The sequence below is a fragment of the Saimiri boliviensis genome, chromosome 4 (genome assembly GCF_048565385.1).
Source record: "Saimiri boliviensis isolate mSaiBol1 chromosome 4, mSaiBol1.pri, whole genome shotgun sequence".
Classification (NCBI taxonomy): Eukaryota; Metazoa; Chordata; class Mammalia; order Primates; family Cebidae; genus Saimiri; species Saimiri boliviensis.
In genome coordinates, this window is record NC_133452.1 from 86,489,851 (window position 1) to 86,561,579 (window position 71,729).

The 71,729-nt window shown below is 46.9% G+C and overlaps 1 protein-coding gene and 1 pseudogene across 2 annotated transcripts; both read left to right on the top strand.

Moving 5' to 3' along the window:
• The first annotated feature begins 11,567 nt into the window (after window positions 1-11,567).
• NCR2 (natural cytotoxicity triggering receptor 2) lies at window positions 11,568-28,777 on the top strand. 2 transcript variants are annotated; one of them, XM_003922985.3, is made up of 6 exons: window positions 11,568-11,887; window positions 12,449-12,790; window positions 19,258-19,393; window positions 19,465-19,614; window positions 20,347-20,453; window positions 28,569-28,777. In XM_003922985.3, exons 1-6 carry the CDS (start codon window positions 11,833-11,835, stop codon window positions 28,592-28,594), a joined length of 816 nt encoding a protein of 271 aa, XP_003923034.3. In that variant the 5' UTR covers window positions 11,568-11,832; the 3' UTR covers window positions 28,595-28,777. The 2 variants fall into 2 exon arrangements, with proteins under 2 accessions (XP_003923034.3, XP_003923035.3); XM_003922986.3 differs by having other exon boundaries at window positions 19,501-19,614.
• LOC104650630 (grpE protein homolog 2, mitochondrial pseudogene) lies at window positions 25,404-26,082 on the top strand (annotated as a pseudogene).
• Window positions 28,778-71,729: the final 42,952 nt, after the last annotated feature.

Consider the following 71,729-nt stretch of genomic DNA (forward strand, 5'->3'; position numbering starts at 1 on the left):
ACAGTGTACATCTCAAATTAGTAAGAGCCTCACATATGTCATCCTTCATTTCAGAAAAATCTTCCTTCCATTCAGCCTTTATTTGTTGCTTGTGTTTTCATTCTTCTGGCCACTCCTTCAGAAACACCACTACAAATAGGCTGCCTCTCCATTCTTTACTATCTTAGCTCTCTAGGTTCAGCCAAATTTTTCTGTAAAGGGAAAGATTGTTAATTACCTCATGCTTGTGGGCAGTGTGATCTCTGTTGCAATTACTCACCTCTGTCACTGTGGCATGCAGCGTTTCACAGAGCACACAGAGTGAAGAAGCATGGCTGCATTCCAATAAAACTTTATTGACAAAAATCAGATGTCAGGCTGGATTTGGCTCAAGGGCTATAGTTTGCCAAATGCTGTTCTAAAAGGAGGAAATCAACAAAGAAAGGGTTAGATATGGGATCAGGAGAGCACTTTCAACACGGGATGGAAGCAATGGGAGTTCTCAAGGAGACGGCGAAGGGATAGCTCGGGAAGGGATATTTCAGCTACGCTGAAAACATGGAGGGAAATTAGTCCTGATTGGGGTAGGAAGACATTAGACCACATGGGGAGGTGGGGGAGGAGTAAAACCAGTCAAGAACTGACATGTATGAATATGTTGACACGAAATTTACATTTTTGATGTAGAGGTTGGAAAGGAATTAATGATGGCAAATGAAATATGAAGCAAATTTTTTAAATAAGGCAATTAATAACTTCACAGAAATAAAAAGTTGTATCAAAAAGAAAATGTAATCATAATAAACCACATGACTAGGCTATGAAACATATTTACGTGGTCATGATATACAAAATCTAAATACTAACTGGACTGATAACTATATCTGACTATATTGGGAGGATAAAGGCAGGGGAAAGGCACAGGTGTGAGAGTGGCATGAAGGAGGAACAGAGCTCACCTCCCACATTATGTGTCTGATGGAGAGTAACTAAAACTGTAAAACAGACAAATATCAATATAAGCATAAAAATGAAAAATACTTCAAATAGCCTCCAAGAAAAGAGAATGGGGATGTCGTGTTGAAGCAGAGAACTGCTGCATTTTTGTTAATATGCACTTACAGCATACAGTTTTTGAAGATGTGTATCTGCATGATTTTGATGAGATGTTAAAACTTGAAAGAATACTGCCATGATGTCCAATGTACCCTTTCTAAATTCCTAGATTAGAATTTCTTAGTCAAAGTTGATTTATTTTCTAAAACAGATTTTGATTCATCTCATCACACTGTCTTTCAGAAAGGTGGTATCAATTACTTTTGCCCAGGAGAATATGCATTCACCTTTTCCCTAAAATCTCCCAACTCTGGTAATCAACATTTATTCCAACTTTTGTCACTCTGATGAGAAGAGTGGTTTTGCACTTATTTTAATAATATCTGTTTTGAATACAATTTAACATTTTTATTGATAATTTTATAGAAAAGTGCCTGTTCCTAGGCTCATCCCCTTTTTCTATTGAAATGTTCAGATTGTCTTACTGTTTCAAGGACTTACTTGTCTTTATATGAAGTTTAATAATGCCTTTATCTGCCAAATAGGAAGACAACATTCACAATTGCGATTTGCTTTTAAATTTTACTCATTACTGAAAAAAAAAAAGTTACTATTTTCTATAACATCCAAGTGTTAGTTTGTACGTAGTATGACCTATCATTTTTCCCTGTATAGTTTCTGGCATTGGAACCATAAATAGAAAATTCTATTCGACCAAAAAAATTATATAAATTTTACATTTTTTAATTTATCATTTATTTATTTATTTTGTTTTCATTGTTGTTGTTGAGACAAGCCTTGCTTCTTCACCCAGGCTGGAGGGCAAGGGTGCTATCTTTGCTCACTGCCACCTCTGCCGCCTCCCAGGTTCAAGCAATTTTCCTGCCTCAGCCTCCCCAGTAGTTGGGGTTACAGGTATGTGCCACCACACCCAGTTAATTTTTGTATTTTCTTTTTAGTAGAGACAGGGTTTCACCCTGTTGGCCAGGCTGGTCTTGAACTCCTGATCTCAAGTGATCCATCTGCCTCGGCCTCCTAAAGTGTTGGGATTACAGACATGAGCCACCACTCCCAGCTACTTTTCTTTTCTTTCTTTCTTTCTTTTCTTTCTTTCTTTCTTTTTTTTTTTTTTTTTTTTTTTTTTTTGGACATAGTCTCTCTCTCTGTCTCCTAAGCTGGAATGCAGTGGCGAGATCTCAGCTCACTGCAACCTCCACCTCCTGAGTTCAAGTGATTCTCCTCCCTCAGCCTCCTGAATAGCTGGGATTACAGATGCATGTCACCACAGCCGGCTACTTTTTGTATTTTTTAGTAGAGACCAAGTTTCACCATGTTGGTCAGACTGGTCTTGAACTCCTGACCTCGTGATCCACCCACCTCAGCCTCCAAAGTGCCGGGATTACAGGCATGAGCCACTGCGCCCAGCCTTATTTTTCTTTCAGAACTTCTGTGTACTGCTATTTTATGTATGCATATGTATAATCAAAAGTTAAGCAAACATTATTTTGTGGCTGTTGAATACTAATGATAATAGACATTAATTGGGGGTTACTGTATAGAAGGTACTTCTATAAATGTTTTGAAGAGTTTACTTATTTCCAGAACAATTATATTAGGAGTTTATTAATACTCATTCAAGAAAAAAGGAAACAGATTTTTAGAGGTTTAGCAATTTGCTCGAAAATGTCAGAGCCCAAAAAGGCAGAGCAAGAACCCAAACAGGGTGTGTCTCTCAAGAATCCAAGGTCTTCACAGCATTAGTTTATGAGTTAGATGCCTTGAAATCTACAACTCAGGGTGTGCACATGTAGGGCTGATATTCCAGTAAAGAACATCCTGGTCAACATGGTGAAACCCCGTCTCTACTAAAAAATACAAAAAATTAGCTGGGCATGGTGGCGCGTGCCTGTAATCCCAGCTACTCGGGAGGCTAAGGCAGGAGAATTGCCTGAACCCAGGAGGCGGAGGTTGCGGTGAGCCGAGATCGCGCCATGGCATTCCAACCTGGGTGACAAGAGCGAAACTCCGTCTCAAAAAAAAAAAAAAAAAAAAAAAAAGAACAGGCCTTCCTCTTCTGCTGTGGGAGCAATTTCAAGAACCAGAAGAAATACGAGTTTGAAATGTCCCTTTTGCTGCCCAGATTTTATTTTTTAAGTGTTGAGACCCCTTTAAGGATAAATCACATTAAAGATATTGTAGCTCTCTTAATAGATCTATACAGTGCTGAAAGAAATATGTTTACAATAAAAATCAGCTGGAATTATTTTACATTTTAGCAATAGTAACTCATGTTTATTAAGCACCAAGCTTTTACATACAATATCTCACTTAATCCTCAAAAGGATTTTGTGGGACAGATGCTGTCTCTCCGTATTACAGACGATGGGATTGAGATTCACGTCGGTCTGCTTCCCAGGTGCACTCCTAATGGCTCTGGGTAGTCAGATGGGATGAACAGGGCTAAGATGAATGTACCTTGCCACACTGGCACTGGTCTGCCCACGAGTCCCCAGGACAAGTGTTTGGAGGCAGTCCCCACCTTGGATACCAGAAACAATGACAAGGTACCCTGGAAGCACATCCTGCCTTCAGGATGTATCTGAAGGCAGCTGGACAAGCCCAGCCTCAGGTCAGAGGCCCTAAAGGGTCTTGGGAAGATGTCCCCAGGGGCTGGACAGAGCCCAGCAATGCCCCTTCTGCTCCACTGGGGGACCCTTTCTGCAGACCTGTCTACAGCCCCAGGACCTTGGCTGTGCCAGAACCCAACAGACTGTTGATCTCTCCTGTACTAGCTCTCCTAGCAGTCTTCAACAACTTTTCTCCTGCCTATGTTGACTGGTGCCAAGCCTGTTTAATTACCCTCTCTCCAGGCTCATCTCCTGTGTAATGTGTTCCCACCGGTTCCCTTATACTTTCATTTCCATCTGTATTGCCTCAGAGCCTTTCGGAGAAGCCCCTTGCCTTAGCAAGGCACAGGAAAGCCGTGCTCCATGACCTGTCCTGGGGCCACCACCCACATGCCCCACCAATGCTGGCCCCAGGATGCAAAGCCACTGGGTCCCCTGCTTTGCCTCTTTTTTTCATTCCACCTCCCTTACCATTTAAAACACTTTTTGGCCAGGCACAGTGGCTCAAACCTGTAATCCCAGCACTTTGGGAGGCCAAGGCTGGCAGATAAGTTGAGGTCAGGAGTTCAAGACCAGCCTGGCCAACATGGTGAAACTGCGTTTCTACTAAAAATACAAAAATTAGCAGGGTGCAGTGGCAGGCGCCTGTAATCCCAGCAACTCGGGGGGCTGAAGCAGGAGAATTGCTTGAACCCAGGAGGCGGAGGTTGTAGTGAGCCGAGATGGCACCACTGCACTCCCGCCTGAACAACAGAGCAAGATTCCATCTCAAAATTAAAACGCTTTTTAATGCAATATTTTAAACATTACATTAGTTATGCAATCAACTTATATATAAAGACTTTTTATGAAAAACAAACATTGCAGATGTTGGTTGAAGAGTACAAAGTTTCAGTTAGACAGGATGAATAAGTTCTGGAGATCTATTATACAGCATGGTGACTACGGTTAATAATAATATATTGTGTACTTCAAAAGTACTAAGAGAGTAGATCTTAAATGTTCGCACCACAAAAAAATGATAAGTATGTGGGGTGATGGATATGCTAATCAGCTTGACTTAATCATTCCACATGTATACATTTATCCAAGCATCTTGTAATACACTGTGGTCAGTTACACCTTACTGAAGCTGGGTAAACAAACAACCATTGCAACAGACTATAGATAAGGTTTCCTTCACCACTTCTTCCCCAGTATTAATCATGGTCATTGTCCCAAAAGACTGCTATTGTTAGTTTGATACATCGTTTTTCACAAACAGAATATTTTTGTGTTTCTACAGAGAGAGGTTTATGTGCACAAACCATTTTGAGTTCAGTTTACTTTATATAAGTGGAGTTGTACTGTACATGTCATTCTGCAGCAATTATTAAATTTAACAAGATGTTTGAAAATCTGGCTAGGTTTGCACACATGCTGTATTCTTTTTTAACCTTTACATTGCGCTGTGTAAAAGACACGGACCGGAAGTTATGCTATTAATTCCCCTGTGGAGATCATTATTAGAAACAATCAGTGATGAATATCTTTGTAAATCTCCTTTAGTGCCTGTGTATGTGTATTTCTCAAGAATGGATGAATCCTTGAAATGGAATTGACAAGTCAAAGAATGCACACGGCCAGGCGCAGTGGCTCACGCCTGTAATCCCAGCACTTTGCGAGGCCGAGGCAGGTGGATAATGATGTCAAGAGATCGAGACCATCCTGGTCAACATGGTGAAACCCCATCTCTACTGAAAATACAAAAAATTAGCTGGGCATGGTGGTGCATGCCTGTAATTCCAGCTACTCGGGAGGCTGAGGCAGGAGAATTGCCTGAACCCAGGAGGCAGAGGTTGCAGTGAGCCGAGATCTCACCATTGCACTCCAGCCTGGGTAACAAGAGCGAAACTCCGTCTCAAAAAAAAAAAAAAAAAAAAAAAAAAGGAATGCAAACGTTCAACATCTTAGATCCTTATTATTAGCATTCAGAAATGCTGAATAGTTTCCATTCCTGCTTTGAACATAATACCCACTTCTCCACACCCTCGCTGAGAGAGTATGACAAGCTTTTTAAATGTTTGTCAAATTAATGAATAAAAATTAGATTGCAGTTTGTTTTAATCTGTAAATATCTGATGAATAAGGAGACATAATGTTCTTGCAAATATCTCTGAGAAAGTTTATTTCAATTATTGAAAGTTGCTCATCTGTTTCATGAATTATTGACATTAATTCTAAATTCAGGTGTTCTGTGTGTTTGCGTTGATGCTTTACCTTCATGCTATTAATTTTTGTCAAAAATATGAGATACTTGATTGTCAAATAGTATTAATGAATGGATGACTTGATGGAATATTCTCATGTTCGTATTTTGAGCTGTTGAGTCTTATTCTAATTTTTTTCATTTTGTTTTTAACCCTCAGAGATCAAATGTATTGGTGGCCACTTTTCTTGTTTAGCTTGGATCTACCTCCTTTTTAAATTTATGTTCTGCCATTTACAAAGATGGGGGCAGGAAGAGAGACTGCCAGGGGGTCCAGTGGGCCACACCGACCCTTTCTTCCCTCCATATGCCCCATTAGGTTCTAAGCACAGAAGGAAGTACACGCAACCTGCCTTTTCCAGACAGTAGGGCCTTCTCTTGGCTTGCAGAGGTACACTTGAGATGGAGGTGGCAGAGATGGGCTGCCACACCAGGCCAGGCCTTGAGGAACTTGCAATGAATTCCCTGCAGAGTGGTCTCCAGTAAGCTTTGGAAACAGTGGGGGCTGGGGTCCTGTCAAGACTCTGCACAGGGGGAACTCACTAGGAGCTGTCTACAGGAGTCCCTGAGAAGCTGGAAGCTGAGTGGAGGAGCCAGTTAAGGGCAGGTGTGCAGATAGGTGTGAGCTGGGCAGCCTGAACTCAGGGGAACAGAGCAGAGAAAGAGGGGAGCCAGAGCGGCAGTGGTGGTGACCGAGTGATTTAGGGAAACTAAAGCAGGAAGGGAGGTCATGGAGGAGGAAGATTCTAAGATCGGGCAAAGAGACTGAACTGGGTTTGGTCTACCCTGTTTGGGGCATTGGGTCAGAAGCACAGGGAGCGTTCCAGAGGGGCTGGGGACAGCAATGTGGGAGGGTCCCACCACAGCAGGGATTTAGGTTCTGGTAGGTGTCTTCTGCAGGAACTGGATGGCCCCTTCCTCACTCATTATCTCAGCTGTCCCAGAGGGGCAAGAGCCAAGCATCGCCCGTCAGCCTATGCTGAGCTGACGCGTTCAGACCTCCATAGCTGCGGCCCCCACGGTGTTGGTGAAATGTGCCCACCGCCTGGCCCTGCTCCTCTCCAGGGCTGCCCTCCTCCAGCTCCGTCACCCCCTGACTTGGGGCTGGCTTCTATGGAGCAGGGTGGTCTGCCAAAGGAGGGAGTGCAGTAAATGTCTGTGTGAGTGTGTGTGCACTTGGGTGAGGGCCTGAGAGTTTAAAGGCAAGGATCTTGATTGGCTTGTAACAACCAATGAGCAGGCAGAGATGAAGGCCAAAGGATATTCAAATCGATGTAAAGGGTCATTTTCAAACTCCACCCCTGATTTTTGCCTTTCCCAGCACAGCTGTCTCCGCTGTGCTCCATTTCACTTCCACCCTCTGGCCTCAGACCAAACCCAGCCGTGTTCCCCCTGCTTGAGCCTGTAGCTCAGGAGCACGTGCAGGGCTGACAGCACCAGGCAGCACAGAGACCAGGGCCCTGTGGGTGGCGAATAGGGTGCGGGGGTTGGAGGATGGGGTTGGTTCCATGGAGTAAGGAAGGAGAAGAAGCAGGGAGAACCCAGCTGGGGTGATGCTTCCTGCACTTCCTGAGCCCAGGCCTCGCCCCAGCGTGCTTAGGGTGGAGCCTGGTTCCGTGCCTGTCCCATCCTGAGCTTCCTGTGAAGCAGCTGTGCCCCCAGACTGCAGGCTTGTGTGGGCAGTAGTTCAGGTCCCTCTGACCACTCTGGCAGGGAAAAAGCTGCTTTGAGACCAGATGCTTTGCACCTGACATCCTGGGACCAGGAAGGGCCATTGTTATGGGACCATTGTCATGGGAGCGGGGATAACCCGGTCAGGGCGACTGGTGACAAGGATCCTGCTGGAGCCAGAGCACAGAGCCACTGGGGCCAGAGGTATAAGCAGACTTGTTGGGGTTCAGGGAGAAGACTCCTTGGATCTGAAATAGGTGAGCCTGGGTGAAGGCTGAGGAGTTGCCCATGGAGAATCTCTGAGCCCAGGAGGAGTAGCAGGCAGGAGACAGGAGGCCTGAGTGCCAGTCCCGGTTTGGCCCTGAAATAGCTGAGTGACTTTGGACAGGCCACTTGCCTTCTCTGGACCAAATCTCCCTCAGTTGTGAAATAAGCACTGAGAGAAATTCCCTTTTGTCCCTGCTACTTCTGGTTCTATCATGGAGGAAATTCACAACTACCCTTTCACCTCTGCCAGCCTAGCTTAGCCCTGAGCTGAGTTTTGGGGACCACCTTCAGATGTCTATGGCTCCCCGGTTTTCCCATTTCCATGTCAGAGGCCAGCCCTCCTTCCTGTGAGACTGAGATCTACCTGGGCTCAGAGAAGCTGGTGCAGGATGGACTGAGCCTTGCTAGAAAAGCAAGTACGACAAGATAGAGGAGGGAAGGGCAGCCCGGGATTTCTCAGGCTAAGGCTGATCGGGCCCCCAGGGGGAGGGAGGAGTTCCCAGAACAGAGAGAGGCAGGGGCTGGCTAGACCAAAGCAGAGAGAGAAGACGTGATACTAAGTTACCCTGAGGGCTTCCAGTCTCTGTGCCCAGGAGTCAGAGAACAAGCCTTCAGATTCTGCTGAGGAATGAGGCATCCCACCCAAAGCTGATCCCAGACAGCCCTCCACCCCACGGCCACAGCTGCTCCCCAAGCCCCATCACACCTCTTCACACCGCCCCTCCCTGTCTCCCTCCCTTTCCCTGCCCCTTGAAGTGCCCTCCTCCCCTGCCCCTCACTCAAGCAACACCAGCAGGAGCCTCCAGGGCCCTGTCACCTTCTCACTATGCCGGGGAAGCTAGAACGGGGGTTCTGGAGATGCTCCAATCCAGACACCACAGCCCGTGGGCTGGGGGAGATGAGAAAGGCAAAGGCTTTGGTCAGGTAAGCGTGAGGTTTGTAGGGCAGGCTCAGGCAGAGGGGAGACCCAGCAGCCCAGCTCTCTGGGCACTGCTTGCCTCCCCTACCTGGCTCTAGCCCCCACCCAGCAGGACCTGGCTTTCTCCCCACTGCTTCTCTCCTGATGGTGGCGTTCCTCTCCACCTTAACACCTAAGGGAAAGGACAGGTAGAAGAAGATTGGGGCTTGGGGACCTGTAAGTCCCTCTGGTCCCTAGGGAGGGAAGAAACCTCATTTCAACCACATATGAGCACCAGATATGGAGGACACTGAACCCAAAGCTGAGCTAAGTTAGTGGGTGTGGGGTCTGGTCCACCTAGAATCAAATCAGAGCCTCTCCTGACCTGCTCCTGAATTCAACCCTTGTGTCTGCTGAGGAGGGGCCTAGGGAGAAAGGAACCCAGACCCACTTAGCTCTGGCAGACCCGCTGGGGTCCCCACAGCAGAGGTCAGAGAGGAAGCCACAGAGGGAGGTAACTGGACGGCCTGGAACGAATGTGGAAAAGCGTCCTGTATCTGTTTTACAGACGGGGAAATTAAACTCTAGTCTGCCCCCAGGTCCATCCAGGGAGATAAAGGGAGGGCTGAACACCCTGGGAATGCAAAGTCTCCAGCTCGCCCAGCTCCTTCTCTGGGCTCCTGTGAGTGTCCGTGACAATGAAGTTGGGAGAGGAGGTTGCTGAGGCTCCCAGGTTCCCTGAGGGACCTTCTCAGACGGTGGGCAGAAAACTCAGAAACGCCCAGAACGCTGGGCCCTTTGACAAGACTTCGCTGTGCCCTGCTCTGATAGTGCCAAGGGGGAGGCGCTGTCCCTAGCTCTTCAAGAGACTTCCCAACTCCTTCAGCACAGCTCCCTGCCCCAGTCCCTCCTGCAGAAATTCAACTTGTGACAAGGCCTATTGCGAGTCCCCAGGGAGCAGGGCCAGCCCAGCCTGGATGAGGGGCTGAGCCTAAGCCCAGGCTTCCCTGTCTCCAGGTCCCAGAGGCCAGGGGAAGCTGAAGGTGCAGATGGTTCCAGCAGGGCCTTCCCCTAGGGGGCTCAAGATCTCAATCTATGCAGAGGGTGGGCTCAAGATCTCAATCTATGCACATGGGTGGGGAGGCCACAGCACAGAGAGAGGGGCAGATCCCCCTCTCTTTGAGAGCTCCTGTTTCCTGGAGAGAGAGGACACACTGTGACACAGTAGAGAGCCGGCCGCAGGCTCAACAGTCACCCGCTAGTGGCGCTTAGCAAGGGATGCTCTTGTAAGCTACAGGGAGGAGCTGTCACTTCTCAGAGTCAGCGGCAGTCAGAGAAGGGGAAAGTCAGCATGGGAACACAGTTGCTAACCCCCCACGCCCACATGGTGACATGCCTAGGTGCCATCTGGGGACAGGCCTGTCTTCCTCCCCCTCGGGAGGGTCCCCCGCCCTGATTTGGTACATAAACAGGTTCAGAGAGAAGTTGAGACCCCACTGTCGGTGACGAAATCCCCTACAAACTCGCCTCTGCCTGTGCGTGTGATTCGGTGGGAGCCTCTCACCCCTGGTTTCCTGCCCTGTCTGTGGGTCACACTTCAACCAGACGAGCCGGAAGCCTTTGGGCAGAAGTCAGGAGGCCTGTTCTGTTACTCCCCGTGAGACCCTGAGGTGGCTGACAATACCTGGGCCTCAATTCCCACATCTTTGAAAAAGAAAAGTAATACCTCCCTCGCAAACGTGCTGAGGGACTTGATAAAGTGTGCATGGGCACGCTTTGTAAACACGCTTGTGTGACTGGCAGGCATCACTCCCTGAGCTGTCTTCTAGCTCCGGAGCTGCAGCCTGCTTTCCCACTGTGGTCCCTTGGGCACCAACATCTGATAGCCCTACTGTGTCGTCCTGTTGCCTACCCCTCTATCCTTCCTGCTCTCAGTCTCTGTGCACTCCTACCGTAAGAACGGGGCCGTGCTGACGTGGAGTGGGGAGCAGAAGTCCAGGGGCAGGCAAAGCAGTGGATGTGGAATCGAGCTCACTTGACAGGTTCCAATTCCAATCTCAGTTATTACCTCTGTACGCAGAGCCCCCGGCAGCAGATGCCACACCAGCAGAGCCCCAGTGGTACAGGTGCAATTACACACAGCGTTCCTACACCTCCTAAGATATATTAGCTCACTCTCTGTAAATTGCATCTTACTTTAAAATTAAATCTTCGAAGCACCGACATTAACTAAAGAAAGAGATGCTAGGGTTTTTCATCTGTTTATGTTTTAACTAAACAATATGTCTCCAGGGTACTTAAGTGGTGGGGTTCAAGGATGCAGAGTTGGGGCCTGGTCCAGGTCCCTGGGCTCCCTCTCCCCCACCCCATTGATGCATCCCTTCTGAGGAACCCTGCTCCGTGTGCTCTCCCAACCCTCCCCTCCCCTACATTTGCCAGGGACCGTCCCTACACTCCCTTTCTGGTATTGAATCTCCACCTCCTCTCCCCTCTCCCCTCCCACACCCACGAAACCTTCCAGAGTGGAAACACATCACTGACCCACCACACAGGCTTGGGCATGAGGTTCCTGGCCACCCTGTGACCAGTGGGGCTTGGGGTTCATGATCAGGGATCCAAGTGTCCCTGAGCTTGTCATCCACCTTCAGCCTGGCTTTCCCTGGAGAGGGCAGCAAAGCCAGGGCCTTGCAAAGAAGAGGCAGCACACAGAGGGAGTGAACGGGAGGTGGCCCATTACTTACCCACAATTTCCTCCTGACCTTCTCAGCTCCTCCTTGGGGGTAGGTCATGGTGGGGAGGGGCAGCTGGGCACAGGGGAGAGCAGGCACGGTCTACAGAGGCCCAGGAGCCGTGTCGGACAGCACTGAGCCCACCAGGCCCAGACTCACCTATAGCAGGAGATCCCCACTTCCCTGTGCCGATAGCATCTGCCCTTTGAAGTCTCCCATCTCCCCAATGCAGGCCTTGGCCTTTCTCATTTTTATCCGAGGTGCCAGAAGAGCAGCAAAATCAGGCCCAGCTCCCAGTTCCCTCTCCCCAGTCGTCTCCAGGTGTCCCCTCCCACCAGCACACAGGAAAAGGGCCACATGGCCTGGCAAGCCCCACACCCACGGCTGCTACTGCTGATGCTGCTGTTCCCAGGTGAGGGGGAGGAGCAGCCCAGGGAGTAAAGGAGATGCATGTGGTGGGAGCAGATGAGACGGGTGTGGTGGGAGCAGAGGAGACTCGTGTGGTGGGAGCAGAAGAGATGGGTGTGGTGCGAGCAGATGGGTGTAGTGCGAGCAGAGGAGATGTGTGTGGTGGGAGCAGAGGAGACACGTGTGGTGCGAGCAGAGGAGACGCGTGTGGTGGGAGCAGAGGAGACGCGTGTGGTGGGAGCAGAGGAGACACGTGTGGTGCGAGCAGAGGAGACGCGTGTGGTGGGAGCAGAGGAGACATGTGTGGTGCGAGCAGAGGAGACGCGTGTGGTGCGAGCAGAGGAGACGCGTGTGGTGTGAGCAGAGGAGATGCGTGTGGTTGGAGCAGAGGAGACTCGTGTGTTGGGAGCAGAGGAGATGCATGTGGTGGGAGTAGAGGAGATGTGTGTGGTGGGGACCGTTGGGACAGCGGGGTCAGGAGCAGGTGGCTCTGTGGCCAGAGGCCTGGTGTGTGGGCAGGTTGTGCATGTGACCCTGACCTATGTGCTGCTTCATCATCCTCCAGGCTCTCAGGCACAATCCAAGGCTCAGGTCCTTCACAAAGAGGCAGGGCAGACGCTGACGGTGAGATGTCGGTACCCTTCCACCAGCAGGTCCTACGAGACGAAAGGCTGGTGTAAGGAGGCATCAGCAATCAAGTGCATCAGGTTAGTCACCAGCTCCAAGCCCAGGACGCTCACTTCGATCTCTCGATTCTCAATCTGGGATGACCCTGATGCTGGCTTCTTCACTGTCATCACGACTGATCTGAGAGAGGAAGACTCAGGACACTACTGGTGTAGAATCTACCGCCCTTCTGACAACTCTGTCTCTAAGTCCGTCAGATTCTATCTGGTGGTGTCTCCAGGTGAGCCCCTTCCCTAGGGTCCTCAGGGGGATGCCCCTCACCTCCTTTTGATGCCTCCAGCACCCCTAGTTTCCAAATCATGGTAGCCACCCACACCCACACCCAGTCTCCTGGGAAGGCTGTCGGGAACAGGTGCAGGGGAACTCATTTGTGCACATGAGCAGCCATCTCACAGTCTCCACGACTCCCAAGCCTGCAGCCTGGGCCTCCTGAGAGATGCTGAAACAGACCCAGTGAGCATGCTGAGCAGTCAGCCCACATGACCCTGCTACCGGAGCGCAGGACTGCCCGGCATCTTTGGTACACAGCAGGTGCCCAGGAAAGATGCATCCACTGGCTGTCCCCACCATGGAGGGCCAGTGGCCCCTTAATATCTGGCTGGGGCTCTGTCCATCCCTCATAGTCCAAATCAGGGTCAGCAAACTATGACCCGATAACTAAGAATGCCTGAAAAAAAAATCAAAAGAAAAACAGTATTTTGAGACATGTAGGAAATTCAAATTTCAGTGCCTAGAAGTAGAGTGATTTTCTGGAACACAGCCATGCCCCCTCATTTACCTATTGTTTGTGGCCCTTTTCATGCTGCGACAGCAAAATAGAGCAGTTGTGACAGAGACCACATGGCCCATCCTGACCCTTTACAGAAAGTGTGCCAACCTCCAGCCCAGAGCAGAGCTACTCAAAGTTCCTATGAAGAGGACCTTCTTTAAAACATAAATGTGCAATTCACCAATGACTAATTTTTTTTTGTAAAATATGGTAAAAATAAATCACTAGAAAAGTAAAATGAGAAAAAGACATACAAAGTACAAGCCCAAAGTTTATTAAATTTGGCAAACATAAAATTTCATTTTAATAAACATAATCAAAACAAATATTACATAGGGAAAAAAAGTATAAAAACCATATACATTGTTCATTTGAAAGTGTGCCTAAAGGTGGTTGATGGAGTGGCTTAACAGTATACCCATAATGTTTTGTGATTCCTCAGTTAAAACTAAACACACATTTCCTTAGAAAGGAAATCACAATTGTCTATATTAAATACCAATATGCACCCTTCAAAGAAACACCATCTATCCATATTTAATAAGGCTTATAGTGTGACAAGTGAGTGCTCTTCTTACTCATTAACTTACCTAATCTGAGAACTCTTTATGACACCACATCGCTCAGGAGATAATGTATAAAGAAATTGTGTTGATTTTTTAAAAAATAATACTTATAGTAGAATACCAGAAAACTGGTCTCACAGAGGTATATTGTCAGAAATAGAAGAAATTTTAATGCAATTCTGACAAGCCCAATAGTTTTATTTTTAACTTTTACAAAAGGAAACAAATGATACTGTAATTTCAAAATACATCTTCAATCCTTTATCAGTAGCCAGTTCCAAAACTTTATCCTAAAACTTAGAGTTTAAAGTATCTTTTTATGGGAAAATATGGATTTTAGATCTATGAATTTCCTCTGTATATATCTTCTTTTGACAAAAAACAAAATTCGAAACATGCTATCAAATTATTAATGTTTACCCATCAGCACTTGTGAAGATATGCAGTATGAAGATTACCACCTATTTTGTTGATAACTGTAAATTAAGACCATGTCATAGCAATTGATAGAAATGGTTCTTCTAACTTTTATTTTTGCAGTTAGACTTTATTTGCCACTGAAAAACCTGTTGCCTTTCTTCCTTGCAGCATCAGAAATATTAACATCAGGACTACAATATAAACAAGCCTGATGGTGCAATTCGCATTTGTGCTAAACTGGCTTCTTGTCCTGAAGAAACGTTAGGAATTCTTTCTATAAATGAAACATTCTCAACAAAACTTTTAATTTGACATGCAATAGTAGCTGTTTATGAGCTGTTTCCATATTTCCACATACTAAAGAGAATGATTTGAAATTTAATATATTTACCTTATATAATTCACAATTTTGTCCATGTTGGTCAGCACACTGTCCAATTAAGCTGCTTTTTTTTTTTCATAGCAAAACTCTCTCAATGAAGGAATCAGTGCGTTAATTTACAATCTAGCCCAAGCCTTCTTAATCTGGATGACTTTTCCAGAACGTTTTCCTGTCATTGCAACTGCAGCCATCAGAACATACTCTTACCCGAAACTTAACCTCCAGACCACATGCTGATCATACAATCTTCATAGTTTTATACATTCAGAGCTAGTTGTGTTTTTGATAATTAAACTAGAAATTCAGAATTCCTTCCTATCATGTTCGAATCGCATATTCTGTAAGAATAGCTATGCTAGCAATATCTGTGCATTTTTTTCAAATTGCCATGAAAAATACTTTGCTAGCTTCCTTTGTTCTAGGAAATGATCATCCATATCATTATCCAATTCCTGAATATGTTGACCTAAGGCACCAAGGGAAAATGATATTAAGCTCCCTTCTTTGCTATAAATTACCCAATATTGTAATGCAAACGTTGTTCAGTAATGTTTTGGCAATTGTAGATGAATTATTAGTCTTTGCAATACAAAATGTTACTTTACAAGAAGCCAAAAAGTCCAGAGCTTATATGTCAAATACGGATTGCTTTTGAGAGCTTTTCTATCCGATATTCTTTTTTTTTTTTTCCCCTAAAAACAATTAGTTTTTTGTGACCTTGCGTTTTTCCGTTTTATGTGTATATGCCACTTGTTTTTATGGTTCATATGCCTCATTACCCAATACATGTCAATAAATACCTCACTAGGTTTTAATACTTCCCTACTAATTATAACTACAAAACTCACACATGTGACTGTAATAGTTCCCTATTGCTGCCATAACAAATTACCACAAACTGGCCAGGCACGGTGGCTCACGCCTATAATCCCAGCACTATGAGAGGATGAGGTGGATGGACCACAAGGTTAGGAGATCAAGACCATCCTGGCCAACAAGGTGAAACCCTGTCTCTATTAAAATACAAAAAACTAGCTGGGCATGGTGGTGCATGCCTGTAGTCCCAGCTACTTGGGAGGCTGAGGCAGGGGAATTGATTGAACCCGGGAGGCAGAAGTTGCAGTGACCAAGATCGCGCCACTGCACTCCAGCCTGGCAACAGAGCAAGACTCTCTCTCTCTCTCTCTCTCTCTCTCTTTCTCTCTCTCTTTCTGTGTATGTGTGTGTGCGTATATATATATATGTATATATATATATATATGTATATACATATATCACAAACTTAGTGACTTAAGACAAATTTATTATCTTACAGTTCTGTAGCTCAGAAGTCCAGTGTAGGTCTTACTGAACTAAAACCAAGGGTTGGCAGGCTGTGTTCCCTCCATGGGGGCTGTGGGAGATCATCTTTCTCTTTATCCAGGTCATGCGCAGAATTCAGTTTCCTGCAGGTATCAGAGACCGAGATTTTGGTTTTTTGCTTGCTGTAAACTGAAAGCTGCCCCACTTCACAAGGCTACCACATTCCTTGGCCCATGGCCCCCTTTCTACCTCGTCAAAGCCATCAGCACTGGATGGGGGTCCCTCTCACACTACAACTGTCTCTTACCACAGCTAGGAAATGTTCTCCACTCTTATAGACTCATAATTAGATTGGGCCCACCTGGATAGCCCAGGCTACTCTCTCCAACTCAAGGTTTTCAACGTTAATACATCTGCAGATTTCCCTCTGCCATGGAAGGCAGTGTCCTCACGGGCTCCTGGGATGAGGGAGTGGACATTTTGGGGTACCCTTATTCTGCCTACCACAATGATGGATTCTACTTTCAAACAAAACCAGCACAAACTCTTTGGAATAATTGCAGAAGAAAAAAATTTCTTTTGAATCAGTTCTACCATCTTCATTTGGTTTACTGTCACTGCCACATTCAGAAAATATGCTTCTTTTCTTGACAAAAAGTTCAGTGGCTTTTGTTTTGCTATCTGTTCATTAGAATTTTATTTAGGTAATCACTAACCTACTTTAAATTAGCTAATTATGTTACACTATAAATTCTGTTAAAAATATATTTGATTAAAAATGAAAATGATTATAAAAATAATAAATTATAAAATTATACATATTTTTCAGATGTTTATACATTTTGGGGTTATAGCTAACAACTAATTTTATTTATGTATTTTGAGATGAAGTCTCATTCTGTCACCCAGGCTGGAGCACAGTGGCACAATCTCAGCTCACTTCAACTTCCGCCTTCCAGGTTCAAGTGATTCTTTTGCCTCAGACTCCTGAATAGCTGGGACTACAGGCACGTGCCACCACAACTGGCTAATTTTTGTATTTTTAGTAGAGACAGGGTTTCACCATATTAGCCAGGTTGGTCTCGAACTCCTGACCTCCTGTTCTGCCCACCTCAGCTTTCTAAAGTGCTGGGACTACAGGTGTAAGCCACTACACTTGGCCTTTTTTTTTTGAGACAGAGTCTTGCTCTGTCGCCAAGCCTGGAGTGCAGTGGCGTCATCTCAGCTTACTGCAACCGCCACCTCCTGGGTTCAAGTGATTCTCCTTCCTCAGCCTCCTGAATAGCTGAGATTACAGGCATGTACCCCCATGCCCAACTAGTTTTTGTATTTTTAGTAGAAACAAGGTCTTGCCATGTTGGCCAGACTGGTCTCAAACTCCTGACCTCAAGTGATCTGCCCGCCTCGGCCTCCCAAACTGCTGGGATTACAAGGGTGAGCCACCATGCCTGGCCACTAATAACTAATTTTAAATTATCACACACTGTAACATGGTCCTGCTGTGGGTTAGTAGCACACAGCTCGCTCCATTTTTGACTCTCCATGCTAATTTGGCAATACCCAAGCCAGTTTATATACTGTTCAATAAGATTGGATGAGTTAACTAATCAGGTGCTTGGATTTTGAGGTAATATCAAATTGATATAAAAGTTTTAAAACCCCTACTCCCAATTTTTATACTTACCTTGTTGTGGATGGGTTACAGACAATTTGTAGGCCAGCATCAGCCCATAGATAACACATTCAATAGCACACGTCTAGAATTTTACCAATGTCCCAAACACCTCTCCCAGGCTGATCCTGGCCAGCATCCTAGACAGCCTCAGAGAGAGTGTCCTACGGAACAGGATCGTGTCCACGTGTCCATTGGCCAGTGACTCTCTCCAGGGAGGACCTTCCAGGGCACTCCCTGGAACAAGGAATGGCCCAGCCTCAGGCACCCTCTTCTCCAGGCCCCTCCCAGCCCTTTCCCCTTCTTTCCCCTTCTCCCTGCCTCCTGGACTCCAAACAGGTATGTAGACCTGTCTGCTCGGTCTAGACACTGAGAATCCCCTCTTCTCCTCCTGGCCTTGGGTCCAACCCCACTTTCTTTCACTTCTGGGCCCTACCCACCCAACCAGCCATTGCCTTTTTGACCTCAATAGTCCTCATCACTTTTCCAGAGACAGCATTCCTCACCTCCACCAAGGGCTCTGAGCACAGGTAGGTCAGCCTCAAGCCTTACACAGCTGTCCTTACTTCCTGACATCTTACTGATGACATTATTATGTTGCCTTCTTGTTTCTCGCTTTGATATTATAAGATGTTCAATACACTGTGTGAATGTGCTGGTAACTGCTCTGCTTCCTGAGTAGAGCCACCACCACCATAGCCCAGCCTGGTGAGTGCTCTGTGGACCCACAGCCTCAGCTGACTGTGACCCCAGAAGCCACGGTGTGCTGTGTATCCAGAACACACTTGGCAGATGGGGGAAGCATCTGAGATTAAGATCATGGCTGTTACAGGGATCATGTAAACTTGTTTTTGTTTTTTCCTGCCAGGTGTTGTACGTATAGTGACTTGTGGATTTATGTTTCAGTGTACTGGAAACTTTCTATTTTATTCAAGAAATCTGTTCATGTTATAAGCCTCGATTAAGGAGGAAGTTTTTATAACCTAAAAAAAAGGCGGGGGGGGGGGGCGGGAGGTAAACGGCAAGAGTGGTGTGCAGCCGGTTCACAGAGTCGCAGAAATCAAGAGGGGCTGTGAAAGGCATTCCCTGGGCTGCAGAGGCTGGGGGTCCAGGGCTGTGCAGCAGAACTGGGAGGGGCAGGGATCTGAAAACTGCCCTTCAGCTTCCCCACAAGGGGCTCCCTTCCCAAGCCCCAGAGGCGTGAGAAAGAGAATGGAGGGCAGAGAGCGGAGGGGCCGAAGCACCATGGCTGTGTCCACCCTCAGAAGGCTCAGGTGGGTGCCGGTCCAAAGGTTCAAGTGCTGGGAGTGGGACAGGCCTCCTGACTCCTCTTCCAGTGCTCACCCTAGACCCAAAGATATCACTGCAGGTGCCCAGGAGAGCCCAGGCCCCAGATCTGTCTAATTCTGAGCCAGGGGACTTCACAGTTCAGTCCTCACCCCTCAAATCAGTTTTCTTCTCTGGGCCCATGGGCTCTGTTCCCAGTCTGGCCCAACTTCCCCATCCCGCTTTCCTGCTGGCAGGCACCGGTGGGGTCTCCCACTCAATAACCACGGCCCCTTCTCCTCCCCAGCAGCCTCTGCCTCCACACGGACCACCTGGGCTCCCCGCAACCTGGTCTCTTCACAGACCCAGACCCAGAGCTGTGTGCCTCCCACTAAAGGAGCCAGAGAAGCCCCTGAGTCTCCATCTACCATCGCTGTCCCTTCACAGTGAGTTCGTGGGGTGCCCAGAGCCACACAGGCCCGGGCAGGGGCTGGCAGATGGAGACTTGCCTCCCCAGCCCATCCTCTCCCTTTCTTGTCCCTTCACCTTCCAGGCCACAGAACTCCACGCTCCGCCCTGGCCCTGCAGCCCCCAGCACCCTCCTCCCTGTGCTCTGCGGACTCCTCGGAGCCAAGAGCCTGGTGCTGTCGGCCCTGCTCGTCTGGTGGTGAGTGTGGTGTGGGTTGGACTCGGGCAAATGGAACAGGGAACAGCTTCTGCCCAGGACAGCGGGTCAGAGGGGAATTGGCCAGAGAACAGAGGTGGAAATTACCATCGGCAGTGCTCTCGAAATCACAGCCTCATAGAGCCGATCCATTGACATGTCACACAGGCTCACCTTTGTCCTTCAGCTGCAGACTTGCAGGAATCTCATCCACGTTTCTCTTGTCTCTGTGTTTTCTCTTCTCTCTTTCTTCCCCGCCCCCACCACGCCCTTTTCATCCCTGTCCCTCTCCATTTCTCCCCCTCCCTCTTCCCCACTCCACCCGTCTTCCTCTCTCCCTCTCTGTCTCTCTCTTTCTTCCTCCTCCCCCCTTCTTCCCTCTTTCTTTCTCCTTCTCTCCTTCCCCTCCCCTATCCCTCCATCAGAAACACTGACTTACACAGCTGGAAAGTCCCTCCCACCACCTGCCCTTCCAGGGACTCCCTAAAGCCACCATCCCAGGACTCTGCCTCATTCTAGTCCTGAGCGAGAGAAGGTAGACACAGGAGGGAAACAGCCACCGGGAGGAGGGACATGTGGGAAAAGCCATAGGTGGGGCTGAGTGAAAGGTGCAAGGACAACTCAGTCAGGCCAAGAGCCGGCTTGCTGGAGGAGGAGCAGGCTCGGGGAGAGGGACAGGGTAGGAGAACAGATTCAAGTCATTTCACTTATTTCTCCTGGCTCTTTGCATCTCAGGGTCTTAAGGAATCGGCAAATGCCGCATCAAGGGAGATCTCTGCTGCACCCAGCTCAGCACAGTCCCCAGGCCCATAGATGCTTCCCACTGAGCCACAGGACCCCAGGTGAGCGGCGAGCCTGCAACAAGGCTGGGCTCCCCGGAGCTCCTCCCGGACCTCTGCATGCTCTGCAAAGAAAAAGCCAGAACTTTATCCAAGGCCTTTGGCCACACCCTCCCAGGCCCTAGACTTGCCCACCTTCAGTTTGCACTGGACCCCGTTGTGGGAGCAAAGCCCAGCACCTGCAGTGCCTTTTCACCAAGCCCGAGTCACTGATGACCATCCCTCCTCCCCGCCTCCTTCTATCTATAGCCCCCGAGAAGAGGAAAACTTGGCCAAGTGAGGTGGCTCACACCTGTAATCCCAGCACTTTGAGAGGCTGGGGCAAGAAAAACTTTAGGCCTGGAACGCTGGTGGCTGCCACGTGTAATATCACCACGTTGGGAGGCCAAAGCTGGAGGATTGCCTGAATCCAAGAGTTCGCGGTTGCAACGAGCCATGGTCACGCCACTGCACGCTAGCCTGAGCAACAGAGTGAGATCTTGTCTCTAAAACAGAAAAGAAGAAAAGAAACACGTTAGACAAAATAAACTTAACAGAGTTTATCTGAGCAAGGATCGATGTGCAAATTGGGCAGCCCTCCAAACCGGAAGAGGTTTAGAGAACTCCACTCTGCAACCCAGGCAGCTGTAGAGACAGCAAAAGACTGAAGAAAGCAGAAACAAGGAACCAAAAGCGAATCGGTCATTGCCGTTACCTTCCTCGTAAAGGTTAAAGCAGAGGGGACTTCCTTTCCGTGCTGGCCAAAATGGGCCTGTTCAGGGCTTTGGCTATTACCTCTCTCTCCTAATTTCTCGGAAGGTCAGATAAACAGTGTGGTTTCAGCTTGGTGATGTGCAACCTTAGCACGGTGACCCCATTTCGGTTTGGGCTGTTGGACCGAGGGCAGGAGCTCAGTCTAAATCAAGGCCTCTTATCAATCTTATGTAACACCCCACAGCCAGACGTGCCCATCTCCCTCTCCCTTTGCTCAGCCACACTCTGCCAAGGCCTCCCCTGTCGTGCCTCCTCCCCGTTTCCAAGCCCCAGCACTTGGACCACTGTGTCAGCCACCTAACAGGGGTCCCTCTTCAGTCCCCACCTCCTAGCGGGCTCCCCTGATACACCCCTTCCCAACAATACCTCTGTGCATTTCCACCACCCAGGAATTGAAGTCCTGTGTCATTACAGGGGGCCTGAGCATGCTTTGCCCACCCCTGCAGCACAGCACTGCCCTGTGCTGTCCTTACCGCCGCCAACGTGGCTGCAGCCTACAGACGAAAAAGTGAACTTTTCTTGTTTCCTGCACGAGCTGGGCAAGAGGCGCCTCAACTTGCCACATTCGAGATCACTCTGTGCCTTGCCCCAGGCCTGTCACCCCCACAGGGCTGTCCTCTGACACTTGCAGTCCCCGTTTCGGACCTACTGGACTGAGCCTGATGTGATAATCTTCTCTCTCCTGTTCGTCATCTATTTTTCTGTATTCCTACGCTCTGGGAAAGCGACTCAAAGTTACATTCTATTCAAATGTTTACAATATACACGATCACATTTCTCATTTCTAAACGGTCCATTTGTTCTCTGAATGTTCCTTTTTATAGCACAGCATGTTTTATTTTGGCAAGCCATATTTTCACTGGAAATATTAAAGTTTTAACTTTTGAACTTCTTCAAAGCTTTGTATATTTTCTGTGTCCTCTCAGTGTCCATCATATCTTTCGTTTTCTCCTTTCATTTACCTCTGTCTTTCTTCAGAGCTTTCTGGAAGCCTCTGCCACTTCTCCACCACCCACTTGCATGGAAGCACCCAGAAGCCCCATGCGTGCCACAGGGTGCTGTGGGCTCCAGGCTGATTGGGCAGAGCATGGCTCCGTTTTTTTTTTTTTTTTTTTTTTTTTCTTTCACAGCCCTGTTTCTCCAGAAAGGACTCTTAGCTGTCCTCCCTGGGGGTGTAAGCCTAGACCCAGGGTTCTAGGCACCAACTGGAGCAGAGCAAAGGGGTCTCACTGCCCAATGTCTGTTCCCACCCAAACTCCCAGTACACGCTGTCTCTCTGTGGCCCCCTGTGCCCCGAGCAGAGCACCTCTGTGTCCACCCTCATCAGAGACTTACCTCAAGCTCTGAACAGCTGTTGAGAGAGAGGAAAGACAGAAGATGTGAGTAGCTAACCTACTCTCGGTCTCACAAGAGCCAGAGAATCCAGTAGTCTAAGTGATTCTTAAAGCAGAGCTCCAACCTGTTCTCTGGTTTCTGGCACCCACTTCAACCCTGCGTCAAGGCATACAATTTCTTGCTGGGCGCGATGGCTTACACCTATAATCCCAGCACTTTGGGAGGCTGAGGCGAGCAGATCGCCTGAGGTCGGGAGTTCGAGACCAGCCTGACCAACATGGAGAAACCCCATATCTACTAAAAATACAAAAACTAGCTGGGCATGGTGGGGCAAACCTGTAATCCCAGCTACTCAGGAGGCTGAGGAAGGAGAATCGCTTGAATCCAGGAGGCGGAGGTTAGAGTGAGCCAAGATCATGCCACTGCACTCCAGCCTGGGTGACAGGGAGAGGCTCTGTCTCAAAAAAAAAAAAAAAAAAAAAAAAAAAGACATACCATTTCTCCTCTCTACCTTTCTGGGGTTCTAGGGCAAAAATGACTTTCCTCTTATTCCCCCACTCCCACCAGCTTTCTCCGATCTGTGAAGTCATCTGATTTTACCCACCTCCAAAATGTGTCTGGAGCTCTCTGTTTATCCTTGAGGATGAGTTTGAGGTGGTAGGAATGAGATTAAGAGCAGGGCTGATCTCAGTATTGCTTAACCTGATCTCAGTATTGCTTTAACGCCACAGGGACCCATGATCCATTCATCCTGCCACCTGCCGCTTTCCCCCATCTCACTCATGCTTTCCTTTCCCTTAGATGCCATGATCCAACCTCAAATCACTCTTTGGCACACAGCCTCCTTTTCTGTGCCACTCTCCCCTTTTGTTGAACTCCTCTGGGAAAACTGTAACTCTGATCGAACCCAGCTTCCCACTTAAAATGTGCCTGAACCCAGCCAAGGTGAATGTGGCTGTGGCTGGCAAAATATAGTCTATCATCCAGAAATGTCTCAGTGTAAGCACGTGACCTTGAGAGTGGAGTGGCTCTGCTCCATTCTAGACCCACAGCATCCCTGTCTTCCCTCTCCACATGCTCAGCTGGTGTCCCCACATCCTCAGCTGGTGTCCCCACATCCTCAGCTGGTGTCCCCACATCCTAACTCACTGAACAGAGAGAGAGAGGGAAAGAGAGAAAGGGAGGGAGGGAGGGACACAGGGAGAAGGAGAGAAAGAGAGGAAGGAAGGAGGGAGGGAGGGAGGGAGGGAGGAAGGAGGGAAAGGGAGGAAAGAGAGGGAAGGAGGGAGGGTAGAAGGAAGGAAGGAAGGAAGGAAGAAGGGAGGGAGGGAGGGAGGGAAAACTATGTCCATTTGATCCCACCACACCTACCAGTCACCTGCCTCTCTTCTTCCTCTCACTCTCCCTACTCTCATCTCAAGCCAGTCACTTTCCTTCAGCTCCAAATTTCATCTTCTCTTGTTTACATAAGAATATTCCAGCCGAGCATGGTGGAGCATGCTTATGGTCCCGGCTACTCAGGAGGCTAAGGCAAGAGGACTGCTTGAGCCTGTGAGGTCAAGCCTGCAGTGAACTATGATCACGCCGCTGCACTCCAGCCTGGGAGACAGAGCAAGACCCTGTCTAAAATAAAATACGGAATATTCGTCCAGAAGCCACCCCTCTCTCCTGCATCATCTTCCTCCCCGTTGTATGTCATGACCAGCAGAATCGAAACGGGCTCTATACATTAAGCTGTCCCCACTTACAGCCCTCCAGCCACTGCTCCAACATCTTATTGTCCTCTGCAACAAAGGCCCGTGAAAGGACTGGCTGCACCATCAGCCTTTGTTCTCTCTTGAAGCCAGTCAGGCCTTTGACGGTGCCACTCCCTGAAACACCTCCAGTGACTTCTGCACTGTGAAACCCAACAGCCAGTGCTGAAATCTCCTCATCCTGGGAAGAAGAACAACCCGGGCCTGGCCTCCCACTTCTGCCTTCTCGAGATGTTTTTTTTCCAGGGCTTCCAGGAAAAAAGAACTCTTGTGACATTCTCCTGACTCATTTGATATTGCATAATAAATTAGCCCCAAAACGTAGTAGCTTAAAACAACACATGATAAATATCCATTAAGTCACGGGTTTTTTGGGGGTGGGGGGGTGTGATCAGAAATTTGGGAACAACTTAGCTGGGTGTTCCTGGCTCAGCACCTCTCTGGTGTTGCAGTCAGGATGTCAGTGCGGTCATGGGGGCCCGTGCCCAAGGCAGGCACTCTCACGTGCTTGCTGGCACTGGCCTCAGTGCTTTGCCATGCGAGCCTTTCTTCACAGCATGGGAACTAACTTCCCCGATGTGACTGATCCAAGAGAGGCTGTGGAAGGAAGAAGTTATAGTACCGTTAATAATGACCTAGTCTCCAAAATCACAAACCGTTGCTTCTGCCACATTCTACTCATTGGAAGCCAGTCACTGGGTCCAGCCCACACTCAAAGGGATTCGCCTCCATCCCTTGAAGGAAGGTATATTAAAGAATTCGCGCCTGTATTTTAAAACCACCAAGTACACACACTGGCCACAAATTATTTACATTCCTCCCACATGCAAAATACACTCAGCCCCACCAAAAGCCTCCCAAAGTCTCATCCCATTATGGCATGAGGACAAGTCCAGGAACGCATCATTTAAATCAGGTCCAGGTGTGGAGGAAATGCCTCAGGTGTTATTCCTCAAGTACAATTCTCAGTATGAAGAGCTGGGAGCTAGAGACAAGCTCCACACACACACAATCCCAATGTCCAGTGTAGTACAGTCACAGGAAAGCCACTACACATATTCTTGTTCAAGGAAGCGGGAGGCAAAAAAAAAAGAAAAGTCACTGGTCCAACATGGCTGTGTGGTCCCTGTGGGAGGGTCGGCGGCAGGCGCAACACCTACTGGCCTCGAGGGCTACATGGGAGAGCAGGGGATGGCTGCTTCCATTCAGCGCTGTCCCCCAGAGAACTGCTGGCGAGAACTGCCATACTGAGGACCCTCCTGATGAGCTTGGGCTGTCTCTTGCTGAAATGAGCCTTAAGTGTAAAAGCTGTTAAACTGGCGAAGGAAGCCCAGGATTTAACAATGAGATACCAGAGAGCTGTGGCTGATTGTGAAAACATAAGAAGGCGAACCCAGAGATGTGTGGAAGATGCCAAGATATTTGGAATCCAGAGTTTCTGTAAGGACTTGGTGGAAGTGGCTGACATTTTGGAGAAGCCTACAGAGTGCATTTCTGAAGAATTGGAGCCTGGGGACCAGAAACTCACTCTGGCGAAGGTCTTCTGAGGGTTTTTGCTTTTAGAAGCTAAGCTGAAAAATGTGTTTGCTAAACATGGCCTGGAGAAGCTGACACCCATTGGTGACAAACATGACCCCCATCAGCATGCACTCATCTGTCATGTGCCAGCTGGTGTTGGGGTGCAAACTGGCACCATGGCATTAGTAAGACAAGATGGCTACAAACTTCATGGCCGCACCATGAGACTTGCCTGGGTAGAAGTGGCAATGAAGTCGCAGAGAAGACTATGAAGAGGATATCAGGAACTGGATGTTCTCCCTGAGTGCAGGCACCTGTGTTTCTTTAATTTATTAAACTAGGTTTGTTTAAAAAAAAAAAAAAAAGTCACTGGTCTTTAGAAAATCAGAACTTTATCACCAGGCACAGTGGTTCACGCCTGTAATCTCAGCACTTTGGGAAGCTGAGGAGGGCAGAGCACGAGGTCAGGAGTTCGAGACCAGCCTGGACAACATGGTGAAACCCTGTCTCTACTAAAGATACAAAAAATTAGCCGGGTGTGGTAGTAAATGCCTGTAGTCCCAACTACTCGGGAGGCTGAGGCAGGAGAAACACTTGAACCTGGGAGGCAGAGGTTGCAGTGAGCTGAGATCATGCCAGTGCACTCAGCTTGAGCAACAGGGTGAGACTCCACCTCAAAAAAAAAAAAAAAAAAAAAAAGAAAGAAAGAAACTTAACTGGGCAAATGTTGTACATTCCTTGATTCAGACTTTGCTCAATTCCTACCTAGAAATAATTTTCAGTTTTTCCGTGGTCACGGCTCCTTCCTCTGTGCTTGAGTGTGTCTCTGAGCCACCCTTCTCTTTCCATGGAAAGCAGTCCATATTTACAGCTTCACAGTTTCCCCAGGCTGCTTCCTGCCAGTTTAATTTGGGGGATGCAAAGTGAGATCCCAGATTTTATGCTACCTCTGTTCCTTTCTGTCCAATCTGGCAGTGTTTTGTGAATGTAATTCTCTTTTAAGAATATATGGATCTCCTGTAAAACTTGTGGCTCACTCCTTTAGACAAAGGCCATGCCCACAAATTTCTTCAAGAGAAGATCTCTTCCACATCATGTATATCTGCTGAAACAATGAAGATAATGTCTTTATACTTCTTAGATGCTCTAATGTTTGACTGAAAAATCTGTGAAGCACATACCCTTAAATTCATGAGAGGGCCTTTTGCCTGAGACACTATATGAAAAAATTACATATATATATATATATATATATATATATATATATATATATATCTTTAACCCTAGTTCCTGACACAGAGATCCTAAGACCCTTATAAATGGGAGTGCTAAGAGAATCTTTTGTTCTAATATTTGGTCTTTGATCTCTGTTCCTGACACAGAGCTCGTAAGACCTTTGTAATCTCCCGAGTGATAGGAGCGTCTAACACAGAGGTCCTACCTCCCTTGGAATTTCCTGGCATCTGTTCCTCTAAAGAGGCACACACCTGTAGTCCCAGCTACTCAGGAAGCCAAGGCAGAAGAATCGCTTGAACCCAGGAGGTTGTGGTGAGCCAAGATCACACCACTGCATTCCAGCCTGGGCAACAGAGCAAGGCTCTGAAAAGAAAAGAAAAAAACTCCCATACCCTGGGGAGAGGAGGGGGCTGAAGACTGCATTAATAATCAATCATTCTGACATGATGTAAAAATCACAAAAGTAAGGTTCAGGAGCTTCTGAGTTGATGAACACATTCATGTCCTGGGAGGGTGGTACACCCCAGACCCACAGAGACAGAAGCTCCCGCCCTCAAGCCCTTCCAGATCTGAAAACAATTTGGTTTTCCCGGCTAAACACACTTCCTTTCTGAGGTCTTAACGCAGGATTTTAGTCATAGCCTTGGTTTCATCTTTAGACCACATATTCCTAAATGTGCCCTGGATTTGATTTTAGTATCACTTACTGTCTGGAGGCTGAGACTTAAGTCACCAAGCACCAGCTCCCTCGTGTTGAATAATCCTGCCTATAGTTTACCTCTCTCCTCTCTTGTTTTACAAGGAGCCACAAGAAGAAACCAGGTAGACTTTCAAGACTTCGGGAAATCCTAGTGTAACCCAGTTCATGATGGACATTTTCTACTTTCCACATTACTGCAGGTGACAGTGTTGCTAAACTTTCTGCCATTGCGTAACGAAGAACCCCCTTCCTTTTTACCCACTAAGTGACCCTGGAAACGTTTCTTAAGATCTCTACCCCTAGTCTCCTCATTGGTAAAAACAGAACGGATAACACCCACATTACCAAGCTATTTGGATTTCTAAGTAGGATGAGACACTCAAAAAGCACCAGACCAAAGGGCAACACTGAACAAAGGCTCAATTTTAGAGGGAGTGAGGTGTAGAAGAAAGTAGAGTCATCTGTGGCACAGCAGAGACCATCTGTCCTTCCGGAGCTGACTGCAGCTAGAAAGACACATAATAGCATATGGGCAGAGGATGAACTTGAGACCTTCAGGAAACAGGCCCTCTTCTTGGTGGGCAGTAGAGGAAAATAAAGGAAAAAATCAGAGTGAGGAAACTGACCAAGCTGGACTCAAATTCTATGCATACTCACTGACGCCTCTCTGGCAGCAGTGGCCAGGGGCAGACTTCCTCCTTGTCAGGGGGGTATGGCAGCCAATCCTTTGAGTAATGGGACAGGGAAGGGGTTGCCTCTGCATCTATGTGCATTTGTGTGGCAGTCTCTGACTGCCTTCCTGGTTTCCTGTTCTAATTGCAGCAGGGACAAGTGGTGGAAAACCCTGATGGAGCTCAGGAGCCTGGATACTGAAAAAGCCACCTGCCACCTTCAACAGGTCATGGACCTTTCCTGGACCTAAGTTTCCTCACCTGTAGAAGGAGAAACATCATACCACATTCTTGCAAGGACCAAGATTAGCAATGCTGATGAACGCACTTCATAGATAATAAAATTATCTGAATGTTTTATTCCTGTTGTTCCCTACGTTTCCTTCAAATTCTGTCTGCATCCCCACATTTGATCTCTAGGGGACCAGCTTCTCTAGCTTGCCCTCTTTTCTCCATCATCACCTTTCTTGTCTTCAGTTCACCTGATGTCCCCTGTACATCTGGGAGCGGCCTTAGATGCTGTTGTAAGCAGGGAAGGACACTGCACACAAGCCCAGTGAGTAGAGGGGCCGTGGGTGAGCAAGGCTTGGAAACAAGACCTGGGTTTGTCTTCTCAGCTCAGCCCTGTATGAACTTGGGCAGGTAGGTCACTGCCCCTCTCTGAACATCTGTTTCTTCCTCTCAAATGAAGGGGATGGAGATGAGTTTTGAAGCCCCTTCCCCATGAGGGTAAGTCAATAAGCATGAACTGAACATCTCCGTGTGCCCAGCTCAGGGTTACCAGGGACCAAGCACCACAGAACACAAACAAAAGGAGCCGGCCTGAAAACGCAGCTGTGAGTCCTTACGTGGAGGCTCCCTGTGCAAGATTCCAGCACAGGCTGAGGGACAGGACAGTGGAGGGGGAGCAGAGCTGAAAAGAGGTGGCTAGGAGGGATAGAAAAGCAGGACACTAGTGGGTACCAGACAGTAGGGGAAGGAGCCCAACAAGGATGAGGAACTTTGCTGTGAAGTCATGTTAGTCAGGATACCAAGACCTTCCATAAGCCCAAGAGAGAGGGCACACAGTCCCAGGAAGGAGGCGAAATCCTGCCCCATCTCCACTCACTCCCAAGGTTCTGGGAGCATCCTGGTATCCAGGGACAATTTAGGCTCCCAGGGTCTGCGGTCTTTCTTTATCTTGGAAATCCCAGCCTCCTGCCTCCTCTTTCCAGCTCTTGTCTTCCTTCCTGGGCTCCTCTGGGGACCAGGCTCCACACCCAGCCAAGGGCTAGAAAGTCTGGGGACAGCCAAGGTCTCGGCCAGACCAGAGTTTCTGTTCATGGTTAAAGTGCTGGACTTGTTGGGTCTAAATATGAATATAGACTGAGTAGTGGAGTCTATTAAGAAAGAATTTTTAATTGCATTGGCTGTGATCATATTAATTTGCTATGCAGCAAAAGCTCTTTTTTTAGAAATGTATGATAAATTATTTAAGGGTGGAATGTCAGGATATCTGCAATTTATTTTAGAATACTTCCACACACAAAAAATACCCTGAGTTAAAAATACAGAAGAGGAGTGGAGCACCTGGCCCCTGAGCTCTGAGGATGACAGAGCCTGCTGCCGGCCCATCCTATTCCTCCACAGAAATTAGACAAATGATCCATCTTGTGGAGAGATCACAAAAACGGCACCCTGCCTCCCCCCTCAAATCCTGCCCCCTAGCCAGCACCTGGGAGAATTCTAGCCCTGATGGCCCACATGCCCAGGGAGTTCCTGTGGTTATCAGGTAACAGCCAAGGCAGCCACCATCAAAACAGAGCCCACAGTCTCCGCGAGGTGCTCACATCTTGGTGCAGCCCTGAGGCTGGCATTGCTCAGCGGATCTCCACAAAGGCTGCACCTAGAATTGCACACACTACACCAGGTTTCCTGGGATTTTTCTTTTCTCTTTGTAAATTACATATAAACATCATTTTCCCAATTCTAAGAATTCCGACATTCAACAGAGGAAAACATGTTAGATTCTTTTATCTCCTTTTTTCTTTTTCCAACCAACCTTTCTCAAGCATCAGTAGGTAAGACAGCGGGAGCAAGCGGTACGGCCATGCTTCCAGGGCTGAGGCTTCCTCTCTCCTCCTCAGACTCCCCTCCTCCTGAACAAATCCTGTCCCCTCCAACACCCCCTCCGAGGATTTGTCGGTCCTCACCCCAAGAGCTCGAGGAGAGGTGGCTTGATTGGGAGGACCCTCTCCTCTGCCTTTTGCTGCTAATGGTATCTGTACCTGGTTTGCAGGTACTCTTGGCTTCAGATGGGGGACTGGAGAGGAGGATAAGAAAGAAGGCTAGAGAGGGAAGGGGGCAGGGAGAGGTGGCTCTGCAGCCAGAGGACCAGGCGGAGGCTGATCCCGGGGGTGGGTACACAGGTGACTGTGCCCACTTCCCCAGCCCTGCAGGGCCCCCTGATCTGCGGCTCCTGAGGAGAGAAACCTGAGCCTGAGGAACTGAGGGAAGGGAACCAGAAGGGTCTCTGTGGGGAAGAGAGAGCATCTCAGCCAGCCATTGTGGCCTGCCAGTTACCTGATCAGGCACAAAGCTTAACTGTGTCCTTCCCATACTTGACCTGGGACAACTCCCCTGCATCCAGCTTTGCCGCCCTCCCCAAACTGGGCTCCAAGAAAGGAGCTCAGGCACAGTGGTGGGAAACAGTGTTCCCTGCAGCTGTCAGTATTTCCAGAGTTGTCCCCAGGTGTCCCCAGGTGAGCTCTTCCCCTGAGGAAATGGCCTCCGCAAGTTTCTGGGAGAAATGCGTCACCTGCCCCCTAGAGAAGGACAGCCCCCCATATAAACAGCTCCCCTATACAGAATCAAGAAGGAAGACTGACTGATTTTTCTGCCTAAAAATCGATTCTTATGTATGATGAAAGATGCTTCTAAATAAACAAAGTTTTTTAAAATGTAAAGGGAGATTTTAAAGTCATATATATGTTATACAAAGATTAATATCCCGACTATAAAAAGAACTTGTGAAATCAATAAGCAAAGGGCAACAGCTCAATAGAAGAAACAGAAAAGGATAGAAATTGCGATCCAAAGAAACGCCCCATGGAAAATTAATGCATAAAGACAAGATCCATTTTATCAGTAAGTGAGAAAATGCAAATTAAAACAACAATGGAGGGATCATGTTTCACCTATTAAACTAACACGAATTTAAAAGATTGGTTATTCCCAGCAGTGACGAGGTTGGGAGAAAATTGGCATCTCAAAAGATGTCGGTGAGAATATAAATGAGTGCATCCTTGTAGGAAATCAATTTGTCCAGATTTATCAAAATATTAGGTATGTATCCCATTTCCGCACACAGTTCCATTTTTAGTGTCTGCATGAGAGAATAAATCATGTGTGCACAAAGAAGCATATGTAAAAGGTTATTTGTTGCAACATTGTATGTAATAGTGAAACTTAGAAACAAATCAAATGGCTACAAATAGGAAAGGAGAGAAATAAATGAGGCTACATCTCTAGCCTAGGGCTCTAAGCAGCAGGTTAGAAAGAAGGAGACAGATGTGTGTGTTCTAAATGCGCAGAGCAGATCAACTAAACAACTCAGCTCAAGAAAATCAAGCCGCTGAGTGACACACATCACAGTACTTTATTTACATGGGCAAAATTGAGGATAAAGTTATATCCCCCGGGACGTGGTTTGGATCTGTGTCCTCACCAAATCTCATGTCTAATGGTAGTCTCCAATATTCAGATTTCTCATGAACAGTTCAGCACCATGCCCTTGGTACTGTCCTCGAGATAGTGAGTTTGTTATGAGCCCCCATTTGTCTTCCGCCACGACTGGAAATTTCCTGAGACCTCCGCAGAAGGAGAAGCTGCTATGCTTCCTGTACAGCCTGCAGAACCATGAGCCAATTAAACCTCTTAAGTTACCCAGTCTCTGGTATTTATAGCAATGCAAGAATGGACTGACACACCTAGACACAGTGTATGTGTGCATGTACGCATGCATGTGTGTGTGTGTGTGTGTGTGTGTGTAAAAACAGGAAAGAATGTGTGCCAGAATTGCCTCGAGAGGCTACTATGAGTACTGTCTAGGTAGGGGCAGGTGACTGGTATGGAAGAGAGACTGTGAAGGGGGACTTTCACATTTTACCCTGTAGTCTACCACATTGTTTGAATGTTTTTACAAGATGTACTTGGGTTTTTTTACAAAAGTAGACAAGTAGGCAAGTGAGTGAAGAAGTCAGAGGTCCTGTCCCGGGGACAACAGTGGAAGGGTGTGTGCGTGTCATCCTGACCAAGTCTCCTGGGGACAGGCTAGTTTCAGGGTCCTCGCTGGAGGCTCGGCTTCTGTGTGGCGTGTCCTGTCTGGTTTCCTTACGTTTTACACCCTTATTCTGTCTTCTTAATCGTCGGGCAAGCCTAACCCTACCAATGAAGCTCCCGCCCCCGATTTCCCACATACCATACTAGCCCCACGAATCTGTCTATGTTCCCCACAAAAGCCCGTTCACAAATGTTTATAGTGCCCTTACTCATAATCACCACCAACCAGAAACAGCCCAAAGGTCCTTCAAATGGTGAAAGGACCGACAGACTGCAGGACATCCATGCAACAGAATGTGACTCAGCAATGCAAAAGAACAAACTACCCCCACACGTGACAACCCTGATAAATCGCAAATGCATTAGGAAAGACAGACTCAGAAGGCTGCACACTGCATGATTCCATACATATGACTTTCTGGAATAAGCAAAACTGTCAGCACAGAAACCACTGATCAGTGGTTTCCAGGGACTGGGGGGATCTGGGGTGGTGATAAGATGGTTCTATGTCTGGGCTGTGTTGAAGGTTATGTGACTGTAACCATCTCTGCCCACTCTGCTTGTGTGATCTGATCTAGACCCAGAGATTGTTCAAGCCACCGCTTTCCTTACCTTTGTTCTTCCCGACTTTATTCCTTCTTTCCTCTTCTTCCTCTTTGCTCTTTAGCAGTGGAAAGCACCTTCAAATGGAATCCTGCATATGCCCTGTAGATGCACCTGTTGAAGTGACACTGTTCTTGATGAAAAAGGGTAAGGATCCTCTCTCAACAGAAGTTTGTCCCCATGCTTTCATTCAATGGATGAAGAAATTGAGGTCTGGGAGGAAAGGGGCTCCCTGTCCACATCCATCCTCTGTGCTCCTAATCATCCTCCATGCTGCTTTCAGAGACCGTTCCAGGGGAGGCTGAGAGGGGCCATCACGGTGAAGAGCTTATGCTGACCACGCTAGAGTCATCTAAATCTGCAGTCTGGCCATGGGGTAACGAAATAGAAACAGATGTCGGGGGTAGCATGTACTTTCCAACACCCGCCCCTATGTCCTTTTTGATACCTTGTTGTCCGGAAGAGGTTCATGAGGCCATGTGTTCTGTAGAGGGGACTAGTTTTTCCAGATTAACCGTCAGCTTTGCCATGCTAGAGACACAGCCTTAATAAGGTTCATCTTTCAGCCTCTTGCACAACTGTCTCAGAGCACAAATGTGTCTTCAGGGGTTTGGGAATTCCACTCCCAGGAATTTATCTTACGGATACACAAACACATGTACAATGACATCTGCAGATTGCGATTTATGACAGCACTGTCTGTAATTTCAAAAGATTGAAAACAACCTAAATGTCCAAGCTTTTGAACATGCGTTCAATGAGACACTCTGCATTTTCACTGAATGAAGAAGCTCCCCATGTACTGATATGGGGCCATCGCCAAGAAATCTTGTATTTTGTGAGGTACAACTTTCTGTCTATAATATGCTAACTTTTATGCTTTAAGGAATATGAAAATTGATGATTAGTACTGATTTGCATTTTTTTTTACTGCTGGAGAAAACAATAAACCAATAACAATCCTTCCTGGGATAAGCCGAAGGCAGGTGATGGGGACACAGTGGGATAGACATTTTCACTTTTTGGATGTGTTTTTATTTCAAAAATAATAAAGTTATTCAAAATCAAATTAAGAAGAAATAATTGCAGGAGAGCTTCCACTTCTGGGAAGGTGGAGTAATGTCCTTTTTCCTATTCTTCTTACTAGGTACTATATGAATATTAAACATGAGACAACTGTAAAAGGTGGAGAGAAGAAAGAGGACCAACAGAGGACCACTGGACGCAAGGAGCAACACTGCTGTGAGTTACCGGGGGTTTCTTTTTACCTTGTACATCCTAGACCTAAGACATGCCTGCTTTCTCTAGCCAAAGGACCAGGAAAGAAGCAGGCAGGGCAAGACAGAAAGCTTTGAGACATGATTGCTCCACTCTAGCCAACACAATAGAAAAAGCTGCAGCCTCACCTCACCTAGACCAGCAAAGGCTGAGTAGGGAGCCCAGACTTCCACCCACCAGGCGGAGTGACGCACTCCCACTGGAGTCAGAGAAGGCCAAACGGGAGGCCAGGACTTTCATGCCCCCAGGCTCAGCAGAGACCACACAGGGAGCCTGGCGACCACCCCTGCCAGCAGTCATAGAGTGCCCCTCGCATCCCCACTGGAGTGGTGTTAGAGGAGGACCGGTAGAGCATCAGAATTGTCATCACTGTTCAGTTTTGTTTTGTTTTGTTTTGTTTTGTTTTGTTTTGTTTTGTTTTGTTTTGAGATGGAGGTTCACTCTTGTTGCCCAGGTTGGAATGCAATGGTACGATCTGAGGTCACCACAACCTCCCACCTCCCAGATTCAAGTGATTCTCCTGCCTCAGCCTCCCAAGTAGCTGGGATTATAGGCATGCACCACCACACTTATCTAATTTTGTATTTTTAATAGAGACGTGGTTTCTCCATGTTGGTCAGGCTGGTCTTGAACTCCTGACCTCAAGTGATCTACCTGTCTCGGCTTCCCACAGTCCTGAGATTACAGGTGTGAGCCACCACACCCAGTCCCCTGTTCAGTTTTAACAAGGCCACCCCAACCAGCAGTTGCAGTAGAAGCACCCCCTCCCCTCCCATCCAGGATGGAATCAGTGAAGGGCTGACTGCCAATTCCATTCAGCAGTTACAAGAAGCATCTTCTTGGCAATCCTCCATCCCCATCCCACCAAGGCATCAACAGAGACCAGGTCAACCTGGACCCCTGCCTGGCAGTAACAAGGTGTCATCTCACTTTTACCAGAAAGAGCTCTGCCAGAGAAGGCTTGCTACCACATGTGATTTAAATAAGATCCAGAGTTATAACACAATACTGAAACGTCCAGGTTTCAATAAGAAAATTTCCAAAGCCCAGAAAGATCTCAAATGAATGAGGAAAGATACTCAACACACACCAATGCTGGGATGCACAGATATTATAATGCTGCAATGAATAATTAGAAGCACACTAGATACAAATTTAAAATAGAAAATCTCAGCCAAAAAAAAAAAAAAAAAAGAGAGAGAGAGAGAGAGAAGGTCTGAGAAAAGAGATAAAAGATGCAAAGAAGAACAAAATGGAAACTTTGAAATGTACAATAGTTCAGATGAATTTAGTGGATGGTTTCATCAGCAGAATGAAGAAAACTGAGAAAAGAATCAGTAAACTTGAATATGGTGCAAAAGAAGTTACCTAACCTGAACCATGGAGAGAAAATAAATGGGGGGAAAACACATGAACAGAACCACGTGAGATCATAACCAAAAAATCCAATATTTATGTCACTGGAGACACAGGAGAAGAGAAAGAGGGTGGGGCTGAAAAGTATTCAGAGAAATCATGGATAAAAACCTCCCACATTTGGTGAAAGACACAACCCTTCAGATTCTAGAAGGTGTGTGAATCCCTAACTGAATTTTTTTTTAATCCATCTTAAATTATATTGGAGTCAAATAACACTTTTCAAGTACTAAAAGAAAAGAACTGTCAACCCAAAATTTAGTTTAAAAATTCCTCCAGGAATGAGGGAAAAATAAAGACAACTTCAGATGAAGAGAACTAATTTGTTACACACTTTTTTTTTTTTTTCTGAGTTGGAGTCTCACTCTTGTTGCCCAAGCTGGATTGCAGTGGCACAATCTCAGCTCACTGCAACCTCCACCTCCCTGGTTCAAGCAATTCTCCTTCCTCAGCCTCCTGAGTAGCTGAGACAACAGGTGTGTGCCACCATGCCTAGCTAATTTTTGTATTTTTAGTAGAGACAGGGTTTTACCATGTTGGTCAGGGTGGTCTTGATCTCTTGACCTCATGATCTGCCTACCTGGACTGTCCAAAGTTCTGGGATTACAAGCGTGAACCACTGTGCCTGGCCAATCAGCAGACCCACTTTCTTTAAAAAAATCTTTTTGGGCACTGGAGCAAAGGTCGCTTTTCTTACGTACTAGCAAAGAAGTTGGAGACATTGTGTCCATGCGCTAGGGATCTATGGAACTTTGAACTTGAGAGAGACAATTTAGGGTATCTGGTGAGAGAAATTTCTAAGGAGCTAAGTGTTCAAGATGTGGTCTAGCTCTTAACAATTTATGCTCATATACGTGAGCAAAGAAATGACATAAAAACTGAAACTTACATTTAAAAGGGAAGCAGAGTGTAAAAGTTTGAAAACTCTGCAGCCCAGCCATGTGGTAGAAAAGAAAAGCCCATTTTCAGGGGAGAAATTCAAACAGGCTACAGAAATTTGCATAAATAAAGAAGAGCCAATTGCTAACAGCCAAGATCGTGGGGAAAAGACCTTGAAGGAATTTCAGAGACCTTCACCCCAGTCCCTCCCATCACAGGCCCAGAGGCCTAGAAGGACAGAATGGTTTCATGGGCTAGACCCAGGACCCTGCTGCCCTGCACAGGGAACTACTCCCTGCATCCTGGCCACTCCAGCTCCAGCCTTGGCTCAAAGGAGCCCAGGTAAAGCAGCCCACGCTTTGTCTCAGAGGGTGCAAGCCATAAGCCTTGGTGTCTTCCACTTGGCATTAAGTCTCTGGGTGCACAGAGTATGAGTTTAGGCTTGGGAGCCTCTGCCTAGATTTCAGAGCATGTATGGAAAAGCCTCGATGTGCAGGCACAATGCCTGCTGCAGGATTGGGACCCTCATGGAGAACCTCTACCAGGTCGGTGGGGAGGGCTAATATGGAGATGGAACTCTACACAGAGCCCCCACTGGGGCACTCCCTAATGGAGCTGTGAGAAGAGGGCCACGGTTCTCCAGACCCCAGAATTGTAGATTCACTGACAGCTTACACCTTGCACATGGAAAAGCCACAGGCACTCAATGCCAGCCCTTGGGAGCAGTCAAGGGGGCTGAACCCCACAGAGCCACAAGAGCAGAGTTGCCCAAGGCACTGGGATCCCACCTTTTTCATCGGTGTGGCCTGGATGTGAGACATGGAGTCAAATGAGATTATTTTGGAACTTTAAAATTTAATGACGGCCCTGCTGGGTTCCAGACTTGTATGGAACCTGTATCCCCTTTCTTTTGGCCAATTTCTTTTCTTTTCTTTTCTTTTTCTTTTCTTTTCTTTTCTTTTTTTCTTTTTTTTGAGATGGAGTTTCACTCTTGTTACCAAGGCTGGAGTGCAATGGCGCGATCTCGGCTCACCACAACCTCCACCTCCTGGGTTCAAGCAATTCTCCTGCCTCAGCCTCCTGAGTAGCTGGGATTACAGGCACGTGCCACCATGCCCAGCTAATTTTCTGTATTTTTAGTAGAGATGGAGATTCATTATGTTGACCAGGATGGTCTCAATCTCTTGACCTTGTGATCCACCTGCCTCGGCCTCCCAAAGTGCTAGGAATACAGGCGTGAGCCACCGTGCCTGGCTTCAATTTCTTTTTTTGTTGTTAAAATGGCAATGATTACCCAATGCTTATATTTCATTGTATCTTGGGAATAACTGACTTGTTTTTTATTTTACAGGCTCACAGATGAAAGGGACTTGCCTTGTTACAGATGAGACTTTGTACTGCGGTTTTGAGTTAGTGCGCGAATGAGTTAAGACTTCGGAGAACTGTTGAGAGGGGTGATTGTATTTTGCAATGTGAGAAGAACATGAAATTTGGAAGGGCCAGGGGTGGAATGATATAGTTTGAGTCTGTGTCCCCACCTAATCTTATATCAAATTGTAACCCCTAGTGTTGAAGGTGGGGCCTGGTGGGAGGTGCCTGGATCAAGGGGAAGGAGTTCTCGTGAATGGTTTAGCACCACCACCTTCGTGTTGTTCTCATGAGAGAGTTCTCACTAGATCTGGTTGTTTAAAAGTGTGTAGCACCTCCCACCTTGCTCTTTCAGTCCTGCTCCTGCCATGTAAGATGCCTGCTCCCTCTTTGCCTTCCATAATGAGTAAAAGTTCCCTGAGGCCTCCCCAGAAACAGATGCTGCCATGCTTCCTGTACAGCCTGCAGAATTGTGAGCCAATTAAATCTCTTTTCTTTATAAATTACCCAGTCTCAGGTATTTATCTGTAGCAGTGCAAGAATGGACTAATACATTTACATAATTATAAAAGAGTCAATCTACCAAGAAGACATAGTAAACCCTAATGTACATACACCAAAAACACAGAACTGAAAAATACATGAAGCAAAAATTGATAAAACTGACAATAGAAAGCAATAAATCAGTAATTATAGTTGGAGACCTCAGTGCTCTTCGTCAAAAATTGATAGAACAACTAGACAGAAAACCATCAAGGCTATAGAATTCAAGAACAATATCAACCAATCTTTATAGAACACTCCACCCAATAGCAGCAGAATACATAACTTTTCAAACATCTGCAGAGCATGTACCAAGATTGACCATACCCTGGACCATAAAGTAAAACTCTTAACAAATTTTTAAAAATTGCAACCCTATAATGAATGTTTTCTGACCACAGTGGAATCAAATTAAAAACCAATAACAGAAATACAATCATAAAATCTTCAAATACTTGGAAACTAAACAACACACTTTTAAATAAGCCATGGGTGAAAGACAAAGTTCCAAGAGAAATTTAAAAATACTTTGAACCAAATGAAAATTAAAACATAACACGTCAAAATGTGTGGGAAGCAGTTAAAGTAGTTTTGAGAGGGAAATTAATAGTTCCAAAATGCTTTCATTTTCTAAAAATAAAACTTTTGAACCAATAATATAGGCTTGTACCCCAATCTAAGTCAAACATAGAAAAGGAAAAGCAAAATAACCCCAGAGCAAGCAGGGCAAAAGAAAATAATAAAGATAAGAGCAAAAGTCAATGAAATCAAAAATAGGAAAAACAATAGAGAAAATAAATGAAATGAGAAGCTGGTTCTTTAAAAAGATGATAAAATTGACAAGCCTCTGACACAGAAAACAAGAGAAAATACACAACTTCCTAATATCAGAAACAAAGCCAGGGATATCATGACAGTCCCTGCAGACATCAAAAGGATAATAAGGGAATACAATGAACAACCTAACCCTAAATTTGAAAATTTGGAGAAAATACACTAATTCCTCAAAAAGCATAACCGCTACAACACACCCAATATGAAGTAGATAATCTGAATACTCCTATAACTACTTGGAAAATTAAATATATAAATAAAAAGAAATCTTCAGGCCCAGATTGTTTTACTTGAAGATTATATCAAACTTATAAAAAAGAATTAACAGGCCAGGCACAGTGGCTCATGAGTTGAATAGTAGTGATAAGATAATACCAATATCTTGGGAGGCCAAGGCAGGAGGATCCCTTGAGACCAGGAGTTTGAGACCAGCCTGGGCAACATGGTGAAACCCTGTCTTTATTAAAAATACAAAAATCAGCTGAACACGGTGGCATGTGCCTGTCGTCCGAGTGCTTGGAAGGCTGAGGTAGGAAAATCACTTGAAGTCGAGGCTGCAGTTAGCCGAGATTGCACCACTGTACGCCAACCTGGGCAACAGAAGGAGACCCTGTCTCAAAGCAAAAAAAAAAAAAAAAAAAAAAAAAAAGTATTAATATCAATTCGACACAGTCTTTTCTAGAAAATAGAAGAACAACAAAGTCAGTAGTGCCTTGATATCAAGATCAAAGACAGTAAAGACGGTATAACAAAAGAAAACTATAGACTGATATTTCTCATAAATATGGATGCAAGTATTCTTAATAGAATATTAACAAATGTAATTTGACAATACATAGAAATAGTCATATACTATGACCAAATAGAGTTAATTCTGGATTCAAAGCTGGTTCAATATTTGAAAAGTGAAAATCCACCATATTAGCAGGCTAAAGAAGAAAAATCAAATGATCTTATTAATTGGTACAGAAAAAGCATTTGGCAAATTCAATACCCATTTATGATACTCTCAGAAAACTAGAAATAAAGGGGAATTTCCTCAACTTGGCATAGAACATCTGTTAAAAACCTACAAGTAACATACTTAATGAAAAATAAAATGCTTCTCACTAAGATCAGGAACAAGGCAAGGTTGTCCATTTTTCTTTTTTTTTAGATGGAGTCTCACTCTGTTTCCCAGACTGGAGTAAAGCGATGCAATCTCAACTCACTGCAGCCTCTGCATCCCAGGTTTAAGCATTCTCCTGCCTCAGCCTCCCAAGTAGCTGGGATTACAGGCACCCGCCACCATGCCCAGCTAATTTCTGTATTTTTAGTATAGAGACAAGGTTTCCCCATGTTGGACAGGCTGGTCTTGGACTCCTGGCCTCAAGTGATCTGCCTGCCTCAGCCTCCCAAAGTTCTGGGATTACAGTCATGAGCCACCACACCCGCCAACATTGCTCATTATTATCACTACTATTCAACCATAACCTTGGAAGTTCTAGCCAGTGCAATTAAGCAAGAAAAAGAAATAAAAGGCATACACATCAGAAAAGAAGAAATTAAGTGTCCCTATTTGCAGGTGACATGATGTTTGTGTAAAAATCAAGGAACCTACAAAAAAAAAAAAAAAGACCCTCTGAAACTACTAAATGAGTTCAGCAAGGCCATACACTAAAATGAACATACAAAAATCAATTATATTTCTACAAACTAGTAATAAGCACATTAAACCAAAATTTCAAATATAATCCTATTTACAATCACTCAACTATGTAGGCATAAATCTAACAAAACATGTATAACATGTGAAAATTACAGAATGCTAATGAAAGAAATTTTAAAATACTTAAATAAATGGAGCAGTCTGAATTGAAAGACTTAACATAGTAAAGACGTCAGTTCTCACTCTGAGGCCCAGGCTGGAACACAGTGGCATAATCTCAACTCACTGCAACCTCCGCCTCCCAGATTCAAATGATTCTCCTGCCTCTGCCTCCTGAGTGGCTGGGGCTACAGGCAGCCATCACCACACCCAGCTAATTTTTTTTGTATTTTTAGTAGAGACAGGGTTTCACCACATTGGTCAGGCTGATCTCGAACTCCTGACCTCAAGTGAATCACCCGCCTTGGCCTCCCAAAGTGCTGGGATTACAGGCATGAGCCACCGTGCTTGGCCAGGTTTGATGAAATTCTTGTCAAATCTTTGCAAGTTTTTTTTTTTTTTTTTTTCAGGCATAGACAAGATTATTCTTTAAGTTACATGGAAAGGCAAAGGAAAAAGATAAAACAAAAGAAAAGATAAAACAATTCTGAAAAAGGAGAATTAGAGTGAAAGGTATCAATATACCCAGTTCCAAGACCTATATCACATAGCAGCAGGGATCAAAGCTGTGTGGTATTGACAGAGGGAAATGGAACAGAGTAGAGAATCCAAAAATAGAGCCACATAAGTGTAGCCAACTCATTTTTCGCAATCATGCAAAAGCAATTCAATGGGGGAAAGATAGCCTTTTCAACAATGTTGGAGCAATCGAATATCCATAAGAAGAAAAAAGAACTATGATTTAAATCTCACACCTTATTTAAAAATTAACTCAAAATGGAATATAAATTTAAATATAAAATGTAAAATTATGAAAGTTTAGAAGGTAACATAGGAGAAAGTCTTTGGGACTCAGTGCTTAGTGATGTGCTCTTAGACATGACACCAAAGGCAGATACATCAAAGGAAAAAAATCAATAAATTGGACTTAATCAAAATTTAAAAATTTTACTCTGCAAAAGTCCCTAGTAAGAGGATGAAAGGAAAAGCTACAGACTGGGAGAAAATATTTGCGCAATGCATATCTTACAAAAGACTCATATTCCCAATACATAAAGGACTCTCAAAACCCAACAGTAAAAAAACAAATAATCCAATTAGAAAATGGGCAAAAGACATGAAAAGACATTTCACCAATGGCAAATAAGCACATGGAAAGATATTCTGGCCAGGCACAGTGGTTCACGCCTGTAATACCATCACTTTGGAAGGCCAGGACAAGTGGATCACCTGAGGTCAGGAGTTCAAGACCAGCCTGACCAACATGGCAAAACCCCATCTCTACTAAAAACGCAAAATTAGCCAGGCATGGTGGCACATGCTTGTCATCCCAGCTACTTGGGAGGCTGAGGCAGGAGAACGTCTTGAACCCGGGAGGCAGAGGTTGCAGTGAGCTGAGATCACACCACTGCACTCCAGTCTGGGTAACAAAAGCAAAATTCTGTCTCAAAAAAAAAAAGAAAAGAAAGAAAGATATTCCATGCTGCTAGCCATTGGAGAAATGCAAAGTAGAAAGTAGTCACTGGAGAAATGATGAGATATTAGTGCATATCTGTCAAAATGGCTAAAATAAAAAATAGTAACAAGACCAAATGCAGGTGATGATCATGAGCAACTGGGTCACTCATACACCACTGGTGGGAGTGTGAATGGTAAGCCACTCTGGAAAACAGTTTACGTTTCTTTTTTAATAAAAATTGTATATATTTAAGATGTATAACATGATGGTTTAATATACATAGTAAAACTGATTACTATAATCAAGCTGATTCACATGTTCATTACCTTACACAGTTACCATTTTCATACCTGTGTGGTGAGAACACTTAAAAGCTACTCTCTTGGCAAATTTCAAGTATAAAATACAGTGTTTTTAACGATAGTTCCTCTTCTGTTCATCAGATTCCTGGAGTTTATTCATCCTACCTAACAAACTTTCGACCTTTTGACCAACATCTTCCTGTTTCTCCCCACTCCCCACCCCTGATAACCACCATTCTCCTCTGCTTCTATGAATCTGGCTTTTTAAGAGTCCACATATAAGTGAGATTATGCAGTATCTGTCTTCCTGTGCCTGGCTTATTTCATTTAGCGTTATGTCCTCCGGGTTTATTCATGTTGTTGTAAATGACAGGATTTCCTTCTTTTTAAAGGCTATGCTTCCACTGTGTATATGTACATTTTCTTTATCCATTCATCTTTTGGTGGATACTTAAGTTGATTCCACATCTTGGCTATGATGAATAGTGTTGTAATGGACATGGAGATGTAGATATCTCTTCCACATACTGATTTCATTTCCGGTGGGTATATACCACAAAGAGAGATTGCTGGATCACATGGTAATTCTATCTTTAACTTTTTGAGGCACCTCCATACTGTTTTCCATAATGGCTACACCAATTTACATTTCCACCAACAGTGTATAAGAGTTCCCTTGTGTTTACATCCATGAGTTTGGCAGTTACTTTAAAAAAACAAACTAAACTTAGGCTTACCATAAGAAATGGCAATTGTATTCCTAGGCATTTATCCCAGAAAAATAAAAATTTATGTCCAGCTAAAAACCTGTAAATGAGTGTTCATAGCAGCTTTATTTATAATAGCCCAAATCTGGAAATGACCCAGATGTGTCTCAACAGGTAAATGGTTAAACTGTAGTACAATCACAGAACACTACACGGCAATAAAAAAGCATGAACTATTGATACCTGCAATAACCTGAATGGATCTTAAGGAATTTATGCTGCATGAAGAAGTCTCAAAAGATCACATACTGTGTGATTCCATCTATACCACATTCTCAAAATGTCAAAATCACAGAGACCGGAAACACATTAATGGTGGCCTGGGGCTAAGAATGTTGAGGGAGGGAGGACTGGGCATGACCCCCAAAGGATGGCAGGAAAGAGATCTTTGGGGTGACGAAGTGGTTCTGTGTCTTGATTACTGTGGTGGCTACAAGAGTCCACATGTGGGTGAAAGGTACCTGGTACCTCTCTGCACTACCCTTGAACTTCCTATGGCCTACAGTTTCAATGTTTGTTTCCTCCGAATCTCATGTTGAAATGTAATCCCCAGTGTGATGGTGTTGGGAGGTGGAACCTTCTGGAAGGTGTTTGGGTCATGGGGGTGGATTCCTCCTGAATACGTGAATGCCCTTGGAGGAGTGAGTGCTGACTCCGTTAGTCCCCAGGAGAGCCCAGCACCTCCTCCTTGCCTTGCTTCCCCTCTCACCATGTGAGCTGGCTCTGCTTTGCCCTCTGACATGGATGGAAGCATCCTGAGGCTTTCACCAGATGTTCAATCTTCCAGCCAGCAGAATCGTGAGCCTAAGAAACATTTTTCCTTTATAAAGTATCCAGTGTCACGTATTCCTTCCTCAGATATCCCACCCATTCCCAGCTTTTTCTGTGCAGTCTGAGTGTCTGAGGTGGCAGGAGTACCCCACTGAGAACAAAGCACCTTGTTCTTCACCTTCAGGGTTGAGATTGCTCAAGGAGCCTGAATCTCAGAGAAGGGAGAGAGACCCCCAACTCCCCATCCATGAAATATGCTTGATAGTTGCCCAGCAACACAAAAGGACTGCGACACTATGAATCTATAGTTACCGAAGTTAACAGCTTTAAAAAACGATTTTTTTTTTTCAGACAAAGTCTTGCTCTTATTGCCCAGGCTGGAGTGCAGTGACGCTATCTCAGCTCACTGCAACCTCCACCTCCCAGGTTCAAGCGATTCTCCTGCCTCAGCTTCCCGAGTAGCTGGGACTACATGTGCATCCCCCGACATCCAGCTAATTTTTGTATTTTTAGTAGAGACAGGGTTTCGCCATATTGGCCAGACTGGTCTCTAACACCTGACCTTGTGATCCATTCACCTCGGCCTCCCAAAGTTTTGGGATTACTGGCGTGAGCCACCCTGCCTGGCCCTTTTTCACTTTTAAAATGTGAGCCCATCACGCTGAATGGGCTTCTCTGGCTCCTCACAGGGCACTCGGCGTTTGGGGGGGCAATGACCCTGGGGTTACGTGGACACAACTCCAGAATGCTCTGCAGCCAAACCTTTCCGGAGTTTCACATCTCTCTTCCAGGACACCTCTTTGTCTCCAGAAGTAACCTCCCTCTGGAGAAGGAAGGGGAGAAGGCAGGAAGTGGCCGCAGCCTGGTGGGAAAGAGCCCAGCCACAGCTGCCTCCCAGCCCACTAGGGAGCAGCAGAGGATGGATAATGGTTCTCGGCTCTGCACCGGAGCCCTTGGAATCTCAGGCAGGAGAAGGGGAGGGGCTCTGCCCAGAGGCCTCTCCCCAGCCGGACCACTGAAGGTGCAGAAGCAGCATGAGCATTTCCAATTCCCGATAAAGAGGGAGCCCAGTTGGGGTCAGAGGCTCAAGCCTCTAATCATAGCACTTTGGGAGGCTGAGACTGGAGAGTTGCTTGAGGTCAGGAATTAGAATTTGAGCAACCTAGCGAGATTCCACCTCTACAAAAAGTTTGAAAATTAGCTGGGTGCGGTGGTGCATGCCTGTAGTCCTACTCAGAAGGCTGAGGTGGGACGATCACTTGAGCCCAGGAGTTTGAGGCTTTAATGAGCCATAACTGTGTCACTGCAGTCTTCTAAAACAACAACAACAAGAAGGGAAGAGCCCTATGCCAAGCAGAGGTCTCCTGACCTTGGGATTAAAGACGGGGAAGGGGTGAGGTAGACGGTGTGGCCACGCATTCCCTGCTTTTCTTTTGTGCTGAGTATGTGAGGTCCCAGGAATACCCTACTCAGAACAAAGCACCTTATTCTTCACCTTCAGGGATGAGATTGCTCAAGGAGCCTGAATCTCAGAGAAAGGACAGAGACCCCCAACTCTCCATCCAGGCAACATGCATGACAGAGTTGCCCATCTGAAATGGGCTCAAAGGGAGAATGAGAAAGGACCTGGGAACATTCCCAGAGACTAATTTGGGAGCTCACTGCGTCACCTAAGGTATTTTCTAGATGATTCTTCAGGGCCAAGGAGAGGGCGAGCTCCCGGCCTAGGATGTGGAGGCCGATATTTTTCTCTTCTGACATTCTAATGTGCACCAAGAGATGGTGTGAACCTGAGAGAATCACTCTGCAATTGAACTAGCTGTATGTTCTTAGACAAACTGCATTGCCTCTTTTGGCCGCCGTTTCCTTATCTGGATAGTATGGGGAATGACAGTTCTCTCTTCTGGGGTTACCATGATGATTAAATAAAGTAAGCGAGACTCCGTGTAAAACACCTGCCACCTGCCTGGCGATCCGTAAACCTTTTCCCGCGCCCCCTGTCGGCGCCGAAACAGTTCTGCATCTTGTATCAACCCCGACTGCAGTATTCTTCATGGCCACCAGGAGGCGGTGTGGGACCACGGCGCCTGCTTTGCCCACAACTAGACTCACTCTGGAGGAAAGGAGAGAATTCTCAGCCTGAAGAGCAGCGGAACTGGAGCGTCGGAGAGACACCAGATCTGCCTTCTTGCGCTGGAGTTGCCCACTCGTCTTCACAGCCCGAAAAAGATCCAGGGTAGGCATGGCAAAGGCAACAGGTGGGGCGGGGAGCCAGGGAGTGGAAACGCCGGAGGTCCTCAGGCTGGGGGGCCTGGAGTCCCCGCTTAGATTCCGATTCCCGAGGTGGCCAATTTCGGGACCCTATCCAAGTCCCATTCCGGACACCTTCCTCAAAAGTAGGGGTGGGAAGGGCATAAACCGGTCAAGTCTCTCCCGGGCCTTCCGCAGCAATCTTGCCTAAGCATTCACATGTAATGCATCGGACTGGGAAACATTCGGAGATCATTGACTAAGAAATACTCAAACCTGGGTTGGGCGCGGTGGCTCACGCCTGTAATCCCAGCACTTTGGGATGCCGAGACCGGCGGACCACCTGAGGTCAGGAGTTCAAGACCAGCTTGAAACTAAAAATACAAAATTAGCCGAGCGTAGTGGTGGGCGCCTGTAGTCCCAGCTACTAGGGAGGCTGAGACAGGAGAATCACTTGAACCTGGGAGGTGGAGGTTGCATTGAGACCTGATTGCGACACTGCACTCCAGCCTGGGTGACAGAGTGAGACTCCGCCTCAAAAAAAAAAAAAAAAAAAAAAAAAAGAAAGAAAGAAAGAAAGAAAAGAAATACTCAAACTGGAAACCCATGGATAAATTAAATTCTCTAGTCGTTATCATTTTTTAAAGATAAATCAAATTGCATCTTTTTTTTTTTTTTTTTTTGACAGGGTTTCATCGCTTCCCAGGCTGAATGCAGTGGCACGATCACAGCTTACTGCAACCTTGACCTCCTGGCCTCAAGTGATGCTCCCACCTGAGCCTCCTGAATAGCTACAGGTGCGTGCGCCCCACCATGCCTGCTAATTTTTTATTATTTGTAAACACGAGATTTCCCTAGGCTGCCCAGGCTGGTGATCCTCCCACCTCGGTCTCCCAAAGTGCTGGGATTACAAGCATGAAGAACCACACCTGGCCCACAGCATTCTCTTAAAAAAAAAAAAAATATTCCAGCTTAGGCATGGTGGCTCATGCCTGTAATCTCAGCACTTTGGTAGGTTGAGAGTGGAGGATCACTTGAGGTCAGGAGTTTGAGACCAGCTTGGCCAAGATGGTGAAACCTGTCTCTACTAAAAAAATAAAAAATAAATTAATTGCTGGATGTGGTAGCAGGTGCCTAGAATCCCAACTACTCGGGAGGCTAAGGCAGGAGGATCACTTGAACCCAGGAGGTAGAGGCTGCAGTAAGCAGAGATCGATCATGCCGTTGCACTCCAGCCTGGGCGACAGAGTGAGACTTCATCTCAAAAAAAAAAAAAAAAAAAAAAAAAAAATCCATTGGCTTCCCATAACACCTAGTATATAATCCAAGACACACTCTCCGCCATCATGGCCTACAAAGCACTACAGAATCTGACCCCTCCTGACTTTCCATTGACCCTCCGTTTCACCTCCACCCTCTCCTTTTTGAGCTCCATTCCACGCATTGGGCCACTGCATTTGCAGTTCCCTCCGCCGGACCCTGCCCTTTCAGAAGTCTGCAGGCTCATTCTCTTCAGGGCCTCTGTCTCCTCCCCAAGCTCCTCCCTGACCCACTTCATCTTTCCTTCACAGCACAAAGGGCTCCTCTGCCTGACATCACGTTGTGTGACTGTGCTTATCTGTTTCCTGTCTTTCTGACCCAGGAATGTGTAAGCGCCCTGAGGGATGGGGTTGTGTCTTCCTGTTGCTCAGTCACTTAACAGGCACTTGCTAAATATTTGTGGAATGAGTGAATGACTTAATGAATTAATATACAAACTTTGGGGGCTCAGGAAGTATCTTGATAGTGGCAGCTGTTGGTAAATTTAATTCAATTTGTATTGTTGTGTGGTCATTTTGTGCCGACTATATGACATTCGACATCATCTCATTGCCGCTATGCATTGCCATGAAGAGAATAAGGCAGCAGGTAAGTTTGATCTGAGCCGAGAGCACAGACCGCAGGCGCAGCTCATCTCTTCATTGTTTTCTTCCCATTCTTGGAGTGGCATCAGGAATACACACACACACACACACACACACACACACACACACACATACACACGGGACAGCCTCCTCTCTGCACTGCTCCCTCTTCCCCTGACCGGCTTCCGGAATCCTTCCTTCTGGGTCTGGTGTCCTGGTGTCTTGAAGATGCTGGGGAGGTACAGTGACATCGCTCTTCCGCTCTCATCCCGGGCTCTGGCATGCTGGCCCTGCTTCCCCAGAGCGCAGCCGCCTCGGACTTGTGTCTGTGTTCCGGCCTAAGGCAGCCTGAGCCTCCGGAGATCCTCAGCGGAGTGTCAGGACAGCGCACAGGGAAGTACTGGAGCTGCGCGTTCCCTGACCGGCCGCGGAGGGCGAAGGGCAGGAAGGGCCCGGAGACAAGGGTAGCAGGGTGTTGGGAAGGCCGCAGACGCGGACTGCGTGGAGAAAGCACGCGCCGGGGCCGGAATCGCCGAGAAGGGGGACGGCAGAAAGCAACCCTCTCAGGAGCATTTTATTCGGACCCCCGCAGGACGCCCCGGAGAGCCCCGGCTTGAGCTCGCGAGTAACAAGTGTGCGAGTGCGACTGGCGTGTGCGCGTGGGCACTTACACGTTCCCAGGGAGGCTGGGGGCAGGAGCGTCACTGTTCACACACAGAGCGCTTAGAGGAGGAACATTTCGGTTTGGGGGCAAAGAAAAAAAGGAGCTAAAGGTTTAGGAGTTGGGGAAGGAGGATGGAGCTTAAGGACGCAGTGAAGCCGTCGGGGCGGGAAGCGCGGGGAGGGAGAGTGCCTGGGCCGGCTTCTCGCCTATTCTACGCAGAACTTTTCTCTCCTCCTTCTTCCCTCGCTCTGCCTCTCGGGGCGGTCTCCGGGGACTGTCTCTCACATCCATTCTCCTTCCCTCCTTGATTTATGCTGCAGAGTGGAACGACCTTCCCTGACCTCATTTTCATGTCGGCGCGAGCACACCCGGAGCCGGCTTCGCACATTCCGGAGGAGGCGCGCGCTGACACGCACTCACGTACATACACACACACACACACACACACACACATACACACACACACACACACCACAAACACACACACACGGACTGCAGGGCTCTGCCCATACCTGAGTTCACACCAGCCCCGCCACTATTGTGGGCACTGCCGGGGCTGTGGTCGCTCAAAGAATAGATCCTCATTAGCATCTTGCTTTGAATATCATTTGCATTTTCTTCATTTCATGTCAAAACGCTCAGCACTCTCCCCAGCCCGCACCTTCCCCAGAGCTTGGGAGTCACGGGCTTCCAGCTCAAAGCCCTTCTCTGAAGGCCCCACGCTTGCTAGCTGCCCCCGCCCCACCTACCCTGCGTCACAGCCCCCACAAAGTGAATAGACTTCTCCTCAGCTCTTGGCAAGTTCCAACTCCTGCCCTGGGGGGGGGGGCATTGTCTCATCTAATCCTGACACCAACCCAAGGAGCAAAGCACTAAACTATACCCATTTGAGAGTCGAGGAAACTGAGTCATAAAGGTGACCTGACCAAGGTCGTGGAGCTAAAAACCGAGGAGGAGAAACTGAAACCCAAGACGACCTAACACCAAACGCAGAGAGCTTAACACTTCGCTTCCCCGGCTCAGGCAAGGTCAACGCAAAGGTATAATAACTCCGGCAGGAGAAAGTCTGTTTTCCTACGTGGTAGAAAGTCCTCGGTTCCGTCACGACCCCTCCCACAACGCGGACCAGGGCACATTCCCAGTGCTGGCAGTTCGCAGCACCAACTCGCCTGATCGCCCCGAGTCCTGACCCCTTCCCAGCGCTGGCTCGGCCGGTCCGGCCGCCGCGTTCGCTGGGTCGTCCGTCGGCCCTGGCTAGTTAAGAAAAATAAACAACGTTCCAAATGAGGGCGATTCCTTTCAACCCAAGCCCCGCCGCCTGCAGGAGAAATGCAAACAGTGGGGTACGGTCGGAGGCCGCCCCAGCCCCCGCGCCTGAGCTGCGGGTGGCAAGGTCTAGCCGCGGTAACCCGAGCCGCCGCGCCGGCTCCCTGCGCGCTGACCTCCCCCTGCCCCTTCGCCCCTGACCCCGCCGGCGGCGCGCGGGGCCTGCGCCCGCCACCCCCAGGGCCCCCCACCGGGCCAGGACCCCGGCCAGCGGCCCGCGGCGCCCCTCTCTGCCCCCTCCCCCCAGCGCTCTCGGCCCCAACCCGAACCGCCACCCTGGGATCCTCAGCCCTCTAACACCCTCGCGGCCACCGGGCTCCTTCGAGCGACGCTCCCCTGCGGCGGCGGTGCGCTGGGATCATTCAACACCAAGAAAAAAAAAAAATGCGCTGGGAACAACAGAAACCCGCCTTAACGAACTATTTCCTAGTGGATCAGACGTAGGGGACTGCTTCCAGATACGACCCCCGCTCAGCCTGTGGGGTGCGGCCGGGCAACCACAGGCGTCACCGGGGAATGCCTGACCTGGCCCGGCACAGTGTGGCCATCGTGGGCCCACAGAGGCTGAAGGGGTAGCTATGTTGGGTGGGGGTGTCCACATGGACAGACCAGGCGAGCCTCGGTCCCTGCGCGGGAGCTAGTTTTCCCTGGATCTTTCGCGGCCGAGAAGCTTGCGTCTGGGACCAGCAGAGGGAGCTGACCGGCGGGTGCAGATGACCCCGTGCGCGTCCAAACTCCACTTCGAGGAAACGGAGCCCGGCGTGCGGTCCTCGCAGGACGCGACAGCGCCACCCTCGTTTGTACGGCTGCGCGAATGACTCGAGAGAGTCTCGGTGGCTGCACGTGAGTGTGCAAAGCGGGAAGGAGTCACGAACAGTCCGGGGCGCAGGGCGAAGAAATCGTGGAACCTCGGCAAGGGGCCTCACCACTGGAAAAGGGGGTAGCTACGCCCAGTTGCAGAGGCCTCGTGATTCGCCTTGGCCTCACCCCTTTTCTAGGCCACGTGGCCACCGTCCTCCAGACCACCACTGGGGCGTGAGGGTGCTGCAGCGTCAGTGCCGGGAGTGTTGGGAGGGGCGACGGTGCACCCGCTTCCTCCGAATTCCTGCATCGCTACGCTGGGCCGCACTGAAAGCGGTGGGAAATGCCAGGCGTAAAGCTCCTGATGGCTTCGTGAGAGTCGGGGACAGGCGAAGACGCGGACCCCACGGGCTTCCTGTCCTCTTTATCCCCAGCTCCTTTTCGCTGGATAAGCGTGTCTGACGGCTTAAGTGCAGTCTCCCTGCGTCCCTGCCTGAGCTTTCCAACTCCCAATTATTTCGCGGAATTGGGAGCACAGCGCTCTCCCTGGAGCAATGCTCACACACGTGCGCACTCGCCTAGACTTCCCAGCCCGCTCCCGACGTCCCTCTGCGCCGCAGCGCTGCGCGACTCTTCTGCAGCCGGGACTCCAACACCGCTGGAGCTCCAGGCCCTGACTTTCCCGCAGTCTGTCGACCTGAGCGGCAATCAATACCAGTCCAGTGCGCCGGGCCGCTCGCTGGCCTCCACTCCTCCCGCTGCACACACACACACACACCGCATTAGAGATTCCCTTCTCGCACTTTCGTGAAGGGGCGAGACACAAGCTCGGGAGAATTCCTCTTTCCTCAAAGATTCCCTGCCTGGGCCTCATATGGGGATTTTTTTTCCCCATTGTAGTTTTCTATATTAAAAAAGTTTTCTTTAAAGCTAGAAAAAACGTGAACACACCACTACCACCATCTCTTCCCAGCTTCCTAAGTCGGTCCCTTTTTGCCAGCTAAAACCCAGCAATTCTGGCATGAAGGAATCCTTTCCTTTTGGGGTGGGGGGGGGAAGCGCCACTTTGGAGACGGGTGATAACTCTGCGCTGCCTGAGTCGCTCCCCTACTCCCAACCCCTCGCTTCCCATCACTCCTCCTCCTGGAGCCTGCTGAGTAGACAGGACCTCAAAGAGTTCCCGAGGGAAAGGGTTTGAAAGCCCAGCTCCGGGTTCCGGGGAAAGTGCTTGACAGGTCAGCCCCTCGCTCTCCTCCCATCCCTCTCCTCTAAGTCCAGTCCCCTTCTTCCACCCCAACCCCCACCCTTGCGTGGGACTCAGACACCATCCCGGGGCGAGGATGTGGCTGACAGTTAAATTGCAACGTAGACCGAGGGGGGTAAAAGGGACCGTGTCTCTTTAAAGGGCCCTGCAGACAAAGCGTCTCCCCTCGGAGCGAGCGGAGCCAGGCGCAGCCGCGCACAGACCTGTCAGCGCGTCTCACGCGCTTGGGAGAGAGTTTGCAAAGTCATAATTATATCTCTTAACCTGTCTTGCTCTCTGCAGAAGAAGGTCCCATTATATTGAAATGAGATTATTAGCCATCAAATACTTTCTTTCTCGGGAGTTTTTTTTTTTTTTTTTTAATTCAAATACCTTAACGACTTGGCAATTGCATTTTGATCAGATTTAGTTGGCGCCCCAGCCTGGAGCGGGAGCCGGGGCGGGAAGGCAGCTGGTAGGTTAGGGACGCGGCGGCGGGGAGGTGGGGGGCCGGGGGGGGGGGTGGTGGCAAGCCAGAAGAGTTTGCAAAGAAAAGCAATCTCTCTTTTATCTTGCTCTTAGGTCTCCTATACCTGGCGAGGGCCTCCAGGCCTTGGGAGGGGGCTGAGATAAGGTAAGTTTGGGCAGAGTGGTGAGCCGTCTTTTATCCCCTCAGGACCTGTCAGCTTAAACCACTTCTTTGAAAATAGAACGCGACTTTCAGGCGAAGCAAACGTGGACGCCGAGGCTGAGGCCAGGCTGAGGAAATCTGAGGGCTACAGGAATAGGGGTGGGACTGGGGTACCAGGTAAAGACCGAGGCTGGAGCTGGGAGTGGCGCGGGATTAGCAGCTTCCGCTGGAGGCTGGCTTAAGGCTCACGCCAGGTTCCTTGGAGGATGGAATTTCAGTACGTAATAAATGGGGTTTTGCTCTACATCCAAGGCCTGTCTGGTTTTACCAAAGATTGTGAGCCCCTTGAGTGGAGAGCCCATCTTGTTTCCAGACCCTGAAACCCCTGTCCCTACTGCCAGCAGACCACCCCTCCCTTCCCTGGTCTGGGGGAAGGATGTGAGGTAGAAGATTTTCCAGACTTTAATTTTAAAGCCCCTCACTTTGACTTCCCCTAGTGGGAGGAGGAGCCAGGCTTGTGTTTTTCTTGGCTTCAGCCCAGACTCAAGGAAAATATAGGGAACAAGACAGCCACCAGCCCCACCTCCCCCACCCTGACCCTCATATTTCACATACAATCCTGGTGGGTCCGACCAGCCTCTATTCATATTTGTAATGCCTATCTCTCTTCAATGACTCAAAAAGGCGTTATGAAGATCCAGAGTCCAGAAACTTGACTTCTAGGCCAGTTAGAACCACACCACCTTAGTTGGCTCTTTTCTCTGAGCCTCTGTTTCTCCTTTTGCATAATGGAAGGCTTGGACTTTTATTTGAACATTATGCGTTCCCTTTAATCTCACCTCATTCTTCTGTAAAGAAGGTTCCTGACAGATGTGGTCATCTGGAAGATTCCATAGAGGCCATACCATCACTCTTCAGAAAAGCAGCCTCAGGAGGGGTAGTACACAATGTTGGCTTTAAAAGCCTCCAGATATAAAATCTGAGAAACTTTGATGGTGCCAACTAAAGCCGAAGCATGCATATCCCATGACCCAGCAGTTCCACTGGCAGGCATTGCCCCAACAGAAATGCTGACCTATGTTCACCAAAGGACATGTACAAAAAACTGTTTACACAGTACTCTTCACAATAGCCCCAAACTGCAAACTACCAAATGTCTATTAGCTATAAAATTAGCTGTGATACAGTTACACACTGGAATACTATGTAGAAAAGAGAAAGAATTAGCTTTGCTGCCTGTAATGGCATAGATAATGCTCACATGCTGAGCAAAAGAAACTAGATTTGGCCTGGCTTGGTGGCTCACAACTATAATCCCAGCACTTTGGGAGGCAGAGGCGGGCAGTTCACTTGAGCACAGGAGTTCAAGACCAGCCTGGGCAACATGATGAAACCCTGTCTCTACAAAAAAATACAAAATTTAGCTCACTTGTAGTCCCAGCTACTGGGAAGCCTGGGATGGGAGGATTACTTGAGCCCAGGAGGTCAAGGCTACAGTGAACTGTCATGGCACCACTACATTCCAGCCTGAGCAACAGAGTGAGACCTTGTCTTTTAAAAAAAATGAAAAAGAAAAGAAAACAAATCAGACCCAAAAGTACATTCTCCATGGTTCCATTTATTTAAAGTACAAAAACAGGCAAAATACATCTATGTATGCTATGAGAAAGCAAAATCATGGTTACTTAGGGCATGGCTAGAAGGGAATATGAAGGAGGCTTTTGGGCCAGTGCTAGTCTTACGATTCTTGATGTTGTTGTAGAAGTGTGTTCAGTTTCTGCAAATTCATTGAGATGGGTACCTATGTTAAGTGCGTTTTGTGAATTTATGATTATTAAAGCCTGAAATTGGAGATTTCTTCTCCCCAGTCCTCAATCTCATTCATACACTCACATATTCTAATGCTCTGAACTCTACAGTGGCAGAAAATCAATTCGTAAAATCCTGTTTGGTCCTCTTGCCCTGTGTTCAACACTGTAAAGTATCAATGAACATATTTTAGTCCCTGCCTTCAAAGGTTTGCAATTGAGTTTGGGAGGAAGATAGACACCCAGGAATCACGGAGTAGATGTTCTGATGGGATAGAATGAGTGGTTTACGCGTGTGTCATGTGAGCCTGACAGCCGAGGCCAAATCCCAGCTCCAGCACTTACTAGCTATGTAATCTTGGACAAGTGAATTCACATCTCTGAGCCCAGTATTCTTATCTGGAGTATGGAGAGGACAATGCTGGCATTTACCCATGGGGATGTTGTGAGGATTACACCAGATAAATTATATTTTTCTATAATAGCAACAAAGAATAGAAAATGAAATTATTCCTTTTAAATGCTGTCTTAGTTCATTTGGGCTGCTGTAACAAAAAACCATAGACTGGATGGCTTGTAGGCAGCAGAAATTTATTTCTCACAATTCTCGGGGCTGGGAAGTTGAGCATCAAGACCCCAGCAGATCTGGTGTCTGGTGAGGGCCCACCTTCTCATGGATGGATCCTTCTCACGGGAGCAGTGCCTGTAAATGTTAGCCACTGTTCTCACCTGGTGTGGTAGTAGGTCTGGTGTGGGCTGCTCAGAGTTCAGAGAAGAGAATGGTGGCTGTGAATTGGGGTCAGTGTGTATCCTACAATGCACAGAGCAGCTCCCACAACAAAGACATTTTCCACCCCAAAATGTCAATTGTGCCAAAGTGAAGAATCCTTGATCTGGAGGATAGAGGGGATTCAGTGGCAAAGGGAGAACATTCCCCAGGAGGAGAGAAAGATGTGTTCTGGAAGTTCATGTGTGAACTGAGGGTAGGTAGCATTGGAAGTGACCAGAGACATCCCTGTTCTCATCTTCATCCCGCAGGCTGCAAGCTCCTCATTCACCTCCCTGATCTCAGAATTCATGCTGTGGGTGGTTTGTTTCCTGCTCTCAGGAGAAACTTGGAAAAAGCAGAGCAGGTTCTCAGGAGACTTACCAGGCCACAGCATCGTGTCTGCCTGGGAACCACAAATGGAGGAAACCCCTAAGGTGGAGGCATCTGACCCTCTCCCAGAGGCTCAGCAGGGGAAGGGACTTGTCTACTGTCATGCAGTGCAGCTGAGAATGCTGAGACTCTACCCTCGAGCTCTGTTCTTAGAGTACAGAGAGTTAGGAGAGAACGGATTACAAATCTGGATTAAATGATCCAGAAGGGGAAAATATGACACATTTTATTTACAGTCAGAAAGGAAAGTCAGCACTGAACTTTGGAAATGTTCAATAGAACAATGTGATTGTCTAGGAGTAAGTATAATTCTTGGTTCTAAAACCAGGCCTAATAGCCATAGTATTCCAGAAAAGAGGAAATTTACCTAGGTTAATCACTTTTTTTTTCCAGAAGCAATTTCTGTATGTCAGGCACTGTTCTAAATGTTAGGGATACAGCAATGAAAAACAGAGGCAAGGCAGAACTTCACGGGGCATATATACGGAGGGAGAAGGATGATAAATAAGACAATGTAATGTCAGGCATTTAACTGAGCACCTACTATGGGTTGGATGTTCTTTATAAATAGACTCAATTTCGCAAGCACAGTTAAGATAGAAATCCTCAGATTAAGATGAAGAAACTGAAGTTCAGAGAAGGCAAATGACTTTCCTAAAGTAGAATGACTAATAAATGACAGATTCAGGATTGGAACTTAGTAGGCCATTCCTGATAAGCATAGTACACTTAGAGGGAACCTCTTTAATCTGATAAAGGTCATCCACAAACCAAATCTTACAGCAGTAATCATGCTTAATGATGAAATAGTGAAAATTTCCTCCTTTCTATCCGGACAAGATACAATGTCCACTATCAACACTTCTATTTAATATTGTATTAGATATTCTAGCCAGGACAATGAGACAAGAAAATGAAATGAAAGACTTAAGGATTCTGTGGCTCACACCTGTAATCCCAGCACTTTGGGAGGCCGAGGCGGGTGGATCACAAGGTCAAGAGATCGAGACCATCCGGGTCAACATGATGAAATCCCGTCTCTACTAAAAATACAAAAAATCAGCTGGGCATGGTGGTGCGTGCCTGTAATCCCAGCTACTCAGGAGGCTGAGGCAGAAGAATTGCCTGAACCCAGGAGGTGGAGGTTGCGGTGAGCCGAGATTGTGCCATTGCACTCCAGCCTGGGTAACAAGAAAAAGACTTAAGGATTGCTAGAGGGAAAGGGGAAATATTATTCATAGATGATATGATTGTGTACATAGAAAATTCAAAATAATCTGCAAACGGCTAGAATTAATAGGTGAATTTAGCCAAGTCACTAAATACAAGGGTTTGTTTTGTTTTGTTTTGTTTTTGAGACAGAGTCTTGCTCTGTTGCCCAGGTAGACTTCAATGGTGCAATCTCAGCTCACTGCAACCTCTGCCTCCCAGGTTCAAGCAATTCTTGCACCCCAGTCTCCTGAGTAGTTGAGATTACAGGCACCCACCATCATGCCTGGCTAATTCTTTTATTTTTGTAGAGATGGGGTTTCACCATGTTGGCACCTCAGGTAATCTGTCTGCCTCAGTCTCCTAAAGTGCTGGGATTACAGGCATGAGCCACTGTGCTCAGCCTAAATACAAGATTTTTTAAATACAAGATTGATGCATTAAGATAAATTATATTTATCTATAATAGCAACAAAAATTAGAAAATGAAATTCTGCTTTTTAAATGCTGTCTTAGTTCATTTGGGCTACTGTAACAAAATACCACAGGCTGGGTGGCTTGTAGGCAGCAGAAATTTATTTCTCATGGTTCTAGAGGCTGGGAAGCCCAGCATCAAGACCCTAGCAGGTGTGGTGTCTGGTGAGGGTCCACCTTCTCACAAATGGAGCCTTCTCGCTGTGTCCTCACTTGCTAGAAGAGGTAAAGCAACTCTTTGGGCCTCTTTTAAAAGGGCACTGATCCCATTCACGAGAACTCTGCTATCATGGCCTGATCACCTCCTAAAAGGCCCCACCTCCTAATGCCATCACCTTGACTGTTAGGATTTCAACATATGAATTTTGAGGGGACACCTATTCAAGACAGGAACAAGTGCAATAGGTGGGTCATAGCTAAAGGGCATGAGGTTACTTTTTAAGGTGGTGAAAATGTTTTAAAATTGACAGTGATGCTGGTTACACATACCTACGAATATCCTAAAAACCATTGAATTGCATACTTTAAATGGGTGAATTGTATGGAGTGTGAATTATATCACCATAAAGCTGGGATTCCTTTGAAGATGAAGGGCAGGTATTGCTGGGGCTCTCCTTCCTACATTACCAATCACTAGTGCTTACGAAAATCCCTTATAAAAACGCAATTTACGATAGCAGCAAAGCCCATCAAATGCCTAGGAATAAATGAAAGGAAAAATGTGCAAGACCTCCACACTGAGCTACAAAACATTGCTGAGGGAACTTAAAGACCTAAATAAATGCAGGGTTATTCCACGCTCATAAATGGGAAGGCTCATATTGCAATGATGTCAGTTCTCAAAACTGATGCATAGATTCCATACAGTTCCAATCAAAATCCCAGCAGGTTTGGTTTTGGAAATTGAATTCAAGTGGATCTGGCTCTATGACTTACTGGAACATGGACACTATAGAAGATCCCAGGATCACAGTGTCCCCTATGTACAGGGTTTATAGGCAGCCACAGCTGAAAGACCATCAAGACCACAGGACCCTGAAAAACTCATTTGGGAGTAGAATGAGGAGACAAAAAATATGCTCAGTTGAAACAGACTCTTACCACACTTTCAGTAGACACAAGAGAAAGACCATAATTAACTAAATATATTTTCATTTAAGTAAGAGTGGTAGAAAGGACTGTTCACCTTCCATATGTGACATCATTAGGGATATGGCTTCCCAGCTGGGGATATGGCTCCCTTCACTGTGGATATAGGTGTGCAGGGATTCCTCTGGCAAGGACTTGGAGAGTGGGTCAATAAGTCTTAGGCCACATGCTCATGGGTACCAGCTTGTGCGTAAGACTGCAGGAGGCCCTTGACTTGTCCCAAGGCAGCAGCTGGCCCTTGGCCTCAGACTTGGCTTTTGAGGAGCTATGGGAGAGTTGAAGCTTGAAGTCAGTCATCAGAGGAGATGGCTGCTTCCTCCCTGATGACAAGCTGAGGAGCATCCGAGAGGCTAGGCTGGGCGGGAGGTTGTAGGGGGCGGGGTTGCAGTACTGCCTCTGTCCTCAGGCTGCACCCACAGAGGCAGGGCTCCGGACAAGAAGAAACAGAGCTCGTTTCCCAGTGAGGGAGAGGGCAGAGGCCCCAGGATCCCCTCCGTCTCCCGTCTCGATCCCTTGAGATGCCAGGCTTCCCTGACAAGAGGCTCAGAAGAAGAGAAAGAAAAAGATGCAGGGGCAGGACTCCCCACCCTAATATCACACTCACTCTGCTTCTTTCCGAAAGGGTGGTCTCTTCTGCAATGTGGACTCAGAGACAGATCCTTTATTTTATCTGAAAAGAGAAGGGAGAGGGGGAAACTGAGAGCTGGAGAACAGCAGCTGATGGCTGGGAATATCAGGGAGCCAGAGGAGTCTAAAGGAAGGCAGGGAGGTTGAAGAGCAAGGAGAGGTCTGGTTTCCACGGGCTGGAGGACAGAACTCTCCAACACCCTTTTCTTCCAGCGCACACCTCAAGTAGGCGAGCTAGTCAGACTCACTCTTCTGTACAGTCTGTGCTGGGAACTGACATGTGAGGGGAGGGAAGAGAGGACAGATGTAACTGGAGAGAGAGAGGACACTTTCCCCACATCTTGTAGTATCTCATCGAGTTCATCAAAGTCTACTTAGTACATAACGTCAGGGGCTCCCGTCCCTACTATGATGTCACAGATGGGTGAGTGCTAATAAGCCCCTGTTCTGAGTCACTGAGTTGAGGACTCTAGGTTCTCCCTGGAGCCTAGAAGGTACTTGCTTCTTTCTTCCCCAGTGGTCTACTAAGAGCATGAGTTCCAGAAACATGTCAGCCTGTTTCTTCGTACTCATTCCTGTGTCCTCAGCATCGTGAGACCTCAAATAAAGAATATAGCACCCTCCCTGTCCTCAGAGAGCTTGCATTCTAGCTGGGGAAAAGCACACACCCAACACCAGCGTGAATACAACTGGGGCGCCTCCCCACATGGCGGATGGAGCATGTTGGCACCAGGTGCTAACAAGGCCTTTCCCTGCAGTCTGGAGAGTCCAGAAGCTTCCTGCTGGAGGAGAAGGGATAGGCAGAGGTGAGCTCACGATGGGAGATTTGGGTGGAGGGACCAGACAAAGGTTACGGAGCAAAATGCAAAGCAGGACCAGGAACCAGGAGACCTGTGTGGCTAAGGCCATGGGTTCCTGTTTGTGGGAACCAGGGAGCGTGAGGGTGGGAAAGGCAGTGTGGACTGGAGGAGGGAGGGTCGTCAGCACCAGGGACTCAGGGCTCACCGGGGGTAACTGAAAGCCCTGGGAGCTGAGAGAAGCTTGAGAACTACAGCAGTCAGGATCCCCACAGGAAACAGATGGCGTGTCCACACTCAAGTTTGGAGAACTAGAAGAAAGCTTGATAAAAGGCACATTCGTCGCCTGAAGCTGCTGTAACAAATCACCACAAACCATGTGGCTTCAAACAGCAGTGATGTATTCCTCTCCGAGTTCAGCGGCCAGCAATCCACAATCAAGGTGCCAGCAGGGTGCGTTCCTTCTGAAACCATCCCATGCCTGTCTCCTCGCACTTGGTGGCTGCCAGCAACCCTGGCCATTCCTTGGCTTGTAGCTGTGTCACTCCGGCCGCTGCCTCTTCAGGTAGCCTTCTTCTAACAGCACAGCCATCGGATTTAGGACCCACCTAAGTCAATATGACCTCATCTTAACTCATTACATCTGCAGAGGTGCTCTTTCTAAATAAGGTATTGGGGCCTGGGGGTGGACATAAATTTTAGAGGTGATGCTATTCAAAGGGACTATTTACAAAGGTATGGACAGGTATAGGTAAACTCCAAGGGCTACTGTGGTGTCGGGGGCTATAAAAGCAGAGAACTGGAGCCACCCCTTGACCTTCAGGGCATGGAGAAGGAACGAGAAGGAGAGTCGGGTACGGAAGTCCACCTTGAGAGAGCTGTGCTCTTCGATGGCATCCAAATCAACCCTGGGGGAAGGAATGAGCACCAAGTCCCCTTCCCTCACTCCCCTCCACTTTTACTCCTTCAGCCAGAGTGCAGAGAGGCCACTGGTGTGGCCCACACATATCACCCTCCTGAAGCAGCTGAAAAAGGGCTTCTGGGGAGGCAAGCGGATGAAATGACACAATGACAGGAGGGGCAGACGGCAAGACATGCCAAGGGGAGCCAGGTGGAGATCTTGGGTAGGGTGGACATCTGGACAGGGTTGTAGGGGACAGTGTCTCCTCAGCCCTCGGGCCTGCTGTTCTTTAGACCTCAGTCATGTGGGCAGGCTCCAGGGGCTCATCTGTGACAGGTTAGGGAACCCCAAAGGTAACAAGATGAGCCCCATCTCCTGGGAAAGGAGGCCTGGTGGGGTTGCTCAAGGCATCTGAGTTCACACACTGGCCAGGACCAAATTCCATCATGGTTACGTTCATTGGCAGACAAGTAGCTTTTTTCAGTTTGGGGTATTTCTTTTTAACGGAGTTTCACGCCTTGCCCAGGCTGGAGTGCAGTGGCACGATCTTGGCTCACTGCAACGCCTGCCTCCCAAATTCAAGCAATTCTGCCTCAGCCTCCCGAGTAGCTGGGATGACAGCCATGTGCCACCACACCCAGCTAATTTTGTATTTTTAGTAGAGATGGGGTTTCACCATGTTGGTCAGGCTGGTCTCGAACTCCCAACCTCAGGTGATCCACCTGCCCCAGCCTCCCGAAGTGCTGGGATTACAGGCGTGAGCCACCATACGTGGCCAGTGTTTGGGGTACTCTTTTTATGGACTTTATTTTTTAGAACAGTTTTAGGTTCACGGCAAAACTGAGCAGAAAGTACAATGAGTTCCCATGTATCCCCTTCCCCACATACACATAGCCTCCCCACTATCAACATCCTGACCCGGAGTAGCACATTTGTTACAATCAGTCAACCTACATTGACACGTCATTATCGCCAGAGTCCATAGTTTACGTTTGGGTTCATTCTTGGTGATGAATATTCTATGGGTTTGGACAAATGCATAATGCCATGTATCCACCATTATGTATCATGCAGAGTAGCTTTACTGCCTAAAAAATCCCCTGTACTCTGTTCACCACCCACACCCCAACCCCTGGCAACCACTGATACTGTCTCCATGTTTTGCTTTTTCCAGAATGTCCTATAGTTGGAATCATACAGTGTCTAGCCTTTCCAGACTGGCTTCTTTCACTTAGTAATATGCATTCAAGAGTCCTCCATGGCTCTTCATGGCTCAATAGTTCATTTATTTTTAGCACTGAATAATATTCCACTGTCCGGATGCATCACAGTTTATCCGTTTGCCTACTGAAGGACATCTTGGTTGCTTCCAGGTTTTGGCAATTATGAATAAAGCTGCTATAAACATCTCAGTGCAGGCTTTTGTGTGGACATCAGTTTTCAACTCATTTATGTTAAATACCAAAAAGCATGATAACTGGATGGTATGATAAGAGCATGTTTAGCTTGGTAAGAAACTACCAACTCTTCCAAAGTGGCTATATCATGTTGTATTCTCACCAGCGATGGATGTGAGTTCACTTTGCCAGCATTTGGTGTCACACCCAGTTTGTTTTGTTTTGTTTTGTTTTGTTTTGAGATGGAATCTTGCTCTGTTGCCCAGGCTGGAGTGCAGTGGCATGATCCTGGCTCACTGCAATCTCTACCTCCCAGGTTCAAGCAATTCTCCTGCCTCAGCTTCCAGAGTAGCTGGGACTACAGGCACCTGCCACCACGCCCAGCTAATTTTTATATTTTTTTAGTAGAGACAGGGTTTCACCATGCTGGCATGGCTGGTCTCAAACTTCTAACCTCAGGAGATCTGCCTGCCTTGGCCTCCCAGAGTGCTGGAATTACAGGAATAAGCCACCACGCCTGACCCATATCCAGTTTTTAAAACATAAATTTGATACATTTAAGTGGGGACTTTCTTTCTTTCTTTCTTTCTTTCTTTTAGAGACAGGGTCTCATTCTATCTCCTAGGCTAGGGTACAGTGATGCAATCATAGCTCACTGCATCCTCAACTCCTGGATTCAAGAAATCTTCCTGTCTTAGCCTCCTGAGTAGTTGGGACTACAGGCACACACCACCATACACGGCTAATTTTTTTCTTTTTAAATTTTTTTGCAGAGACAGGATCTCACTCTGTTGACCAGGCTAGTCTTGAACTCCTGGGCTCAAGTGATCCTTCTGCCTCAACCTCCTAAGGTGCTGGGATTACAGGTGTGAGCCACCACACCCAGACTAGTGGGGCCTTCATGCCCAGTTCACCCACAGACTCACTCATTTCCCACTGATCCATCCCAGGCCCATTTTATTCATGAATATTACCTGCCCAACCCCAGGAGACATTTGAGTTTTCAACCCCTACTTGAGGATATAGAATGGAGAAAGGAAGGTGACTTGCTGGCCACTTAGCATGTTGTTCCCCATCTCTGTGCACTCCCTCACTCCCAACAGGGCAGAGACACCTGGGAGAAGGAGAGAGGTACCTGTACCCACTGGGCAAGGTGAGGTGAGTGACTGGCCCAGGGGAAGGGCTGGGGAAAGACTTCTTTAAATGGAGCTATTTCCTAAGAAGGCTCTGATGCTATTTGAGTGCAGGCAAGAACCACTTTTGTGCCAGCCCTCTCCAAGATTTATTCATCTGATCCCAAATGCCATTGGAAACACAGAAAAGGTATGGACTTTGTTTCTGAAGATCTAGATTTCCATAGTTCCTGTCTGTCAGGGAACTTGGACAGATCCTTTAATGCTTCTGAGCCTTGGTTTATCTTTCTGTAAATAATGATGGCTGTCTTACAAGGTTGCTATACAAGAAAAGTCATTTTTGCTCTTTGCCAACTATAAAATCAAGGAAAAGAGTAGTTATGGTCGACTTGCTCTTCGCACCACCTCACCTCTCATTCTCTTAATACATGCCAATCATTCTACTGAAACAGAGCTAAAGTCACCAGTGACCTCCACATGGTCAAGTCCAGGGACCAGTTCTCAGTCTTCATTGTAACCCACTTACCTGCAGTGTCTTAAGCTTTCTTTCTTCTTGAAATACTTTGTGCCTGTTGGCTCCAGAGCATCTGACTCTCCTGGTTTTCCTTCTCCCTCCTTGGCTGCGCCTTTTCCATCTTTTTGGCAGGACCTGCCTCTTCTTCGTGGCCTCTAAAGGATGGAGTGTACCAGGGCTGCATCCTTGGCACTCGTCAGCCCACTCATCTACACCATGGGCTTGGTGACTGTAGTCGTTTCCTGGGACTGCTGTCATGAAGTACCACACTGAGTGGCTTAAACTAGCAGAAACATATTCTCTCACAGTTCCAGAGGCCAGAAGTCTGAAAGCAAGTCACCATACTTCCCCCAAAGGCCCTAGAAAAGAATTTCCTCTTGTCTCTTCTAGTTGTTGGTGGTTGCTGGTAATCTTTAGGACCCATGTCTATGGTAGCATAACTCCAGCCTTTGCTTCTATTTTTACATCTTCCTTCTGTGTGTGTCTGTGTCCAAATTCCTTCTTCTTTTTCTTCTTCTTCTCCTCCTACTCCTTCTCCTTCTCATTCTTCTTGTTCGTAATCCAGGCTGGAGTGCAGTGACACAATCATAGCTCACCGTAACCTCAAAATCCTGAGCTTAAATGATCCTCCCCACTCAGCCTCTTGAATAGCTGGGACTGTAGGGATACGCCACCAGGTCTGACTAATTTAAATATATATATTATAATATATATAAAAATAAATATATATATATTTAAATATATATATATACACACATATATAGTAGCAGCAAGGTATTGCTATGTTGTCCAGGCTAGTCTTCAACTCCTGGGCTCAGGCAATCTTCCCACCCTAGCCTCCCAAAATGCTGAGATTACAAATGTGAATCGCCCTGCCTAACCTAAATTTCATTCCTCTTATAAGAACAACAATCATTGGATAGGGGCACATTCTAATCCAGCATGACCTCAACTTGATTACATCTGCAAAACAAACCTCTATTTCCAAGTAAGACATACATTTTGGAGGAGACACTATTCAACCCAGTACAGGGATGTTATCTGGCCTCATGGTTTAAAAAAACCATCCCTATATTATTGACTTTCAAATGCATACCTCCAGTCCAGACCTGGCTTCTGTCTTGTCTGTTGTCTCATGCCTTCCCCCGACCTCCAGTCACATGTTGCAGACCTACCATGTTAAGAATGAACTCTTATTCTGAAAACTTGGTCCTTCCCTTTCTCTCTAAATGGCAGAACTTTGCAACCAGTTTCTCAGGCCAAAAATTCTGGAGGTATCCTTGATTTCTCTATTTTTCTACACCTCAGATACATCACACTGGCTCTACTTTCCAACTAGTTTCAAAATCTAGCTACTTCTAACCACCTCCATCCCTACCTTTTTTTTCTTTTCTTTTCTTTTTGAGATGAAGTTTTGCTCTTGTTGCCCAGGCTGGAGTGCAGTGGCGCAATCTCAGCTCACCGCAACCTCCGCCTCCTGGGTCCAAGCAATTCTCCTACCTCGGCCTCCCAAGTAGCTGGGATTACAGCCATGCACCACTATGCCTGGCTAATTTTTTGTATTTTTAGTAGAGATGGGGTTTCTCCATGTTGGTCAGGCCAGTCTCAAACTCCTGATTTCAGGTGATCCACCTGCCTCAGCCTCCCAAAGCGCTGGGATTACAGGCATGAGCCATGTGGCTGACCATCTCTACCTTTTTAATCTAAGCCACCAGCCACTATCACCAACTTGATGAGCCTCTGACCTCATCTTCTACCATTCTCCTCATTGCACTATCCTCTGCCAATTTACAACTTGGATTTATAACTGCAAAGACCTGGACTGCTTTTGTGACACATTTAAGGACTTGCTAAGATTTATGCCATTCAGCCCCAGCTTTAAGAGAATCCTAAATAACCAAATAACTTCTCTCAGAGGTTTATTCTCTTGATACTGTTCATGTTTTTGAAATTGCTTTCTTCTATTCATTTGTTATCAATTCACATATACTGAGCACCCTCCTGGTCTCTAGGAAAATAAGGTCAAATAAGTAGTCTCTACTCTGCAGGTATTCCTAATCTAGTAGAAAAATGGGTAGGTAAACAGTGTGTGCTCTATGCACAGGAGGCTTTCTTCTTGAGCCCCAGATGAGGGAACACCTAAACTAGCCCCACAGGATATTCAGAAGATGCCTCTAACCCTGCACAGGATGCCTAGGGGGCTGGTTGAGGTGTCCCCTTCACTGGGGCTCAAGACGAAAGCTCTTTCAGATTCTGTCCCTTCTCCTCTTGAATATCACCCAGTGTATAAAAGAAAGAAAAATACCCAGAAATAGCACGCCATTTTCGATGGAGCTAAGAGATGCCTAAACCCCTGAAGCACAATAAGAAACAGAAAGCAGATGACACAACAGCATATGAGCCAGCAAGGAGGAGTAAAGTCAGATCCCTATGGCTGCAGGAGGTATCAAGGAAAGGAAAACCTACTGGCTACAGAAAACCTAGGAAAAAAATTATTAATGGGAGATGCCAGATACTGCAGAAAGCAGAAGCGAGGCTGAGAGTCTTTCACGGGGATTATCACTGTGAGGAGTAGTAAGACCACTCTAGGGACCCACCTTCTCCTTCCTCAGTAAGGCCATCCTACCTCCCCAACCTTGCAGGAGCCCCGGGAGTTTGTTCTGGAGTTATGGAGTTATGCAATAGGTCAACCAGGGGAAGCTCCAAAATGAGAACATCAAATGGCCCAGGAAAATCAAAGCAGAGTTGCTGAAGAGCATCCTAACCCTTCCCACTCAGCCCCAGACACCAGAACCTGGGCTCCCCACAGGAAATGGAGGAAGCCATCTCAAAAGAGATCAAATGACCCCAGAGAAAAGACCAACAAACAGTGGCATTTGGAAATCCCAATCAAAGTAGCTGGCTGGCCACTTGATCAAGACCCTGCAGCACGCAAGTCCAACCGTGCACTTCCAATGAGAAACACCCGAGAATAATCAAGCGTTCGAGAAAAGCCTCAAAGATAATAGGGAATAAAATGAACAAGAGGAGAGAAAAAGAACTCATAGAGAAAAGTAGCACTTGTAGAAAGCAAAACAATTCAAAGAAATACAATAAATAGCTTCAGAAAGATAATAGAAGATATTACATCCATGAAATAAAATAAAAGATGCAATACTTTTAAAAATAAAGAAGAACAGGCTGGGCATGGTGACTTACTCCTGTAATCCCAGCACTTTGGGAGACGAAGGTGGGCAGATGACTTGAGGTCAGGAGTTCAAGAACAGCCTGACCACCATGGCAAAACTCCGTCTCTACTAAAAATAAGAAAATTAGCCAGATGTGGTGGCACACACCTGTAACCCCAACTACTCAGGAGGCTGAGGCAGGAGAATCACCTGAACCCGGGAGGCAGAGCTTGCAGTGAGCTGAGATCACACCACTGCACTCCAACCTGGGTAACAGAGTGAGACTCTATCTCAAAATAAACAAAGAGAAAGAACAAATTTTATATGGTAGTCAAAATGTGAAAGTCAGTAGTAGAATTGGATGCTAAAGTCACTGAAATCTCCTAGAAAGTAAAACAAAAGGATAAAGTGAGAGTTAATAATAGCGAATAGATAAGAAAATTAGAGGATTAGTCCAGAGGACCAAAACTGACTATTAGGAGAAATATAAAGAAAGAATTGAAAGGAAGAGGAAATTGTACCAAATTGTATTTTCCAAAGATGGTTGTCACAGTATCCCCTATGCCACATACTTTTCTAGAATCTTGCCATGCCCCCATCAAGAAGTGGTTGTAATCGATAGTAGGACAATACATTTAAAACATAGGTGAGTTGCGAGCTCAGTGGCTCACGCCTGTAATCCCAGCACTTTGGAAGGCTGAGGCAGGCAGATCACCTGAGGTCGGGAGTTCAAGACCAGACTGACCAACATGGAAAATCCCATCTCTACTAAAAATACAAAATTAGCCGGACATGGTGGCATGCCTGTAATCCAAGCTACTTGGGAGGCTGAGGCAGGAGAATCACTTGAATGACCCGAGATGGTGCCATTGCACTCCAGCCTGGACAACAAGAGTGAAACTCCATCTAAAAAAAAAAAAAAAAAATGTGAGTTAAAGCTACATTTATTTTTTAAAGACATTATCAGTGTGAAGACTGACTACGCTTGTGGCCTGCATACCTGTTAATAGTAAGGAGGGTGAAGAATTCTTATCTGAATTGCCCAGTTTTGCAATTCCTTTGCCCTCGAATCCTCAGAGGCTTTTGTGACTGTATATTCACCAGCATGATAGAAGGGAGACTGTCTGATAGGAAGCTAGGTCATCAAAGGCAACATTCTTTCTGCTGCGCTTGCTGGAAGAACTGCCTTGGAATCCTGAGCCACTATGAAAGCTGACAGATTGCCCAAGGCTGCCATAGTGTGAGGAAGCCCAAAAGAGGCCTTGTGGAGAGATCACATAGGATGTTCTGAGAAGAGAAAGATGTCCAATAAGACCCCAGCTGCTCCAGTCCCCAGGGTTCCAGATCCTTCTGTCATCTCACTATGATCTCATGACAGAGAACCACCTAGTGAAGCTTTTCCAACATCCATGAGAGGTTATAAAGTGCTGATTGTGGTTTTAAGTCACTTAAGCTGGGGGGGATTTGTTACAATGTTAGCAATAGCTAACCAGAATATTGCCTAAGAGATCACAGAACTGCCCACATTTAAAGATATGAGTCCCCAGACTAAAAAGGCTCACTGAGAGAGCCTGGCATAATTCATGGAGAAATGGCCTACTATAGACCACAAGTGAAATTTCAGAACAAAGGGAGAAAGTAAAAATCATTAAAAAATTGAAAGAAAGAAAGAAAGAGAGATGAAGGGAGGGAGGGCGAAGGAAGGAAGGAAGGAAGGAAATTGGTGAGAGGGTGAGAGTTACAGAAAGCAGGGAAATGATACAAAAGATTAATAATCAGTAAGGCACTGGACTTCTCAAAAGTAACAGCAGGGGCTGGGCACAGTGGCTCACTCCTGCAATCCCAGCATTTTAGGAAGCTGAGGCCGGAGGATCACTGGAGGCCAGGAGTTCAAAATCAGCATGGTGAGACACCATCTCTAGAAAAAAAAAAAATCAATGGGTGAATCTTTGCATTAGGGGTATATGCTCCTAAGTTAACACAATAGAAGTTTATTTCTGCTCACGTAATAGTCCCGGATGGATGTTCACGTAACAGGCAGGGACTCCTCTGTGAGACCCAAGCTCCTTCCACCTTGATGCTCAGCCATACCACAGGCCCCTCCTAACATTTTTAGGGCCCTGGGCCCCTTTATCTGGCAGATCCCTTCTGAGAATATTTTTAAATCCATAAAACAAAGCACAAAGTACTACAAAGCAAAACAAGTATATGGACATATAACTATCAAAATAAATTAAGACCACTGTGATATAGTAATAAATGTGTTTCTGTATTAACTAAATAGTAACACAATACATTTAAAACATAGGTGAGTTAAAGCTACATTTATTTTTTAAAGACTTATCATTGTGAAGACTGATTACACTTGTGGCCTGCACACCTCTCAGTATTGAAGAGGGTTAAGAATTCTTATCTGATGGCCAAACACGGTGGCTCATACCTGTAATCCCAGCACTGTAGGAGGCTGAGTTGGGCAGATCATGAGGTCAGGAGTCGGAGACCAGCCTGGCCAACATGGTGAAACTACATCTCTACTAAAAATACAAAAATTAGGCCGGGCGCGGTGGCTCAAGCCTGTAATCCCAGCACTTTGGGAGGCCGAGGCGGGTGGATCACGAGGTCAAGAGATCGAGACCATCCTGGTCAACATGGTGAAACCCCGTCTCTACTAAAAATACAAAAAATTAGCTGGGCATGGTGGCGCGTGCCTGTAATCCCAGCTACTCAGGAGGCTGCGGCAGGAGAATTGCCTGAACCCAGGAGGCGGAGGTTGCGGTGAGCCGAGATCGCGCCATTGCACTCCAGCCTGGGTAACAAGAGCGAAACTCCGTCTCAAGAAAAAAAAAAAAAAATACAAAAATTAGCCAGGCGTGGTGGTGTGGCTAAGGCAAGAGAATTGCTTGAATTTGGGAGGTGGAGGTTGCAGTGAGCCGAAATCGCGCCACTGCACTCCAGCCTGGGCAATAGAGAGAGACTCCTCTCGGGGGAAAAAAAAAATCCTATCTGAATCATCCAGTTTTGCAAACCTTTAACAAACAATGCACCTACCTCCAACACATTAATTGACCAACAATGGGAGGCAAGGACTACTGGAAAGCAACATAGATTGTGAGCACATGTGCCTTCCACATTTGGTGGTGGAACGCCTCCCCTGCTCAGCGTCGGCCAGTTGTGTTGCACAGCTGTCTATCAACAGGAAGACTGCAATTATGTGCAGTCTAGTGGCAGGTCTAATAACTGCTGCGGTTTCCAAGCGGTGATGAATGTAATGATATTTTGAGATATCTGCAACAACTGTAATGTGATATGAAAATATCTGTGATTTCTGCCAGTGACAAAGTCACAGATACTGCTACTACCACTGTGGTTCATTGTCTGCATTTCTAATAGAAAGAAATGCTCAACTAGTTTAAGGTTAGGAAAAATAAAGATGTACTTTTCCCATCCAAGTTCATAGATTTCCCTGAATTTAGGGTCTGTGGATCGCAGGTTAGGCTGCTTGCTCCGGAGCCTTCTTGTCATATCTACAGCTAGCCAGTAAAACGGGAAAGAGCACATAGAACTGCACAGATGAGGTCTTTACACATATCATTTCCATTCACGTTCCACTGGAGAAAAGTTAGCCCTGTGACTTCACCTCCCTACAAGGAAAGCTGAGAAATATAACCTTACCTTTGTGCTCAGGAAAAGAAATAACAGATTTGGATACCAAGCCAGCAGCGTCTCCCACAGTCAGTGGTGTGTGTAGCCTTCTTGCCACACTTAGAACACATTCAATCCCCTTCCAAGGGAGTCAAAGCCAAACCCCATA

Excerpts from the sequence above, each read along its gene's own strand:
- NCR2 (XM_003922985.3), top strand. The coding sequence starts at position 11,833 with ATGGCCTGGCAAGCCCCACACCCACGGCTGCTACTGCTGATGCTGCTG. Across the intron at positions 19,394-19,464 it reads ACCATCGCTGTCCCTTCACA|CCCATCCTCTCCCTTTCTTG; the intron begins GTGAGTTCGTGG and ends TTGCCTCCCCAG. Across the intron at positions 20,454-28,568 it reads ACTGAGCCACAGGACCCCAG|CAGGGACAAGTGGTGGAAAA; the intron begins GTGAGCGGCGAG and ends TTCTAATTGCAG.